General features: G+C 59.8%; 4 protein-coding genes across 7 annotated transcripts in view; 1 reads left to right on the plus strand and 3 right to left on the minus strand.

Annotated features, from left to right (window-relative positions):
* Positions 1-1,134: 1,134 nt before the first annotated feature.
* LOC128828379 (tetratricopeptide repeat protein 39A-like) lies at positions 1,135-22,660 on the minus strand. 3 transcript variants are annotated; one of them, XM_054013023.1, is made up of 18 exons: positions 22,573-22,660; positions 18,658-18,759; positions 18,241-18,372; positions 17,585-17,655; positions 17,164-17,231; positions 16,769-16,833; positions 13,528-13,627; positions 12,683-12,748; positions 12,058-12,166; positions 11,797-11,864; positions 11,368-11,427; positions 10,195-10,356; positions 9,747-9,838; positions 6,724-6,844; positions 6,141-6,252; positions 4,649-4,763; positions 4,060-4,176; positions 1,135-3,290 (listed from the first exon to the last, which is right to left on the minus strand). In XM_054013023.1, the coding sequence occupies exons 1-18, from the start codon at positions 22,596-22,598 to the stop codon at positions 3,173-3,175; spliced, it is 1,704 nt and encodes a 567-aa protein (XP_053868998.1). In that variant the 5' UTR covers positions 22,599-22,660; the 3' UTR covers positions 1,135-3,172. The 3 variants fall into 3 exon arrangements, with proteins under 3 accessions (XP_053868998.1, XP_053868999.1, XP_053869001.1); XM_054013024.1 differs by lacking the exon at positions 22,573-22,660 and adding an exon at positions 18,995-20,003; XM_054013026.1 differs by lacking the exon at positions 22,573-22,660 and adding an exon at positions 18,849-18,988.
* Positions 22,661-24,628: 1,968 nt separating this feature from the next.
* RAD23A (RAD23 homolog A, nucleotide excision repair protein) lies at positions 24,629-41,790 on the minus strand. Of its 2 annotated transcripts, none has more exons than XM_054012456.1 (9): positions 41,625-41,790; positions 36,781-36,942; positions 36,229-36,431; positions 34,610-34,665; positions 33,470-33,597; positions 32,986-33,061; positions 32,587-32,642; positions 31,890-32,054; positions 24,629-27,696 (listed from the first exon to the last, which is right to left on the minus strand). In XM_054012456.1, exons 1-9 carry the CDS (start codon positions 41,754-41,756, stop codon positions 27,583-27,585), a joined length of 1,092 nt encoding a protein of 363 aa, XP_053868431.1. In that variant the 5' UTR covers positions 41,757-41,790; the 3' UTR covers positions 24,629-27,582. The 2 variants fall into 2 exon arrangements, with proteins under 2 accessions (XP_053868431.1, XP_053868430.1); XM_054012455.1 differs by having other exon boundaries at positions 32,512-32,642; positions 41,625-41,789.
* Positions 41,791-42,705: 915 nt separating this feature from the next.
* Positions 42,706-51,138, minus strand: CALR (calreticulin). The gene is made up of 9 exons (XM_054012524.1): positions 50,973-51,138; positions 48,017-48,118; positions 47,251-47,454; positions 46,827-46,921; positions 46,517-46,726; positions 46,174-46,287; positions 45,391-45,534; positions 44,856-44,948; positions 42,706-44,037 (listed from the first exon to the last, which is right to left on the minus strand). The coding sequence occupies exons 1-9, from the start codon at positions 51,058-51,060 to the stop codon at positions 43,837-43,839; spliced, it is 1,251 nt and encodes a 416-aa protein (XP_053868499.1). The 5' UTR covers positions 51,061-51,138; the 3' UTR covers positions 42,706-43,836.
* An 11,207-nt stretch (positions 51,139-62,345) lies between these two features.
* Positions 62,346-67,294, plus strand: part of FARSA (phenylalanyl-tRNA synthetase subunit alpha) — a 9,043-nt gene continuing 4,094 nt past the window's right edge. The window contains exons 1-7 of the mRNA XM_054012442.1: positions 62,346-62,553; positions 63,482-63,619; positions 63,982-64,080; positions 64,403-64,521; positions 65,183-65,275; positions 66,558-66,686; positions 67,247-67,294. The exon at positions 67,247-67,294 is cut by the window's right edge and continues 68 nt beyond it. Coding sequence (XP_053868417.1) covers positions 62,386-62,553; positions 63,482-63,619; positions 63,982-64,080; positions 64,403-64,521; positions 65,183-65,275; positions 66,558-66,686; positions 67,247-67,294 — 794 coding nt within the window. The 5' untranslated portion in view covers positions 62,346-62,385. The remainder of the gene's footprint in view (positions 62,554-63,481; positions 63,620-63,981; positions 64,081-64,402; positions 64,522-65,182; positions 65,276-66,557; positions 66,687-67,246) is intronic.

The following is a 67,294-nucleotide window of genomic DNA, read 5'->3' on the forward strand; positions in this document are numbered from 1 at the left end:
CCCTCGGAATTGCTAGTGAGAAGGACTTACGAGGGATGGAAACTGAATGCGCTAGAAAGTTGTGCCACTTTAAATACCACACCAGAGTTTAAGTGGTACAACCCTCCGTAGTCCAGCTGCCGTTCTGTAAAGGTGTTTCTAGCAGCATCGCTATTCCCACATGGGAAGCGGAGGAAGCCTGTCATCGCAGTTCTGCTAGAGGTTGGACAGGAGTAGCAATACCTGTTTAAATAAAAGGTGATACCAGTACCCAGTCTGTGTATAAAGCAGGTCTGCGGTCGGAGCACAGTCCCACTGAAAAACCTCTATGACATTTGCCAAGTAAAAGTGCTTTCGAAAGCCCGAGCCTAAGGGGGCACCGTAGATGGATACAAAATAATGAACGGAATAAAGGTATCATACCCTATCATGGTATGATAATCCCTAGCGCTTCATCAGTAGGTCTCAAAGCACTTTCCAAAGGAGGTCAGTAGCACTAGCCCTATTTTACACAGTGGGGAAACTGAGGCACAGACCAGTGACTGTGACTTGCCTAAAGTCACCCAGGAGGCCAGTGGCAGAGCTGGGGAATAGAAGCCAGTTCTCTCAGGACACAGCAGTGCTCTTCCCACTAGGCCACACTGCCTCCCGGCTCAGCACATCTAAATCCCCCCGCCCCCCCAAGCAATACTTATTTGTACATAAGGTGCCTTTGGCCTGCGGAACCCACCGCCACATGATATTGGGCCCAAGATTTTATCAGTATACAAAAAAGGTGATCATTATGCAGAGGATAAGAACAGTTGCAGTTACATTAGACAAGATACAAAAACATTAGGGTTATAGATTCAAGGCATAAGTTGACCCTCTTATTGGCTGGGTTAGGGAGAAATTGCCCCACGGGCTGGATAGCCCATCATTACCTACTGGGAGGTGTCCTGCACCCGCCTCCACAGCAGGTGGTGCTGACCTGGCATTTCCTATGGGCCTGAATTCAGCTGAATCAGTGGAGATCAACACACACAGCACCCTAATATCAGGCCCCTGGGCAAAGCTGCGTGCTAAATAAAACCAACAGGGGGCAGAGTTCCATATATTGAAGGGTGCCCCCAAACATTTTTGCAGCAGGATTAAAAAATATCCAACACCCTGGAATACAAATTAAACATCTTTATTTTTTTTTTTAACATCGCCTCCAGAATTAAAATGTATTCAAATTCTTGCCGGAGCCCAATTCGATTTTAAAAGAAGATTCCTCCGCACAGATCCCAAACATCCATCACTTAACCAATTGTTCATGTAAAGGAAGTCCCATCACCCCTTCACTACAGCCACCTCGTGATGGGTGTTTCTTCTCCCGCTAGCTCTGTTCTGGGATTAGACATTCACACGTGGAGTGGGGGTAAAACCAGCTGTCTCCTTGTCACGGGGAAATCGTGCACTCCTTGCTCTGGCCCCAGTAGCAGCTCTGTCCCTACCAGGGCCTGTCTATTCGAACGTGCACCCTTGTAGCTGTGACTGGGTTTAAAAACAACTGATTCAATTCAACCAATGCAAGCCCCTGTGGACGCTTATTTTGGTTTAGCTTAAATCTGTCCCTAATGAGCTCAAGCCCGATTACATGGATAGTTGCATCTGTTTCACTGAGGCTCTGTCTGCGCTGAAAACTGCACCGGGATAACGACGTACATTTCAGATCTGTCATGAAACCAGCACAAGCTCCTGGACGGGCACCTCCCCACTCGAGTGCATTCAACCTCACACCTTTGTGCCAGCGCCTTGCCCGCCCAGTGAGCTCTCTTGGCAAACAGCCCAGTGCATCATGGGTACGCATCCCAGCATCCTCCCACGGCCACATGGCTTGTGGGGCAGCTGCTGTGCATTGTGGGGATCCCCCTTTATTCCATCCCAGAGCATCTACACACAAAGATGCACTGGTTGTACTAAACCAATGTCGGTTAAAGTTGCCCAACTTCTGTGTTTAGACAAGCCGCTCAACGAAACCCAGCTTAAACCGGAGTCTCTCGCACTGATTTCGCTAGCTCAGATCAAAGTGTAACCGGTGGGACTTTAATCTAGACAAGGCCAGAGTGGACTGAGCGAAATGGTGACAGAGGATTTTCTACCTAAAAGCACCCGGCCGCAAGAGATCTGCGTTGGAGTCCCAGGTTCCCCATTTGGCGTCCTTGGTTCAAAGTTGCAGGCCATGTTGCCTCAGTTTCCCCATTTGTCAAAGGGGGACGTGGATCAGAGGCTGCCCACCTTATTAAAAACACACTAAGAACCGGCCGTAGGATTCGGCCCTTTTAACTACAAGACTCCTGGGCCCACGGCCTTCGCGGGAGACCTGAATTTCCGGACCAAAAGAGAAGAGGTGGAAATATAAAAACAAGGCCACCGCTGCATTTAAAAAAATGGCCTGCCAGTGCTGGAGGCAGCGACAGCTCCCGGGTCCCCAGGATCGTCCCCAAACAGGATCTCAGCGATGACGGCAAGAGACCCCCCCGTCCAGCTCTTGGCAAGGCACTGGGTCAGGGCGGAGCTGGAGGGATCTTTCCCCCGTGTCTCCAATTCCTACACGGGGGGATGGAGCCAGCTGGTCCCGGGGGACCAGAACCGGGTGTGGGGGGGGGGACCATGGAGGGCCGAGGGACCTGTGGCTACGGAGGTTGCAGCTGGACCAGGGAAACCAGCAAGGAAACAAACAGCACAGCACTTACCGTGCTCCGTACAGCGATCGGCACCTCCCCAAGCGACTAGTCGCAACTTAGTTTAATGAAAGTGTTGGGGGGGCAGAGGGGGGCGTGGTTAGCCCTTATCCTAGGAAACTAGGAATTGGGTGGGCATCGCAGGGTGAGCTGGCCCTTTAAGGGTATTTGGGTTCAGCTTTAAAGGGCCGGCTCACCCTGTGGCACCCTCCCTCAGGGTCCAGCTCTGCCTCCCCGCCCCTTATTTATCACAGTGGTACCCCCTGGTGCTGTGGGCACACGCCCAGAGACGCCCCCCCCCCTCCAGACTCCGCCTTTGCTGACAAAGACGTCGCTCTGGGGAGCAGAGCGGCGCAGGAAGGGTTAAGTCAATTTGGCTTCATTGAAAGTGCAGGTTCCCTTCGGTGGGGGCTGGGGGGTGGACAGGTGATGCCACCCCCCAGAGTCCCGCGGCCCCCCCCTTCTTGCCTGGGGGGGGCAGTTCTTTAGGAGGAGCTGGGTCCTTCCATGCCGTTCTCCTCCTGGTCAGCCCTGAGCCGGGACAGAACCGCGTGGATCCGGAAGAGCGTCCGGGACTCCATGGAATAGTTCTTGTAGTTGTTCCTAAATTGGGGGGGGGGGGGAAGGGGTTAATCACTGGGTGGAAACAGCCACAAATACACCCTGCCCGCCCCCCACCCTGCCAGGGCCAGAGTCTCTTCATCATACGCATCATACGCATTCCCCCCCCGCAGCGCCCCCTCCAGTGAGCTTCCCGGTGTGCTGGCCAGTCCTGGGACAAGGTGAACCAGAACCATCCGAGTGGGGGGTGTCCCGAGCCCTGTCCCCCAACTCAGCCGTACATCCCGCCATCCAACCGTTCATAGACGCAGCCCCTCCCCCAGTGCCCTGGAGTGGGGAGCGACCCCCCGGAGACCCAGGACCCTAGAGGAGGAGCGACCCCCATAGACACAGAACCCCCCCACCTTGCCATGGAGGGGGGAGAGACCCCCACAGGCCAGGGTCGGGTGCAGAGATCCATCGAGGCCCCAGAGAACCACCCAGCCGGGGTCAGAGCGGAGCTGGACAGTCCCCCACCCATCTCCTCTTCCTGCGGGATTATGGGAAATTCGGACCCCAGAAGGGAGAAGCCAGGTGGGGGACGGGGGCAGAGGAGCCCAAAGCGTTGCCTGGTCCCACCGCCATGCCCCTCCCCCCCCGGCACAGGCAGGGCAGGGCACTGCCTGAGGGGCAAAGGGGCAGACGGCTCCAGCCCCTCTGGCCCCCCAGGGCACCTCAGCACCACAGTGCATTCTGGGATACACCTGCTGGGGCTTCTGGGAACGTTCCCACCGCTTTGCAGCACCCTCCCGCCTCGTGTAGCCGGCCCCACCTGGCTCGGCGCAGCAGCGGGACGGCCGCCTCGCTCCGGCCCTGCGCCAGGTGCAGCAGGCCGAGCTCCAGCAGCGCGTTGGGCACCAGGTAGTGATCGTAGCGGAGCCGCTTCTCACTGCCAGCGGGTGGGACAGACAGACAGAGACAGACAGACGGTCATTCACAGGGGAGGGGCTTCCCTGGGGGCACCCCAGACAGACCTGCGAGAGCACGGCACCCTCCAGACACCCCCGGGCCCCTAGCAGGGGAACGACCCCCCCACAGACCCAGGATCCCCCTGATCCCTAGAGGGGGGAACCCCCCCATGGAGCATGGCACCCCTTGTGACCCCCAGAATGCAGTTCCATGCCCAGGCAGTGCCCATGTGCTGGTGGGGGCGTTATCCCATTGTGAAAGCCCATCGGAGGGGCAACCCCGAGGACAGCAAACTGGGGGGGGGGGCCAAGAGCCAGCAGGACCCTCCCTCCACCACGTCCGCAGGGGTCAGGAGCCAGAGTCCCTCCCGCCCCTCCCCGCAGGATGGGGACTCCCCCGTTCTGAGCTCGGGGGTGGGCGCCAGGCTGAGTCTCCCAGCAGGGGGCGCTCACCTGCCCTGCACGGCGCTGAAGCAGGCCTCCGCCTCGGCCGGGCTCTGCAGGTGCTTCATGCAAAGCCCCTTGAGCAGCAGCAGGAGGCACCGGTCGTCCGTCTGGTACTCGCTGGCTGCGGGCGGAGTCGGGGCGTCAGGGGGGCCCGGGGCCCAGCGCCTCCGGGCGTCGCCGCAGGGGGGCCCGGGGCAGGGAGAGGCCCCCCCCGGGTGTGTCACCCCCCCACAGCCCTCCAGCCCCTCCACAGCCACCCCACCCCAGTGTGTCACCCCCCCACAGCCCTCCAACCCCCACACAGCCATCCCACCCCAGTGTGTCACCCCCCACAGCCCTCCAACCTCCACACAGCCATCCCACCCCGGTGTGTCACCCCCCCCACAGCCCTCCAACCTCCACACAGCCCACCCCACCACACAGCCCCCCCACCCCAGTGTGTCACCCCCCCCACAGCCCTCCAACCACCACACAGCCCCCCCCCACCCCGGTGTGTCACCCCCCCACAGCCCTCCAACCACCACACAGCCCCCCCCACCCCGGTGTGTCACCCCCCCACAGCCCTCCAACCACCACACAGCCCCCCCCCACCCCGGTGTGTCACCCCCCCACAGCCCTCCAACCACCACACAGCCATCCCACCCCAGTGTGTCACCCCCCACAGCCCTCCAACCCCCACACAGCCATCCCACCCCGGTGTGTCACCCCCCCACAGCCCTCCAACCTCCACACAGCCCACCCCACCACACAGCCCCCTCACCCCAGTGTGTCACCCCCCCCACAGCCCTCCAACCACCTCACAGCCACCCCACCCCGGTGTGTCACCCCCCCCACAGCCCTCCAACCCCCACACAGCCCCCCCCCACCCCGGTGTGTCACCCCCCCCACAGCCCTCCAACCCCCACACAGCCATCCCACCCCGGTGTGTCACCCCCCCACAGCCCTCCAACCTCCACACAGCCCACCCCACCACACAGCCCCCCCACCCCAGTGTGTCACCCCCCCCACAGCCCTCCAACCACCTCACAGCCACCCCACCCCGGTGTGTCACCCCCCCACAGCCCTCCAACCACCACACAGCCCCCCCCACCCCGGTGTGTCACCCCCCCCACAGCCCTCCAACCACCTCACAGCCATCCCACCCCGGTGTGTCACCCCCCCACAGCCCTCCAACCACCACACAGCCCCCCCCACCCCGGTGTGTCACCCCCCCACAGCCCTACAACCCCCCCACAGCCCCCCAGCTGTGCCTTCTACCTCCCACTGGCTCTGGGCAGAGATGGGGGGCCCAGTCTCTCCACTGGGGCTGAGACCCAGCAAACACGATGCAGCCACATGCGTGTTCTTCGTTCCCACCCTGGGGCCGGATGGGAGCTGGCGCCCCCTAGAGGGGACAGGGCCCATGCCCCATTCCCGCCCCCCGGGCCAGCCAGTCCCCATCCTTCTGCCAGATGGGAGCTGGCGCCCCCTAGAGGGGACAGGCCTCACATCCTGTTACCTGGCGACTCCTGCAGCTTCTTCTCGGCCTGCGTCAGTGTCTCCAGCGTCCCCTCCAGCAGCTCCCGCTGCTTGCCCAGCACGGTGAAGCCGTTCCACATGTACATCATCTCCTGGGGAGGGACGGGGGGGGGGGTCAGGCTGCTCACCCTGCAGAGGAGGATCTGGACCCCCAGGACAGGCCCCACATCCCCCGCTGGACAGTAACTAACCTGTCCTCGATTCCCTCACAGTGCCCCCAGCCCCCCTCGCCCTGAGCAGGTTCTAGCCGCTTGCACTCAGAGCCAATGGGAAGTGGGGAAAACTGAGGCACAGAGAGGGGCACGACCCATCCAAGGTCATGTGGCAAAGACAGGAAATGAGACCCAGCATTCCTGACTCCCAGCCCCCTGGTTCTAACCACTAGACCCCACTCCCCTCTCCGAGCCAGGGAGAGAACCCAGGAGTCCCGACTCCCAGCCCCTCCCATTCCCCAGCACGGCAGATCCCGGGTGATGGCACCAGTTGAGACACGGCTTTTCCAAGCAGCATCCAGCACAACGTCCCCCCTCGAACCCTCTCCCCCACACTCCCTTCCCCCTCACCAGGGCTGGCACCGGCAAAGGGACCGGGCGGCTGCCCTTATAACGCCGGGCTTTCCGGATGGCAAACTTCTCCGTGGGGGGAGACTTGCCCGCGATCTTCTGCTTAAAAGATGACACCTGCCTGAGGGGAAGAGAGACAGCTGGGCTGCAATCTGCGGGGGGGGGGGGCGCACTGGGGGTCCCCTGGACCCAGGATTGGGTTCCAGAATCTCCACAGGCATCGAAAGCGAAGATCCCAGTTCTAGCCGACCCATTTGCCAAAAAACATCCCAGCAACACGTGCCTGAGTCTGCAGGCAGCCTGAAACGATGGCTCGGAGAGTGCCTGGTTCAGCTCCCAGCCTGTTAACTCTGGAACCTAATGCCTGCACATAGGTATTGGCAATACAAATGTGCGGCAGCTCAAACTATGACGAGAGCAAAAACCAGGTCCAGCTGGTATTGACACAGATGACCCGGGCAGATCCAGCTCTCACGCTGTGAATGATCTAATTTAATTTAACACGACCCCAGTGTTTAGATCTGCCTGAAGCCAGCACCACGTTTCCAGCTGAGACTGCAAAATTTACCTCCACAGAACATGAACCCTCCCAGAGTGGGCAGAGAACCCAGGAGTCCTGGCTCCTAGCCCCCCCTCCCCTCCCAGAGCTGGGGAGAGAACCCAGGAGTCCTGGCTGCCAGCCCTCCACTCTAACCACTAGACCCCACTCCCCTCCCAGAGCTGGGGAGAGAACCCAGGAGTCCTGGCTCCCAGCCCCCCTGCTCCAACCACTAGACCCCACTCCCCTCCCAGAGCGGGCAGAGAACCCAGGAGTCCTGGCTGCCAGCCCCCCCTGCTCTAACCACTAGACCCCACTCCCCTCCCAGAGCTGGGGAGAGAACCCAGGAGTCCTGGCTCCCAGCCCCTCCCAGCTCTAACCACTAGGCCCCACTCCCCTCCCAGAGCTGGGGAGAGAACCCAGGAGTCCTGGCTCCCAGCCCCTCCCAGCTCTAACCACTAGGCCCCACTCCCCTCCCAGAGCTGGGGAGAGAACCCAGGAGTCCTGGCTCCCAGCCCCCCTGCTCTAACCACTAGACCCCACTCCCCTCCCAGAGCTGGGGAGAGAACCCAGGAGTCCTGTCCTACGCCCACGTCCGTCTTGTCTCTGTAGGTAACCCCTGCCACTCCCCTACACACTTTGCAGCTGGGACAGGAGGGGAGAGGAAGTGGTAAGATTTGGGGGGCCCTGAGCCAGCCGATCGCCGGGGCTGGATGTGGGAGAGAGCCGAGCAGGCAGGTAGAAAGGGAATTACTGGTGCACTACGTTAGGTTGAGGAGCAGAAAGGGGGACATGCAGCTCCCCATTTGGGGTCAGTGTTATTGGGCAAGTGACTGGGGGTTGGGACACACACAGCCCTGCCAATGCCCCTCACTCCCGACCCGCAGCCCCCTGCTCTCCCCCCACCCCTGCCGGTTCCCCTCACTCCCGACCCGCAGCCCCCTGCTCTCCCCCCACCCCTGCCAATGCCCCTCACTCCCGACCCGCAGCCCCCTGCTCTCCCCCCACCCCTGCCAATGCCCCTCACTCCCGACCCGCAGCCCCCTGCTCTCCCCCCACCCCTGCCGGTGCCCCTCACTCCCGACCCGCAGCCCCCTGCTCTCCCCCCACCCCTGCCAATGCCCCTCACTCCCGACCCGCAGCCCCCTGCTCTCCCCCCACCCCTGCCAATGCCCCTCACTCCCGACCCGCAGCCCCCTGCTCTCCCCCCACCCCTGCCGGTTCCCCTCACTCCCGACCCGCAGCCCCCTGCTCTCCCCCCACCCCTGCCGGTTCCCCTCACTCCCGACCCGCAGCCCCCTGCTCTCCCCCCACCCCTGCCAATGCCCCTCACTCCCGACCCGCAGCCCCCTGCTCTCCCCCCACCCCTGCCGGTGCCCCTCACTCCCGACCCGCAGCCCCCTGCTCTCCCCCCACCCCTGCCAATGCCCCTCACTCCCGACCCGCAGCCCCCTGCTCTCCCCCCACCCCTGCCAATGCCCCTCACTCCCGACCCGCAGCCCACTGCTCTCCCCCCACCCCTGCCGGTGCCCCTCACTCCCGACCCGCAGTCCCCTGCTCTCCCCCCACCCCTGCCGGTGCCCCTCACTCCCGACCCGCAGCCCCCTGCTCTCCCCCCACCCCTGCCGGTGCCCCTCACTCCCGACCCGCAGCCCCCTGCTCTCCCCCCACCCCTGCCAATGCCCCTCACTCCCGACCCGCAGCCCACTGCTCTCCCCCCACCCCTGCCGGTGCCCCTCACTCCCGACCCGCAGCCCCCTGCTCTCCCCCCACCCCTGCCAATGCCCCTCACTCCCGACCCGCAGCCCCCTGCTCTCCCCCCACCCCTGCCGGTGCCCCTCACTCCCGACCCGCAGCCCCCTGCCCTCCCCCCACCCCTGCCAATGCCCCTCACTCCCGACCCGCAGCCCCCTGCTCTCCCCCCACCCCTGCCAATGCCCCTCACTCCCGACCCGCAGCCCCCTGCTCTCCCCCCACCCCTGCCAATGCCCCTCACTCCCGACCCGCAGCCCCCTGCTCTCCCCCCACCCCTGCCAATGCCCCTCACTCCCGACCCGCAGCCCCCTGCTCTCCCCCCACCCCTGCCGGTGCCCCTCACTCCCGACCCGCAGCCCCCTGCTCTCCCCCCACCCCTGCCAATGCCCCTCACTCCCGACCCGCAGCCCCCTGCTCTCCCCCCACCCCTGCCAATGCCCCTCACTCCCGACCCGCAGCCCCCTGCTCTCCCCCCACCCCTGCCAATGCCCCTCACTCCCGACCCGCAGCCCCCTGCTCTCCCCCCACCCCTGCCAATGCCCCTCACTCCCGACCCGCAGCCCCCTGCTCTCCCCCCACCCCTGCCGGTGCCCCTCACTCCCGACCCGCAGCCCACCCACCCCCAGAAAGAAACTCATGTTCCTTGTGCTGCAAGGCCTCAACCCAGATCTCCAGGTGTCCCTCCTGCCCCACCCCCTCCCCCGGTACCAGCACCGCCCACGGCCCCTACCTGAACAGCTCCACCTCGCTCTCCCCGAAGGGCCGGGGCTCCTCGGGGGGCAGCATGCTGAGAAAGGCGGCTTTCATATACACGTACATGGCCTGCAGAGAGACACCGGCCTGACCCATTAGCCCCACCCGCACGCCGGGGTGCAGGGGACTCAGCCCCCCAACGGGACGGGGACGGGCCCAGAACTAGCAGCCACAGAGCAGACAGCCAGGCCATCCGGCCTTGTTAGATGTCCAGCTCTGGACACGTATGGGAGACCCTATAGAAAACCTCCCACTGCTGCCGCGAGCGGGAGAGGGGTGGGGACTCAGCAGGGGGCGCTCTCCCCCGCAGTCAGTGCTGGCCCCTATGCCCCAGGGCGGCACTAGGGGGCGCTGTGTGGAGCACTGACAGACCCTCCCCACTAAGCCCTGTAGTCCCTGGAGAGGGCACGGCCCCACCCCCTCACCTTGGACCAGCGGTTCTCCTTGCTCAGCAGGTCGGCGTAGAAATAGGCCATCTTCCACATGCCCTTGTAGGCATAGCACCACATCAGCTCCCAGTAGCACATGTGGTGGAACTGCTTCCAGGCCTGCTGGGCCGAGCAGCCCGCCTCGAACCTGCAGATAGCCTGTGCCGAGGCCGAGCGCGTCATGAATGGGACATGGGGCCTGTCCCCTCTAGGGGGCGCCGGCTCCCATCCGGCCCCAGGGCAGGGGACTGGCTGGCTTGGGTGGGGAATGGGACATGGGGCCTGTCCCCTCTAGGGGGCGCTGGCTCCCATCCGGCCCCGGGGCAGGGGATTGGCTGGCTCAGGGGGTGGGGAATGGGACATGGGGCCTGTCCCCTCTAGGGGGCGCCGGCTCCCATCCGGCCCCGGGGCAGGGGACTGGCTGGCTTGGATGGGGAATGGGACATGGGGCCTGTCCCCTCTAGGGGGCGCTGGCTCCCATCTGGCCCCGGGGCAGGGGATTGGCTGGCTCAGAGGGTGGGGAATGGGACATGGAGCCTTTCTCCTCTAGGGGGCGCTGGCTCCCATCCGGCCCCGGGGGCAGGGGATTGGCTGGCTTGGGTGAGGAATGGGACATGGGGCCTGTCCCCTCTAGGGGGCGCTGGCTCCCATCTGGCCCCGGGGCAGGGGACTGGCTGGCTCAGGGGGTGGGGAATGGGACATGGGGCCTTTCCCCTCTAGGGGGCGCTGGCTCCCATCCGGCCCCGGGGCAGGGGACTGGCTGGCTCAGGGGGTGGGGAATGGGACATGGGGCCTTTCCCCCTTAGGGGGCGCTGGAGCCTATCCGGCCCCAGGGCCTGGCTGGCTCAGGGTGTGGGAAATGGGACATGGGGCCTTTCCCTTCTAGGGGGGGCTGGCTCTGATCCAGTCCCACGGTGGGGCACCGGCTGGCTCCAGGGAATGTGGAATGTGTCATGGGGCCTTTCCCTACTAGGGGGCGCCGGCTCTGATCCAGTCCCACGGTGGGGCACTGGCTGGCTGGAGGGTGTAGGGAATGGGACATGGGGCCTTTCCCCTCTAGGGGGCTCCGGCTCCCATCCGGCCCCGGGGCAGGGGACTGGCTGGCTCAAGACACCTCCTGTCCCATAGCCTGGCTCTGTGAGGGGGTCCCCCAGGCGAGGGGTCTCTTACCTCACTGATGTTCCCTTTGATCTCCTCTATCCTGCCGGCGAAGAAGAGGAAGATGGCGCTCTGCAGAAGGGAGAGAAGGGAGCCGATGGGTGGGGGGCAGGGTCCCTGAAGAGGGGCAAAGCGTGGGGGATGCCGGGATCACTCAGGAAGCGAGTTGGGGGGGTCTCAGCCCAGTGATCGGGGGGGGGTCCCACATGCCTCCATACAGCAATCACGATACGGGGGGCTGCGAGTCGGGAGTGAGGGGCACCGGTTGGGGTGAGGGGACCCCAGTTCTTTCCACTCCCTAGTTTTAGCCGGGGCAGCAAAACGCATCAGGAGGCCAGAGCGTGGGCACCTGGGGCAGCCCCAATTCTCCCCAGTGAGGACAGACCTCCCCCCAGCCCTCCCACCCCGCAGGGGGAAGGGCCCCGCCGCCCGGCCCCATACCTTGGGGTAGCGAAGGAGGTAGGGTCTCAGCAGGCTCTCGGCTTCTGTGAAATCGTCCTCCCCGATCCCTGCGAGGGTGCAAGGAGGGGTGAGCCTGGGGCGAAGCCCCCGCTCCCGGGTCTGAGAGAGATCGGGGACCCCCTGAATGGGAACGGGGGGCCGGATCAGAGCTGGCGCCCCCTGGGGGGGAAAGGCCCCGTCCCCTGCCCCCCCAAGCCAGCCAGTCCCGCCCCCGCCCGCCCCGGCGAGCCGCAGGCCTACCCAGGATGAAGGTGAGGAAGGTGTAGTAACAGAGGAGCAGCATGGTGCAGAGCAGGGCCCGCAGGTTCAACGTGGTCGCTCCCTCGTGCAGCTGCTGCAGCCCGTACTCCTGGGCAGAGAGACACAGCAGGGGGGGGGGGCATTGGGGGCCCTTGCCCTTACAGAGTCCCAACGCGCCGCCTGATGCGGCCACCTCTGGGGCGGCGCAGCCTGCCACTGCCACCCACAACGGCAGGGCGAGGCGCCCTCTGGGGGCAGCTGCAGTCCACCAGGCCATCAAGAGCTGGGGGGAGCGGCAGATGCTCACTGCCCGCCCCCCCAAACACAGCCCCGAGAGCGGGGGGCGTGGGGGTCAGCGTCTCCCTCTGGCTGAGGGGCACTGCACAGCCTCAGTCTGTGGGGCTCTGGCTGCAATGGGGGTGGGGACGGAGGGAAGGCCCATACCCCAATTCCTGCCCCCCAGACACACTGCAGCTAGCCCCCCAGACCCTCTCCCCTGGCAGGAACCCCCACAGAGCCCCCCTTCTCAGCAGTGACCAGGGAAACCCCCATCGTGGGGACCTGCAGACTGAGCGGGGCAGCCCCTCCTTGCAAGGGATGACGGGAGACCCAGGCAGGGGGTTACCTTGTCCCCCGAAAACCCAGCGAATTCCAGCAGCTTCAGGATCCGCGGAGGGAAGAGAGAGAGCGTCTGGGGAGTGAAGAGAGGAATGAAAAGCCCCGTGTCCCGTTCCCGTCAGCCAATCCCCCACCCTTGGGGCAGATCGGAGCCGGCGCCCCCTAGAGGGGAAAGGCCCCGTGCCCCGTTCCCCACCCCGGGGCCAGGGAGGAGCCAGCGCCCCCTAGAGGGGAAAGGCCCCGTGCCCCGTTCCCCACCCCGGGGCCAGGGAGGAGCCGGCGCCCCCTAGAGGGGAAAGGCCCCGTGCCCCGTTCCCCACCCCGGGGCCAGGGAGGAGCCGGCGCCCCCTAGAGGGGAAAGGCCCCGTGTCCCGTTCCCCACCCCGGGGCCAGGGAGGAGCCAGCGCCCCCTAGAGGGGAAAGGCCCCGTGCCCCGTTCCCCACCCCGGGGCCAGGGAGGAGCCAGCGCCCCCTAGAGGGGAAAGGCCCCGTGCCCCGTTCCCGTCAGCCAGTCCCCCACCCTCGGGGCAGATCGGAGCCGGCGCCCCCTAGAGGGGAAAGGCCCCGTGCCCCGTCCCCCACCCCGGGGCCAGGGAGGAGCCGGCGCCCCCTAGAGGGGAAAGGCCCCGTGCCCCGTTCCCCACCCCGGGGCCAGGGAGGAGCCGGCGCCCCCTAGAGGGGAAAGGCCCCGTGCCCCGTTCCCCACCCCGGGGCCAGGGAGGAGCCGGCGCCCCCTAGAGGGGGAAAGGCCCCGTGCCCCGTTCCCCACCCCGGGGCCAGGGAGGAGCCAGCGTCCCCTAGAGGGGGAAAGGCCCCGTGCCCCGTTCCCCACGCCCTTCAGTAGTAACTCACCAGATTAAAGGCGCCGATGCCCAGCGCCACCCCTCCCTCTAAGTGCACGTGGGCAGCACCTGCTGTGCAGTGACTGGACTGGATGAAACTGCTCAGTTCCCTGGAAAAGAAACAGGAGAGTCAGAGAGCGCTAACCACTAGCCCCCACTCCCCTCCCCGAGCCGGGATAGAACCCAGGAGTCCTGGCTCCCAGCCCCCCTGCGCTAACCACTAGCCCCCACTCCCCTCCCCGAGCTGGGATAGAACCCAGGAGTCCTGGCTCCCAACCCCCCTGCGCTGACCACTACCCCCACTCCCCTCCCCGAGCCGGGATAGAACCCAGGAGTCCTGGCTCCCAGCCCCCCTGCTCTCACCACTAGCCCCCACTCCCCTCCTCAAGCCGGGATAGAACCCAGGAGTCCTGGCTCCCAGCCCCCCTGCGCTGACCACTAGCCCCCACTCCCCTCCCCGAGCCGGGATAGAACCCAGGAGTCCTGGCTCCCAGCCCCCCTGCTCTCACCACTAGCCCCCACTCCCCTCCCCGAGCTGGGGCTAGAACCCAGGAGTCCTGGCTCCCAACCCCCCTGCTCTAACCACTAGCCCCCACTCCCCTCCCCGAGCTGGGATAGAACCCAGGAGTCCTGGCTCCCAACCCCCCTGCTCTCACCACTAGCCCCCACTCCCCTCCCCGAGCTGGGATAGAACCCAGGAGTCCTGGCTCCCAGCCCCCCTGCGCTGACCACTAGCCCCCACTCCCCTCCCCGAGCTGGGATAGAACCCAGGAGTCCTGGCTCCCAACCCCCCTGCTCTCACCACTAGCCCCCACTCCCCTCCCCGAGCTGGGATAGAACCCAGGAGTCCTGGCTCCCAACCCCCCTGCTCTCACCACTAGCCCCCACTCCCCTCCCCGAGCTGGGGCTAGAACCCAGGAGTCCTGGCTCCCAGCCCCCCTGCTCTCACCACTAGCCCCCATTCCTCTCCCCGAGCTGGGGATAGAACCCAGGAGTCCTGGTTCCCAGCCCCCCTGCTCTAACCACTAGCCCCCACTCCTCTCCCTGAGTTGGGGATAGAACCCAGGAGTCCTGGCGCCCAGCCCCCTGCTCTAACCACTAGCCCCCATTCCTCTCCCTGAGCCGGGATAGAACCCAGGAGTCCTGGCTCCCAGCCCCCCTGCTCTGACCACTAGCCCCCACTCCCCTCCTCAAGCTGGGATAGAACCCAGGAGTCCTGGCTCCCAGCCCCCCTGCTCTGACCACTAGCCCCCACTCCCCTCCTCAAGCCGGGATAGAACCCAGGAGTCCTGGCTCCCAGCCCCCCTGCGCTGACCACTAGCCCCCACTCCCCTCCCCGAGCTGGGATAGAACCCAGGAGTCCTGGCTCCCAACCCCCCTGCTCTCACCACTAGCCCCCACTCCCCTCCCCGAGCTGGGATAGAACCCAGGAGTCCTGGCTCCCAACCCCCCTGCTCTCACCACTAGCCCCCACTCCCCTCCCCGAGCCGGGATAGAACCCAGGAGTCCTGGCTCCCAACCCCCCTGCTCTCACCACTAGCCCCCACTCCCCTCCCCGAGCTGGGATAGAACCCAGGAGTCCGGGCTCCCAGCCCCCCTGCTCTAACCACTAGCCCCCACTCCCCTCCCCGAGCTGGGGCTAGAACCCAGGAGTCCTGGCTCCCAACCCCCCTGCTCTAACCACTAGCCCCCATTCCTCTCCCCGAGCTGGGGATAGAACCCAGGAGTCCTGGTTCCCAGCCCCCCTGCTCTAACCACTAGCCCCCACTCCCCTCCCCGAGCTGGGATAGAACCCAGGAGTCCTGGCTCCCAGCCCCCCTGCTCTGACCACTAGCCCCCACTCCCCTCCCCGAGCCGGGATAGAACCCAGGAGTCCTGGTTCCCAGCCCCCCTGCGCTGACCACTAGCCCCCACTCCCCTCCCCGAGCTGGGATAGAACCCAGGAGTCCTGGCTCCCAACCCCCCTGCTCTCACCACTAGCCCCCACTCCCCTCCCCGAGCTGGGATAGAACCCAGGAGTCCTGGCTCCCAACCCCCCTGCTCTCACCACTAGCCCCCACTCCCCTCCCCGAGCTGGGATAGAACCCAGGAGTCCTGGCTCCCAACCCCCCTGCTCTCACCACTAGCCCCCACTCCCCTCCCCGAGCTGGGATAGAACCCAGGAGTCCTGGCTCCCAGCCCCCCTGCGCTGACCACTAGCCCCCACTCCCCTCCCCGAGCTGGGATAGAACCCAGGAGTCCTGGCTCCCAGCCCCCCTGCTCTCACCACTAGCCCCCACTCCCCTCCCCGAGCTGGGGCTAGAACCCAGGAGTCCTGGCTCCCAACCCCCCTGCTCTAACCACTAGCCCCCATTCCTCTCCCTGAGCTGGGGATAGAACCCAGGAGTCCTGGTTCCCAGCCCCCCTGCTCTAACCACTAGCCCCCACTCCTCTCCCTGAGCTGGGGATAGAACCCAGGAGTCCTGGCGCCCAGCCCCCTGCTCTAACCACTAGCCCCCACTCCTCTCCCTGAGCTGGGGATAGAACCCAGGAGTCCTGGCGCCCAGCCCCCTGCTCTAACCACTAGCCCCCATTCCTCTCCCTGAGCTGGGGATAGAACCCAGGAGTCCTGGCGCCCAGCCCCCCTGCTCTGACCACTAGCCCCCACTCCTCTCCCTGAGCTGGGGATAGAACCCAGGAGTCCTGGCTCCCAGCCCCCCTGCTCTCACCACTAGCCCCCACTCCCCTCCCCGAGCTGGGATAGAACCCAGGAGTCCTGGCTCCCAACCCCCCTGCTCTAACCACTAGCCCCCATTCCTCTCCCCGAGCTGGGGATAGAACCCAGGAGTCCTGGTTCCCAGCCCCCCTGCTCTAACCACTAGCCCCCACTCCCCTCCCCGAGCTGGGATAGAACCCAGGAGTCCTGGCTCCCAACCCCCCTGCTCTCACCACTAGCCCCCACTCCCCTCCCCGAGCTGGGATAGAACCCAGGAGTCCTGGCTCCCAGCCCCCCTGCTCTAACCACTAGCCCCCACTCCCCTCCCCGAGCTGGGGATAGAACCCAGGAGTCCTGGCGCCCAGCCCCCCTGCTCTCACCAGTACACCACATTGAGTGCCCCAGGAAAACCATCACATTTCCCACCTTCACAATACAAAAGCCCTTCTGGGGCTGAGGGCCCCATCTGGGACCCCCCCCTCTCCCCAGATGGCCCCGAGGCAGCAGCCTGAACAGGGGTCCCCTCCCCCGGCACCACCACGGTGACATCACTCACCTGTAGATCAGGTAGCTGCTCCGCACCTTGATCCCCCCCTTGATGAAATTCACCATGTTCTCGTCCTGCAGGGAGAAGGGGGGAAATGAACAAACCCCCCGGGAAGGGCCCCTCACCCAGCGCTGAGATGCAGCCACCTCTGGGGTGGGCGCAGGGAGCCACATAGCAACTTTGTCTAACACGGAGACAGGAAACGAAGGCGAATCCTTGGAAGTGCCCTGGGGAGTGACCTGCAGCGCCCCCGAGTGGCACACTGGGGCCAGCACTGACTGCGAGGGGAGAGCGCCCCCTGCTGAGCCCCCACCCCGCTCCCCGCAGCACCTGGGATTTAGCTCGGAACCCAGGAGTCCTGGCCCCCTGGCCCCGTGCCAGCCACATGGAGGGGGATCCGGTACCTGCAGGAAGGTCAGGGCCGCCCGCTGCAGTAGACACTCCGCGTAGCAGACCTCGGCGTGCAGCTCCACTGTGAGGGAGAGCGACAGGGATTGGGGGCGGGACCTGCTCATCCCCAAGCCCCGCCCCCTTCCAGCAACACCGCAGCCCCCTCCCCGGAGTTGAACCACCTCTCCCCCCACCAACTGGGGATAGAACCCAGGAGTCCTGGCTCCCAGCCCCCTGCTCTGACCACTAGACCCCACTCCCCTCCCCAGAATCAGGGGTAGAACCCAGGCGTCCTGGCTCCCAGCCCCCTGCTCTGACCACTAGACCCCACTCCCCTCCCCAGAGCCAGGGGTAGAACCCAGGAGTCCTGGCTCCCAGCCCGCTGCTCTCACCCCCCACCCCCGACGCCCTGTGGTCATGCCCTGCGTCTCTTACCCTCGGTGAACGAATCTGCCTTGCTGACCAGGCCGGAGAGGGAGCCAGTCACACTGGATTTCCTCCGAAACCTGGGGGTGGGAGGAAGGTGGCTGGGGTGGGGCAGCTACACCCCCCCCACCTCGCCCTACAGGCCTCCCCAGCCCCGCCCAACCCACAAGGTCAGTAACTGCCAAGGGGGGGGGGGGGGGGATTTTCCGCAGCAAGGAGGCTGTAACTGGAGGGGCTCCCCCATCTTCGCCCATGGCCTCCCAGGCCCCAGCTCCCCTGCGGGGTTCAGCTCTGGCTCCCCTGAGCCCTGGGAATCTCCCCCTGTGCTGGGCAGCGGGGCTATGACACATGACGGGTGGGTCCGTTCCACCCAGCAGTGGGACTGATGCAGAGTGGTGCCCCCTCCCCTCCCACTCCCAGCCCAGAGACCTCCATGGGGCCCGGCCTGGGGGTCCCATTGCCAGGCCAGACTCCCGCCCACGCCCTGTCACTCCCCATCCGACCGCCAGCCCCTGTGCGGCTCACCAGCTCCTGGGCCCCAGATCCCCCTCCTCCCCGGGCCTTCCCCAGTCCCTGTGACCCCCACCCTGATGCCAGAGTCCCATCCCCCATCTCCCCTTCCCTGGCTGCCCCACCCCCACCTCCTGCACGCCCCCCGCACCCACCTCTGGCAAATCTCCTGCGCCTCCTTCATGGTCTGCCCGGCCTGCACAATGTCCTCGTGCTCGAAGGTCATCATGGCCTGCATCTCCAGGATGGTGGCATAGACCAGGGCGTGGTACATGCTCTCCTTGGTCCTGCGGGGAGCAGGGGGCAGGTGACAGGAGAGAGACCCTCCCTGCCCCCCAGCCAAGCCCGTCCCAAGGAGCCCCACCATGCCCAGGGTTGGGGGGGGGGGGCGTGGCCCCTGATGCCCATTGGGATGCAGCATTGGGGGTGGGGAGGATCGAAGGACCCCCTCGCTCCCCCAGGCCAGGGCGAGCTCCCCTGACATGCACCCTGCAGATACCGGGAGCCCGCGGCCCACCGAGGATCGGGGCCAGGGATCGGGGCCAGGGACCATGGGCAGCTCCTCCACCCACCTGGGCTGCAGCTTCTCCAGGCTCTCACTGAACTGGTTGCAGAGGAAGGCGTTCATGGCCTCCATGCACTCGTCTAGGGCGGCTGCCAGGCCAGGCGGGGGGCTGTGAGCGGGGAGCAAAGAGGGGCTGGTTAGAGAGTCAGATTCCAACCGAAGGGACCAGGGGGACCCCCTAGTCTGACCCCCAGAGACCTGCCCTGAGTTACGGCCGGCTGGAAGTCGCACCGATCTCGGAAAACCTCCCATCCCGGGGTGAAAATCCCCTGCGGTGGCGAATCCACCACAGCCCTGGGGCGATGGGTCCAGGGGTTAATCGCCCTCCCGGTTAAACTCTGGACCTTCGCAACTTCAGCTTCCATCTCCTGCGCCCCAGAGCCTGCTGTTACATGCTGGTTCCCTTCACCTTCCCTTTGGCTCTAAGTCAGGTTTTCCGACCCTTTAATCCTCTGCGTGGCTCCTTTCTGACCCCGCCCCGATTTACCAACGTCCTTCCTGAACTGTGGACACGAGTCCAGCAGCGGTCATAAGAGCAGCCAGACCGGGTCAGATCAAGGGTCCATCCGGCCCAGCGTCCTGTCTTCTGACAGTGGCCGTGCCAGGTGAACAGAGCAGGGAATCATTCAGTGATCCATCCCCTGTCGCCCATTCCAGCTTCTGGCAAACAGAGGTTAGGGACACCATCCCTGCCCAGCCTGGCTAATAGCCACTGATGGACCTATCCTCCATGAATTTATCTAGTTCTTTTTTACACACTGTTATGGTCTTGGCCTTCACAACATCCTCTGGCAAGGAGTTCCACAGGTTGACTGTGCGTTGTGAGAAGAAAAACTTCTTTATATTTGTTTTAAACCTGCTGCCTGTTCATTTCATTGGGTGACCCCTAGTTCCTGTGTTAGGAGAAGGAGTAAATAACACATCTTTATTCACTTTCTTCACACCAGTAAAGATTTTATAGACCTCGATCATATCCCCCCTTAGTCGTTTCTTTTCCAAGCTGACCAGTCCCAGCCTTATTAATCTCGCCTCGTTCGGAAGCTGTTCCACACCCCGAATCATTTTTGTTGCCCTTTTCTGAACCTTTTCCAATTCTAATACACCCCTTTTGGGCTGGGGCGACCAGAACTGCAGGCAGCATTCGGGGTGTGGCCGTACCGTGGCTTTATAGAGTGACATTGTGACTCCAGGGCCAGACACAGAAGGTAACAGCACCTCTCTGCTCCTACTCCAGATTCCCCTGTTTAAGTCCCCTGGTTCGCACCGGCCCTTTTGGCCCCAGCATTGCACTGGGAGCTCCGCCACGCCCCCCAAATCTTTGTCAGAGTCACAGCCCCCCAGGACGAGCCCCCCCAGCCGCTAAGTACGACCTAGTCCTCATTCCTAGCTGTTTACAATGGCCGAATTAACATGCAGATTGTTTGCGTGTGCCCGGTTTGCTGAGCGATCCAGGTCGCTCCGTATCAGTGACCTGCCCTCTTCATGATCTAACACTCTCCCATTCTTTGGGCCGTCCGCACGCTCTGTCCGTGGGTGATTTGATGTTTTCTCCCAGGCTGTTGATAAAAATGTCAGAAATCGTACGGCCAAGACCCAGTCCCTGCGGGACCCCACTAGAAACACACCTGCCCAACGCTGATTCTCCACTTGCAGTTACATGTCGATCCCTCTCAGGACCCGGTTTATAATCCGCTTCACCTGGACTACACTGAATTGGGACCGTTCTAGTTTTTGCAATTGGAACGTCAAGTCACGGAAACCTACGTAGATGATCTCACCCTGTCGCCTCTATCAACCAAATTTGTAATCTCATTCAAAACTATCCCATTACTTTGACAGGATCTATTTTCCATAAACCCCTATCGATCATTACATTACCCGCCTTTAATCCTTTATTAACAGCGTCCCTCTCGCCAGTATCTTGCCTGGGGCTGTCAGAGGCTGACAGGACTCTAATAACCCAGGTCATCGTGTTTAAAGGCTGGCACAACATTAGCTTTCTTCCAGTCCTTGGGAATGTCCCCTTGTTACAAGGCTTAACTCCTCGGCCAACTCTTTTCAAACTCTAGGATGCAAGTGACCTGCCCCGGTGATTTGAAACGGTCTGACTTTCGCAGCTATTCTTTAACATCCAGCTGAGTTATCGTTGGACTAGATAATATTTCATCATCATCAAGGACGTGTTCTGGCTTTTTTCCCAAACACAGAACAGACATTTATTTATTAGCAAGGGCCGCAGGGTCTGTTGCAGGAAGAAATTGTACGTAGCATCGAAGCAGTTAAGGGGCCGGTGAGTTGCAAAGATGGGAGAGTCCAGGGCTGGGCCCGTGGGGGACTGTGGGTCGGGAGTGAGGGGCACCAGCAGAGCTGCGGGGGGGGGGGGGAGGGCGGGGAGACCAGGGCTGGGCCAGCAGAGGCTGTGGGTCGGGAGTGAGGGGCACCGGCAGGGCTCGGGGGGGGCAGGGCTGAGCTGTCAGGGGGCAGCGGGTCGGGAGTGAGGGGCACCGGCAGGGCTCAGTGGGGCAGGACTGGGCTAGCAGGGGCTGCGGGTCGGAAGTGAGGGGCACCGGCAGGGCTCGGGGGGGGCAGGGCTGAGCTGTCAGGGGGCAGCGGGTCGGGAGTGAGGGGCACCGGCAGGGCTCGGGGGGCCAGGGCTGGGCTGGCAGGGGGCTGCGGGTCGGGAGTGAGGGGCACCGGCAGGGCTCGGGGGGCCAGGGCTGGGCTGGGCTGGCAGGGGGCTGCGGGTCGGGAGTGAGGGGCACCGGCAGGGCTGTGGGTTGGCTCAACACTTTTCTCTCCCTTAGGGCCAGCACCAACCAACCCCCCCACACACACACTATGAACATGGACTGACTTCCCCCTCCCCCAGCTGCCAGCCCCCAGTGGCCCCCGGGCCGAGGCCAAGGCCCCCTCTCCCCGTGGCCAGCCTCGCGCTGTGTTTGCCGAAGGCTGCAGCCAGCGGCGCTCAACTGAACCGGTGCCCGGGAGTGCTGAGCAAACACAGGCTTGGCAAGGCCCTGCCAGCGCATCCACCCCACCTTCACCAAACAGGGCCGGGCCCGGAGGCTGGGCCGGGCCCCCTCCCCCACCACGGCTCCACCAGGGCAGGGAAGGCTGTGGCCAGCAGGTGCCAGGCTGGGCTGGGCGCTGGGCTCAGCTGGCAAACGGCCTCGCGGGCAGGGACCTTCCGCCCCCTCCCACCTCCCCAGCCCCCCGCGCCATGGGATCCGGCATCCTCCCCCCCAGCTGGAGACAGCCCTGGTCACCAGCCTGGCGCCACGCTCAGCTCCTGGCAAACACGGGGCTCCCGGGCTTTGCCCCCCGGGGTCCCCCAGAACGCACGGCTGCACCCCAGGAAACCTGCATATTCCCGCAGGGCCCTGGGGGAGGTGGGGCCGAGGCACCTGCGTCCGGGGGCCCGATTGGGCTCGTCCTGAGCGAGGAACAACGGTCTGGGGGGAGGGGCCCAGCCCCCCTGTAAACCTTCCCCCCAATGCCCCCCACAGCAGCCTGTTCCCCTCCCCCAACACTCCTCATCTTCTGTGCTCCCCCCAAACCCAACCTCCCCTCCCGTAGCTCTGACCCAGCCCCCTCTGCTCTCCGGGACCCCCCCCCCCACTCGGCCCAGCACCTGTCACCCAGCAGGGACCCCCCAGATCCTGGCTGGCCGTGGGGGGAGGACCCCCCCGGACTGACCCAGTGAGGGAAGGAGGCTGGGTGCACCTACGTGCCCTGGACCCCCCCGGGGAGCAGGCACCGGGGGGGGGGGGGCGCATTGCAGATGCGTTTCTCCGGGGGGGGGCCGCAGCGGAAAGACCCAGCGGGGGTCTTTGGGGGGGGGGGCGCCCTGCAGCGAGGGAGGGGAGCGGGGGAGGGCCCCAGCCCCGGACAGAGGGACCCGCCACCCCCCGGGGTCTCTCACCTGCCCGCAGCGGCCGCCAGGGCCATGACGGTCCGGTCCGGCCGGGAGCAGGAAGCGGCTCTGGAGGAATGTGCGGCCGGGGCCCGGCGGGGGCGGGGAAGGAGGCGGCTCCGCCCTGCAGGTGCCAGGACTCACCTGGCCGGGCCCCCCCCAGGCAGGGATCCGGCCTCGGGACTCACCTGGCCGGGCCCCCCCAGGCAGGGATCCAGCCCCGGGACTCACCTGGCCGGGCCCCCCCAGGCAGGGATCCGGCCTCGGGACTCACCTGGCCGGGCCCCCCAGGCAGGGATCCGGCCTCGGGTACCAGGACTCACCTGGCCGGGCCCCCCCAGCAGGGATCCGGCCTCGGTACCGGGACTCACCTGGCCGGGCCCCACCGAGCAGGGATCTGGCCCCCGGGACCAGGTCTCACCTGGCCAGGCCCCCCCAAGCAGGGATCTGGCCTCGGGTACCAGGACTCACCTGGCTGGGCCCCCGAGCAGGGATCCGGCCTCGGGTACCGGGACTCACCTTGCCGGCCCCGCACCCCCCCGAGCAGGGATCCAGCCTTGGGTACAGGGACTCACCTGGCCGGCCCCCCCCCCCCGAGCAGGGATCCAGCCTCAGGTACCAGGTCTCACCTGGCCGGGCCCCACCGAGCAGGGATCTGGCCCCGGGGACCAGGTCTCACCTGGCCGGGCCCCCGAGCAGGGATCCGGCCTCGGGTACCGGGACTCACCTTGCCGGCCCCGCACCCCCCCGAGCAGGGATCCGGCCTCAGGTACCAGGTCTCACCTGGCCGGGCCCCCCCAAGCAGGGATCTGGCCCCGGGTGCCGGGACTCACCTGTCATCCCCCAGCCTGAGCTCTGGGGGGGGGGGGGGGGCAGAGCCCATCCACCTTTACACCAATCTGCCCCTTGCTGGGGTGACAGACGCTTCCAGCCTAGCGCTTTGGCAGCACGTTGTGTGAGTGGGGCCGGGGGCCTTGCTGCTGGGGCCTGGGCAGGGACTCTGGAGATCTCACTTTGAGTCCCAGCTCCTCCACAGACTCCCTGCATGACCCTGGGCCAGTCCCACCCCAGCTCTGTGCCTCAGTTTCCCCCGCCCCCCTTTGTCTATTGAGACTGAGAGGTTTATGGGGCAGGGACAGTTCTCACGGGGTGTCAGTGCAGCGCCCGGCCCATGGGGGCCCCAATCCTGGTCGGGGTCTGTGCATATGGCACAATGGGGGAGCCCCCTATTTTTGTGGGGCTCCTTAGTGCTAGGGGGGTGTAACTAATACATTGCAGTTCTGCCCAGGAACGGGAACTGCTGGAAAGGGTGCCAGCGCCCCGGTCCTGGAGCCGACAGCAGCTCCTGCCGGCCGCAGAGGGACACGGCTGCCCTCATGTGGCCTTGCACCGACCCCAGCTGCTTTGCACAAATGTGGCCAAACCTGCTTTCTGGGCCCGCCCGGCCCCTGCTGAGCGGGCCCCACTGGTGGGGCCTAGCGGGCGCGGAACCAGCTGGGCTTGGGCTAGGCCCTCGTAGGTTAGCCAAGGCCCTCGGCTCACGTCAGCTGCCTCCAGGGTGCATGAAATGACTCAGCCCCCAGGCCCAACCCAGAGGTAGCTGCATTTCAGCCCTGGGCGAGGGCTCCCTGCACCCCAGCCCGAGGCAGCTGCGTTCCAGCAGCCAGCGAAGCCATCCAGCCAGGCTGCTGTAAGATGCGTTGAGGGGTGAACAATCCTAGAGAAAACCCTATTACCCTGTCCCACGGCTCCAGCCCCAGGAGCCAGGCCTCGTTCCCGCGGTAACGGTCTCCAAGCTCCTCCCGCGCCTGGCAACCACAAACACAACCCAGGGCCACACACACACAGGGTGAAGCGAGGCACACGGGCACTACCGGACTAGCTCGCTGGCCCTGGGGAAGAGATCCATGCTCCTGGGGCCACCCCATCCCCTCCCAGCACAGGCATGTTTAATCATCCACACTCAATTATTCCGCGCATTAAACGAGCTCTCCCCTCCCCCGGCCGCTCGCAGCTTCCCCCAGGCGCGGGTTAGAAAGAACAGGCCAGAGACGGTAGCTTTCGGGAGGTTCCGACCCGTCCTCGTCAGCGAGTGGCGGGGGCAGCTCGTTTATTTCACATTCCATTCATAGCACCCCAAAAACAGTGGGTGTGAAACAGCGGTTTCAGCCTCGACAGGGAGAGGGAGGCCGGCCGCCTGGGGGGACTGAAAGCTAGGGGGGAAATCTACACCCAGGGGCCAGGCCTGCTTCATTCCCCAGCCCCTGCCTGGTTACCCATCACCCCGCTCAGTTCAGGCTACAGCTGACCAGCTCAAGATTGAAACAAATGAGGCCAGACCCCCGAGCTTGACCAGCCAGCTGAAGCACCTTCCCCTAAGGCTGCTGGGAAATTTAGGGATCTCCCCCCCCGCCATTCTGTTAAACCAGCAGCATGGGGGCCTTGAGGGCTGGTCTATGCTGACAATTTACATGGCCACACCTACATCTCGCAGGGGACTGAAAAACCCACGTCCCCGGGAGCCAGAGTGGAGCCGGGGTCTCGACCTGTGGACAAATCCTGCCCCGGCCTGAGCTGCCGCCTCTCCGGGAAGTGGATTAACTCCCGGCGCTGGAGCGAGAGTCTATTCTGAAGAGCTCGAGCAGCGTTTTCAGCATAGACGGAGCCTGAGACTCCAGCCCCGCCCCAGCGTTCGAGGCCAGCCTCCCGCGGCTCCCCTGGGGCCTCAAAACCTGCTGCTAAATTAACAGGCGCAACAAAGCTGCCGCAGGAGCGGTACCAGGCAAGGGGGGAGCGGTGCCACCCGAAACGGCAGGTCTGACTGACGAGGCTGGGGTGTGGTGGGGAGGCCAAATTCCAGAACCCACCCCAGCCCCGCTTTCCCCACCCCACGCAGTGGGTGGGTAAGAACCACCCTCTTTTGGTTTTAAATTTGCATGTAATCCTTCCATCCCAACCCCCACTCCTCCCCTTTTTACCTACTGCCCCATCAAATCTATCCCCTCTGCCATCTCCACCCCCAGAGTTTGATCGGGCCCCTGGTTAGCAGGCACAGACCCCGCGGCTGCTTAGGAACATTTATAAGTACAACCAAGAAAACAAACCAACCTCAAAATAAACTGCAAATGCTAGGACACTGCTCCTTTAAGATGGAATTGTGGCCACAAGGCAAGGCCTGGATCTAACCAATGGACGCTATTCACTTGAGGCGTAGCTAAGAATGTGGGCCTATCAAACGCTTGTCCCCACCCACTTTGGAACCCATGTTCCCACCCCCTTAAAGTCACAGCTACTCTGCAATATCATGGAACTTAGAAGTTATTTATGGCTTCAGGATTTACTTTAGAGGCAAATACTCTGTTCTCTTTGCAACTGCACGCTGGGGAAAGCAAGCCCAAGCCAAGATTCGTATGCAACAGAATGGCTCAGAAAAATCAGGAGTTACTTCAAAGGGGCGTTAAGGTTTTTGGGGTATGAGACAGAAAAGGAAATAGGGACGGAGAAACGGGTATGATGATCTAGAAAAATCAGATAAGCCAGAATACACTAGAGCTGCAGGGATGTTTAGATCCAAGAGTAAATTGGGCATTTCAGGCGTTTAATTAAACACCATCTCGTTGGCATTAAAATAGCAGGGAAGAGGTAGGATGATGGTGGATTTTAATCTGATCTTTTGGGAGGTGGGTCAGAGCACATCTGCATTTCAAGGGGAGTGAAATCGGATTTTTAAATTACCAGGGTGAAGGGGGTAAAAGTTGCCCTGTTTCAAATAAATAGATTTTGATCTAATAAATCTGTATTTTTTAAATCCCACAAGGAGGAGAAAATCAAGGTTAAAGACACCCTATTGTTTGGTTCCCTTAAAACTACAATCGAATTGGAAACAGGGCTTAAAACAAGCGGAGGAAGGGGTTGATCTGCAGCACTTTTCAAAGGGGTAATTTAAAAAAGATTCTTTAAGGGCAGGCAGGGGTTTAATGGCTTTCCATCTCCCTCGGCACAGCCCAGGCGCCGACGTCTGAGGGCGAAACACCGCAACCCTGCTCTCGCTAGCAGCATTGCTTCAGCGCTGTCTTTTCACGGCAGCCCTGGCCCGGCTCAGCACGGACTGTTCGAAGGCAGCACCCACCCCTCGCCTTCCGCTGTGCGGCTGAGAGCTAGCGCAGAGTTTCGATGCACGCCTCGCAGGGAGGGCGGGACGATGCCAGAGCAGCTGGGTTCTTAAAAATAGGTTGGGCTCCCAGGAAGCCAGTTCTCAAACCTCCCTGATCGTCAAGCCGTACCCAAGAGATTAAAAGGGAGCTGGAGGGAACTGCTAGCGGAGGGCAGTTGGTTTAAACATGGCCTAGGCTAGGAGCAGGGGTCCGTGCTCTGCTCAGCACGGATCCAGACTAGCGACATGGTTTAGCCTCGTCTATGCAGGCAAAACCAACCCCAACACAACAGGCTGGGGAGTGGGGTGGGCGTGCTGTGATCTGTGAGGTCTGAAGGGGGATAGACAGGGTCTAACACTGGCTGTTGGCTGGATAGTGGCAGAAAGCGGGGCTGGGGAAGGGACATTAAAGGAGACTGGGTGATGGATGGAAGCGGAGTACCTCAGCCTGTCCACAGGGGCTGGTCATCTCCACAACAAAGCAATCTGTCTGCACACAAGTTTTGGGCTGGGCTGGGCGAGGAGCCCACAGCCCCCCTCTACCAGCCCCAAATCCCTTCTCCCCGCCCCAGAGCGAGCACCGTGCAGGAGAGGGGCGTAGCTGAACTCACCCACGGCACGGGCGCTGGGGGGAGGAGGGCTGAGACGAGGGGCTGGTTCTGCTGCTCAATCCCCAGCTGTCCAGTTCCATGGGGAGGAGGGAAAAGAGCATTTCCTCGAGCCAGAAGGCCGGGCTGGTTCAATCTGGATGGGGGGCGGGTTGGGGGGGATTTGGGGTCTCTCCCACATACCCCTTAAATAGACAGGAATAGATATAGAGAGAATTTTTTTTATATATAAAATTTTTTTCTTCCTTTTTCCTTGCATCACTCGTCATCGAAGTTCTGACTCAGCAGGAAATTGGCAGCCAGGTTTTCGTTCTTCTCACAAGCAAAGTAAGCCTGGATGACCAGGCTTTCCGGGAATCCTAAAGCCTTTAACTGAGGGGACACAAAGGGAGACGCGTCAAAGGACCCTGCCTCTCTGCCGCTCTGTATGTCCCAGCCGCCCTCAGGAACCGAGTCCCTCCGGAGCAGAGTGCCTGAGCCCACTTGGGACGCTTGAATGCAGGGGTGAAAGAGGGGCTGTAAACCCCTCAGGTTTGGGGGGCTGGAGGAGAATTCCCCCCAGTACAGGCACTGTGGAGGACGGCCATGCTGGCTTTGAGGACCCCCACGTGCAGGAGCAGAGGCACTGCACTGCACCGCACCCCAGCAGGCCTGTGACTTCGACAGGGCTGTTATCTTAAAACCAGCTCTCCCCCCGGCCCCCAGCCCACCAGGTCCGTGCTAGCTCCTGGAGGCCTGACCACCTCACCCGCAGTCCCCGCGCCGGGAGCTGTAACCCGCCGCAGGGCAGGGGTGAAGTGCTGCCTGGCAGAGCAGAGTCGGAGCGGAGTTGTTCTGGAGCACGGAAGAGTGTGCTGGCTGCCAGGAGCTAAGACACAGGATGTGGACCTGAGCCTGAACCTACAGGAGGAGGAAAGAATCCACGGGAACAAATGGCACTGCTAGATTCTCGCGGGGACGCAGCCAGGGAGACTACGCCAGGCTGGGGAAGGCACTTAAAGAACGGGAGGCTCAGGTGATCTTCAGTGGGATTCTACCCGGCCCTAGAAGAGGAGACTGAAGGCAATATAAGACGATGATCAACATGTGGCTCAGGCAGTGGTGCTACCACTGGGAGGCAGTCACGGGCAGAGGACTGTTCTCTGGGGACAGATGCCACCTGAGCAGGGAGGGCGATTGACGTCTGGGATGGAGGTTGGCACAATTGATTAGAACAGCTTTAAACTAGGGACTCAGGGCAGGCGTAATCTCCACCCCTGACTAACAGTGAGCAGGAGGAAAGTCAAGTACAAGAGGATATGGCAAGGGAGAAAGGACGACAAGGTCCCAACGCCACTGACAGCAACAGTCGGGAAGGGGACACTGCAGTAGAATGACTGTCCCTGATCGGGTGAGGAACGCGGCCGAAGCTGAGCAGACAACGAAGACGTCTCTCCAGCGCTGCAAGGCGGCTGGGGAACAACATGGAGGGACAGGAGCGAAAGCAGAGACGGGGAGGGACTGAAGGGAACGTGCCGCGCAGGGAAGAGGTGCAGCACTGGATGTTAATGACGAGGGAGAGCGGAGAGAAATGAGAAGTGACGGAATGGACAAAACGGAACCTATCTGGGTCACAACCACTTTGGGGAAGAACGCTCAGAAAGGCTCTGCTGGGATGGTGCTTGGGGTCTGCTATGGTCCCTCAGGATCTGGAGAGACCTCTAATGAACTCAACACGCCTGGGAATTGTGATTACGGGAGCCTTTAATCTCCCAGACTGATTGGAGGACAAACGGTATCTCATAAATGGTAGGGCCCAGGTGTTCCTTGATGGGACAGCCGACAGATTTCCTCACCAGTCACCGAACCATCAAGAGCCGATGGTGTTTTAGATTTCGTGTTGGTAAGCAGCGAAGGCCTCACAGAAGAGCAGGTTGGGTCGAGTGCTCGTGAGCTAATTCACCGAAAATGGAAGGATAACTAAAGTAGGTCAGGTCTGAATCGAGAGTCCTGGCTTTCAAAAGGGCAATTTTAAAAAAGTGAAGGGAAGCAGTTTGGGAAGCGGTCTGGCCTGGAGAACTCAAGGATCTGAATGCGGAGGAGGCTTGGAATTATTTTAAGCCAAAGGTGCAGAAATGGCTTGAAGCCAGCGGGGGAATCACAGGGAAGGGCTGCACCTCAAGCATCTCAACCAGGGGACTGAGAGCAGAAAACCTACAAGGAACGGAAGGTGGGATGGATCAGTGAAGAACACGACCTCTTGGAGGTCAGGAAGTGTAGGGGAGAACTGCCAAAAGCTAGGCAGAGCTGGAACTTGCCAAGGAAATTAAACCCACCAGGAAACGGTTCTTTAGCCGTAGGAAAAAAAAAAAAGAAAACAAGGAAAAGTGGAACGCTCCGCACTGCGGATGGGCAGGAGATTAAAGATAATCTAGGCCTGGCCCAACACCTAAGCGAAGGCTGTCTCTCAGTTTTTCATAACGGTGATGAGTTTTTAACTGGGGACAGTGGCAGGGTGGCTGATGGGAACGAGGATACAGAGGTTGAAATGACCACATCCAAGGTGGACACCAAACTCAGTTGAATAGGAGCACGTCGGGGGGCCCGGATAATCTCCATCCACGAATATTCAAGGAACTGGCACGTGAAATTGCAAGGCCATCGGGGGTCGTACCCTGCGACTGGGGAATTGCCAACACAATACTTGTATTTAAGGGGGTGGGGGGTGACAAAGTGATCCAGGAAACTAAAGGCCCTTCAGTGTGACCTCAATTGCATGCGAAGTCTTAGAACAAATTTTGAGAGTTATTAAGGACAGGGGTAAATGGTAATTGGGAATAAAGACAACATGGATTTACAAAAGGTAGATCTTGACAGACCAACCTGATCTCTGTTTCTGAGAAGATCTCTGATTTGCTAGACAAAGGAAGTGCAGCAGGTCTAGCCAACCCGGATTTCAGTAAAGCATTTGATACAGTTCCCACGTGGGAAATTAGTTCTACAGGATCAATAGGAGAATCAAAAGGCGGGTAAAGGAACTGGTTAAAGGGAAGACTACATCAGGTCATGCTGAAAGGTGAATGCAGGCTGGAGGGAGGTTACTAGAGGAGTCTGTCAGGGACCAATGTTATCGAACATTTTAACATGATGCAGCTGCGAAAAAGGCGAATGCAGTCCTAGGATGCATCAGGCGAGGTATTCCCAGTAGAGATAGGGAAGCGTTAGTGCCACTATACAAGGCACTGGTGAGACCTCACCTGGAACACTGGGTGCATTTCTGGGCTCCCATGTGTAAGAAAGACCAATTCAGATTAGAAATGGTGACTAGGATGATCCGAGGACTGGAGAACCGACTCGTTCAGCCTAACCACACGAAGGCTGAGGGGAGATCTGATCGCTCTTGTACGTTGGCACAAGCCCAAATGGCTAGAAACTGGCCATCAGGAAGTTTAGGCTTGAAATTAGATGAAGGTTTCTAACCATCAGAGGAGGGAAGTTCTGAAACAATCTCCCAAGGGGAGGTGTCTGGCTGGTGGGTCTTACCCACGTGCTCAGGGTCTAACCCATCCCCAGGTTTGAGGTTGGGAAGGATTTTCCCCCAGGTCAGACCGGGCAGAGACCCTGGGGGGTTTTCCCTCTGCAGTGCGGCGCCTGGGTCACTTGCAGGTTTGAACTAGAGCAAATGGTGGATTCTCTGTAAATTGAAGTCTTTACAGCAAGATTTGAGGCCTTCAGTAACTCAGCCAGCTGCTATGGGCATGTTCCTGGAGGGGGTGGGTGAGGTTCTGTGGCCTGAGATGTGCAGGTCAGACTAGGTGATCAGGACAGACCCTTCTGGCCTTAAGGTCCATGAGTCTCTGGAGGTCGCCATGAACCCAGCAATGGCCCTTTCTGGATCTGACCAGGTGGGAAAGACTTGGAAGACTCCCCTGTTCACTCTGAAGACTAATGATGCCACTTTGGCGCACATTTCAGCAGAGGTATCCAGCTCCGCTGGGATATTGTGGGTGGAGCTTGGCAGCGCTGCCCTTCCCCATCAGGGAGGACCACGCCCATTTGGGGGGAGGACCAAATTAGTTATGCTCCATTGCTTGCAAAGTCAGAGCTGTCTACTCCCCCCTCGGCGCCTCTGTCCCGTCTCCACCCTCCCCACCCCCCAGTGTGGTCAAGGCTACAACCCGGCCTTTATGTTAATAACCAAACTCAGATCTTGGTCAACTCCCAGCTCAAGGGGCTCAGCATCAGACCGGATCAGGCTTTTGGAGCAGTCAAGGACAGACAGAAACAGACTCCAGGAGTCCTGGCCTCCAGCTCGCCCCTTCCCGCTCCAACCACTAGACCCCAACTCCTGGCACAGAGCTGGGGATAGAACCCAGGAGTCCTGGCCTCCAGCTCGCCCCTTCCCGCTCCAACCACTAGACACCAACTCCTGGCACAGAGCTGGGGATAGAACCCAGGAGTCCTGGCTCCCAGCCTCTAGACCCCACTGCACCCTTGTTGGGGCTCTCCAGTGCAGGGATCCCGGGGCACCCCAGCAGGCAGGGTGGCTCCTGGCACAGCCAGCCCCCCCCCCCCCCCCCCCTTACCCTTTCTATGGCTTCTTTTTCCTGAGGCGTGACCTGGATGTAGTTCATCTGGGGAGCTTCCTCTCCAATGGCCCCGATCTCCCCCTCGATGTCAGAGATGTCGGCCATCTCGCCCAGTGGCTCGTTCAGCATCTGGATGAACTGCTCTTGGTGCTGGCTGATTTGCTGGGGAGGGCAGGGGGGAGGGGGTCAGGGTTAGGGAGAGACGCCCCTCCCCTCCAAGAGCAGGGCCTCCACTGCCCCTTTTCCCAGCGGGAAAGAGAGGCAGGGACTTGTTCAAGGTCACAAAGCAACCCACTGGTAGCGCCAGGGTTAGAACCCAGGAGTCCTGGCTCTCCCCCCTCCCCCCCCCCTGCTCTAACCCATCAGACCTCACTCCCCTCCCAGAGCCAGGCACAGAACCCAGGAGTCCTGCCCCCCACAGTGCTACTTCCGGCTCCTCCTCCATGAGTCCATGAGTCTCTGGAGGTCGCCATGAACCCAGCAATGGCCCTTTCTGTATCTGACCAGGTGGGAAAGACTTGGAAGACTCCCCTGTTCACTCTGAAGACTAATGATGCCACTTTGATGCACATTTCATCAGAGGTATCCAGCTCCGCTTTCAGCCCCTGCCCCCCTTTACCTGCAGTAGCTGGGGGTTCTCCTGGCCCAGCTGCTGGAGCAGGGCCGGGAGCAGGGCTGGGTTCTGCTGGATCACCTGTCGCATGTTCTGGAACTGGGGCTGGTCTCTCAGGAACTCCAGCGGGTTCTCGCCTGCGGGGCAGGAGTGGGCGGGATGAAGCCAGGCCAGGCCTTGAAGGGGCAAGGCCCACCTGAGCCATGCCCCACACAGGTGGGGCACTGGTGATCACAGGATAAGGGGGGTATCTAGCCAGGGGGAGAGGGCCTGGAACCACCCCCTCCTCCCCGAGGGACCAGTTCGGGTCACCATCTGCCTCCCCCGGCTGCAGGCTCTCAGCGGCCTTCCATAGCCCCCGCTCCACAAGCGTGAGAGACTTCTCCCACGCAGCTCCAGCCCCCGGCCCGGCCGCCCCAGGTCTCCCCCTCCCACCACGGTCCCTACGTCTCGCATAGGAGCGGGAGGACCGTCACTAACCTTCTGGTGCTGGCTGCTCTGTGGGTTGGCTCTCCTGGATCGGGGCTCTCTCCGGCTCGGAGGTGCCCGGGATACCCTGTGAAGTCAAAGGGGCATCGTTAGTGCTGTCTAGCACCCCTCCCCCCACAGCAGCCCCTGCCCCACAGGGCTCACCCCACAAGGGGCCCGAAAGGAACCTGGGGTTTGTCCGGCTCCCCATGTCCTGCCAACGAGGGGGCGAGCTAGCCCCAGGCAATGCGGGCACCCCTGGGCTCGATCAGAACCGGTGTCCTTACGGGTCCCACTCCCGTAAGCCATCCAGATGTGGATGGAAAAAAAAATCATTTGCCCAAAGTCACAGAGCGAGTCAATGGTAATGAAACCCAGGAGTCCTGGCCCCCCCGGTTGAACCCCCTAGACCCCGCTCCCCTCCCCGCGCTGGGGATTGAATCCAGGAGTCCTGCCCCCCTCGCTCGACCTGTTCCAAGCCCTGGTGCTCCCTTACCGTCAGCAGGTACTCCACGGCTCGGTGGGGGTTGTTGTAGCTGGCCCGGAGCGCGGCCACTACCCGTTCCCGCTCGTATCCCATGGACATGATCTCGGTCAGCATCGTCTCGTACTCCGAGCCGGTCACTGCGGGCGGAAGGGGACAACAGCCCGGGCTGAGGGAGAGCCAGCAGTCTTGGGGTGCCCAGCACACACTCGCCAAGGGAAAGAGGGGCAAGAGCGGGTGCTAGCTATGAACACAGCCCTTCCCCCTCCGCCAACATCTCCCAGCACGGGATCAGCCCCCCCATCCCCGCAGGGGAAGTGACTCAAAGTCACTCTGAGTCAGGGGCAGAGCTGGGACTAGAACCCAGGAGTCCTGGCTCCCTGCTCCACACCCCACCCTGTCCATGACTAGTGCTCCTGGCCACTACCGTAATACAGCTAAACAACACCCACCCACCCCTCACGTCCACCTTAGCCTGAGATGGAATCCAGCCCACAAGTGCTGGGAAAAGGTGGCCCAGGAGTCCTAGCTCCCAGCCCGGTCCCCTCAGTTCTAACCACTAGACCCCACTCCTCTTGCAGAGCTGCAAAGGGAACCCAGAGTCCTAGCTCCCAGCGCTGTCCCCGCCCTGGGGCTCTAACCACTAGACCCCACTCTCCATGCAGAGCTGGAAAGAGAACCCAGGAGTACTGGCTACCAGCCCCCCTGGCTTTCTTTCCCTAACGCGGCCCCTCTGCTAATGAAGGACAAGACGGTCGCCTTTTATCCTTGGAACACACAGCCCAGGCTGCCCCAGAGCGGCCGGCAGTGGAGACCCAACCAACTCATCACACAGGGCACCGAACAACCCGGGGCTTGGAACCCACCCTGCACTGAAACCTGTGATCGCGATGAGGGAGGCAGCTCCCCCCTCCCCAGCCGAGCCATCACCGCAACGCTGCGAAGGGGGGTCCTGCCCCCGGCCCCCGTACACCCGCAACGGGAAGAGGGGGTTGTTTTATCCAGCGACGGCCACCAGAGGGCGCCCCCACCCCATGAGCTCATGCTGCAGGAGCCATGGAACAGCCGGCCCGGGGTGCTGGCAGGCGCTCTCTGCTGCCGCCCAGGGACCCCGGCCGCCTGCCCCAGCCCCAGCGAGGGGATTTCACCTACCCAGGGTGGAAGCTGCGTCGTCTGGGCGCCCCACGCTACCTGAAGAGGGAACAGAGCTGCAAATTTAAAAGAGAGGAATAGTAGCTGGCTCCTTCCAAACAGCTGGGCAACAAGCAAACCGCCAGGGGCCAACACTGCGCCGGGGGGGCCGGGCCGGGCTCCCTGCGCCGGGAGGAACCGCAGGTCCCGTCTCCCTGGGATCTGACCCCAGCCCTGCCTGCGCTAGGAAAGCAGCGTGGTTCTGAACGTCACCGCACGTGTTCCAAATCCCACGGCCCGTGCGTTTGGCATCTCTGGAGTTTGCGAGCGGGTCCCCGCTCTCCCTTTCTCTGTGTTCGTGCAGCGCCTGGCACAGCGGGGTCTTGGCGCTACCGTAATACCACTAATAGCCACTCTCAGGATTCGAGGGCTCAGATGGTGTCTACGGCAGAAAATCCCTCTGGTTTCAAGTTCAGCTGGATTTTTTGTTTTCAGCCGGTTCAGACCCCAGGGTGGAGGCCTTTATGCCCTGCTGGGTGACCACGGGCAAGTCACGCCTCGTGCCTCAGTTTCCCCATCTGTAAAATGGGGATAATGCTCCTGACCAAGTGCTTTAGATCTACTGAGGAATTATTGTTTCAGCTCGGGTGACGCTGTTCCCAACGGGCTGAAGCTAACCCACCAGGCCCAGCCCTGACAGCGGAATCAGGGTCCACCCTGGGGTAACAATGTCTGAACATTGGTGACCTCACAGCCGAGTTTGTGGAAGCCTGCCTGGTCCTGCCACAGGCCGGCTCTCCCTCGCCTCGCTGCCGTCCCCATTGGAAGGACCCACCACCCCACTGCCATGTTAACTTTCTTGGGGCTATGCCTGGCGTGACCCAAGCCCACAAGTTTGCACCTGCCGATCTCTGAGAGCAGGGGTGTCTTCTCACCAACGGTATTTCTAACACATGCTCGTCTTTTCTGCCCAGGAGACATGCGGGGTCTTCGCCACATCTCAAGGGGCACCAGGTCACTAGCTGAAACTAAACGGCTTTTCGATCTGCCCTGAAATCAAACCAGCCCTGCTGCTCGTGGGGACGAGCTCTTGGCCAGCAGCCTGGCTCATTCTGTGCTTCACAGGCAAGCTCGGTGCCCCCCCCAGCCCCTTTCTGTCCCCACACCCCAGGGGATGCAGCGTGTGTACCGAGCTGGCCATTCACCCGCTGCAGTCTGTGTATATGGGATCACTGCAGTGTAACCACCTCTGGGGTTAGAGGTGGCAGTTGCTTAACAGCCACATGGCAACGTTACCCTTAAAAAAAATACCACAGGGAAGAAGGCAGGACTGCACTGATGGGGAAACTGAGGCACAGAGCTGCAAGGCGACTGAGCCAGTCAAAGTGAATCTGCGGAAGGGCTGGGACTAGGACCCAGGAGTCCTGACTCCCAGCCCCCTTGCTCTAACCACTATACCCCACTCCTCCAAGTTAAAGATGTTCCAAGTTCCCACAAAGGAAGATTATGCCCACACCCTGAAGTGGAAGGCACCCCCCTCCCCCCATTCTCTGGGGCATGACATCGGGGTACCTGGAGTGACTGAGCTATGAACATAGACAGGCAGGCGCGGGGAGGGGGCACACGCTCTCTGTGCTTACCCGGCAGTGGATTCGGGCAGCGTGATGGCTGCCGGCTCCACCGGAGGCTTCTCCTCGCTTGGCGCCGCGGGGGCTGGGGGCAGGACAGCATCAGCACTGGCTGCAGGCGCCGGCGTCTGCCCCACCGATGGGGTTGGCTCCGGGGCACTGGCCGGCCCAGCATCACCAGATGAGGGGGCCGGGACGCCCGAGTTGGATTTGGTCTGAGGAAACAAGGAACACTGAAGGGTGCAGCTGGGGTCTCTGCCCCCCCACTCCCCAACCACACGCGAGATCAGCTCCCAACCCCTGGGGAAGCAGCTGCGGTGAAGGGGGGCGGGAAGGAACTGCCCTTCGGCCCTGGCTGACTGCATGTGTTATACAATCAGCACTAACTGTGAGAGGGGAGCGCCCCCTAGTGCCACTCTGGGGTCAGCACCAACAGCGAGGGGAGAGCGCCTCCTACTGAATGGGTGTGAAAAGCTGCCTTCTTTCCATAGCATCCCAGCCAGGAGCAGCTCCTACCCCTGACCCGGCAGACTAGCCGGGAGCGGGAGCAGGGCCCGGCCGTACCTTGGTCACCATGACCACCACAAAGTTCTTCTCGTCGATCTTGTACTCCTTGATGGCGACGTCATCGCTCAGGATCTTGCCGGCGTAGATCAGCTTCTGGCCCGACACGGGGAAGGCCTCCTTGCCTTTCTCGGCCTCAATCTTCTCCTTGAGGACCCGCACCTGCCGGGCGGGACGAGACGGCCCCATCAGCTGGGTATGCAGATCCCTGCATGGCTGGGAGGGGGACCCCTCTCCTTCCCCACCCCGCTCCCGCCCCCAGCCAGGCTCCAGGGCCGATATTAGGCGGGAGGATTAAGGAGGTGTCGGGTCAGGTTGGTTTGTTCCCACCCTGGTTCTCTACACCCTAGTCTGGTCTTGCGGGAAAGGCCCTGACCTGGGACTCGGGAAATCTGGATCTGCTGCCAACTCCCTGGGTGTCTGAGCTGCCAACCTGCTGCCCAGATGCTGCCCCTGAGTCCCACCCTGCATCTGGGCTTGCTGTGATGGGGACAGCCTCTCACTGCGTGTGGGCAGCGCCCGGCCTGAAGGGGCTTGATCTTGGCTGAAGCCTCTATAACCACTGGGTAACCTCACAGCTGCGTAGACTGGAAGCTGTTTGGGGCTGGGACCATCTCTGTTGGGCGTTTGTACAGCGCCTAGCACAGTGCGGTCCTGGGCTACGACCAGGGCTCCTGGCCACCACTGTAATCCAACTAAGTAATATACACAAAAGACACCGGATGCGCTCCCTGGGGCAGGTCATGGGATGTCTTGGGCTCACGTCTGCCCGTTCCCCCCGGCCAAGCTGCAGCTGCGACTCTCCCCCGGCTGCCAGGATCGCCCAGAGCGCCAGTTACAGCTGAATGGTGCCAACCGAGACCAGGAAGGGGCACATGCAGACGCGGGCCCCCCCGGCACCCCTCTACCCAGCGCGGGGCGTTTCTGGGACACATGCTGTGCTCGTGATGGAGGCAGCTTCCCCACAGGGCAGGACCAGGCCGGATTACACAGGCCAGCAGCAGCTCTCAGAAGGGGAGGCTGAGGCTGAGGCCCTGGGTTAAAGGAGGGGCTGGGGAACCCGGACAGCTGCCATTGCAGTTAACACAAGCCGGAGGCTCCTGGGGGCAGCTGGGGCTCAGGGGGATCCCCGTGGGACACTTGGGGACTGAGGACGTCTCGTCACTAGGATCCGAGCTGTATTTCTACACGCTGGAACTAGCCAGCCAACACCACACTGTGGCCAGCACTCACCGGGAGGGCCCTACGGCACCCCCAGAGCTACTCCCTGCAGCACAGCGCCCCCTACTGCTGCACCGGGGCAGCACTGCCCGCAAAGTGCCCCCTGCTGAGCCCCTCCCCCCTTGCTCCCTGCAGCACAGCGCCCCCTAGTGCCACAACACGGGCAGCACAGACACCTCATCTACACCAAGATTTTCACACATGTTGAACACACCCATTTCCCCCAGCGGAAACAGGGCCTGGCTGTCCCCTGGGAATCAGTCAGCCACTGGGAAAGTCCCACTGGTCCTGGATGCGTCTGCATTGGTCTCTGGGTGACTAAACCACTCATGCCTTCTCTGCCTCGGTTTCCCCATTGGTAAGACAGGGAACTATTCCCTGGTCCTTGCAGGCAGGGGGCAGAGTCATGAGGCTCAACCCATTCCGGTTTGCAAGGCCCTCTGGGAGAATTACTGAGCAACTGCTTCTGCAAGCATGTACCCCATCCCCCCACCCCTCCGGGACACCCCACACGGCCAAGCCGTGGAGCCTTCGCACCAGACGCTCTCCTGCGCCCCGGAGGACAATGGTGTCCCAGCGGGGACCCGTCGGAACAGCTGCAGAGCCCTGTGAAACAAGGGAGTAGGAGCCAAGAGATATTTTCGACTGCTGGGTTGAGCCAAAACGAAGCCTGACGCCCTGTGAAAAGCATGTGGGACTCCAGCTATTTAAAAAAGGAACCATTGCCTCACCCGTCTCCTCCCATGGGCACGACCGTCTGGATCAGCGAGGTGACAAAACCGTATCACCCACTACCCAAGTGCGGCTGCCTCTGCGGTGGAGCACGGCAGCTGTTTATACCGAGGTCCCTCGCTCTGTGCGGAGATGCAGCCACCTCCCGGGTGGGCTGTTTATACAGACACGGAAGTGAATCCAGTGTCCCAGGACTGAGGGAGAGGAGAGCGCGCAGAGCAGGAGTTCCCACTTACAAAGCCAGCAAGGGAATTGTAGCAGCCAAGCCCAGAGCTGGGAAATTCGAGGGTGCAGCTGCCAGAGCCGTGCCGGCACGAGGCCCAGCGCAGCTGCAGCTATTGGTAGAGCTAACTCGCCGGGGAGGCAGCAGATAAGGTCTGCGCTGCATCTACAAGGGGCTCAGACACAGCCCTAGCTGGGAAGTTACAATCAGACAGGGAGCCTTCAAGTCAGTTAAAAACCCAGCCTCTGACCTTTGCCTCCTGAGAGCATTAAGGCCGGCCTAGTGCAGGTCACCCAATCCTCTTGCCTTTCAGCTTGCCCCGTGAGGACAGGCGCAGAACTTTCACCTTGGTGTTTAATCAGTTTCACTCAGCTTCATGGGCCCGGCTCCTCAGCGGTGCTTTCCTTTGCGGCGGCTCGGGCCTACTTATTGCCAGGGGCTAGTTTGCATTAAAGACACCAACAATCCTAACCATGTGATTCATAATCTCGGGAAGGCCCAACAGAGACTGGGGCCGCCCAGTGCCAGGCGCTGCACAGACACGGAGTGAGAGCTCACAGGCTGAGCAGACAAGACATGGGAAGCCCCTCCCATTACACAGGAGGGGAAACCGAGGCACGGAACAATGAAGGGACGTGCTCAAGATCAGCCAGGCAGTCTGTGGCAGAGTTGGGAACTAACCCCAGATCTTCAGTCCCACCACAGGGACTTTACTGGCTAGAAACGAGAGGGGAGCTGTCCAGCAAACAGTTTCTGTCTTAAAACATGATCCATGCTGTGAAAAACATTTGAAATCTCTTTGCCCTCCTGGGAAGTTTCTCAGCTGCAAAAGTGACAGGGGATATTTCAAATGGTACTAAAAAAAAAATGATAGTAAGATTTGGATTGCTAGGGTTTATTTTTATATGCATCATACCCGCACCCTAAATTCTGGACCCCCCCCCTCCCCCACTAAAGGGCCCCTTAAAATCAGTGACGCCTAAAGCACAAAGAAAACAGGTCTGAGTACAGGACTCCACTCCCCGCTAAAGCCTCAGTCTGAACTCAGCGTTATGTTTGGAGGGAGAGGATCCGATTGACAGCACACTCTACGCACTAACCGCTTGGAATGGGACCCAGGAGTCCTGTCTCCCAGCCACCAGCTCTCATAATAATCCCTAGCTCTCATAAGGCGCTTTTCATCTATTGGTCGCCAAGGGCTTTACAAAGGAGGTCAGTATGATTCTCCCCATGTTACAGACGGGAAAATTGAGGCTCGGAAGGAGAAATTACTTGTACCAAGTCACCCTCCAAACCAGTGGCAGAGCTGGGAACTGAACCCAGGTGTCCCGAGTCCCAGTCCAATGCTCTAACCACTAGGTTGTATTAGCCCCACAAAATAGTGGGTTCGGTTCCTCCAGGGGACTCCAGTCAGCTTTGACATGAGTCACATGAACATGGATCCTGAAGGCGTTAAGGTCTCACCTCTAACATCTCAAGGGTGTCTGATTCAGGAGGGTCAGGGACAGAGACGCAGGGGGGTTGCACCCCAGTGGGGAAAGCAGGCAGAAAGGCCGATGGGAACAGGAGCAGCACAGACTCCACTGTGAAATCTCCTCCCCCCGCCCCTCCACTCCATCGGAACCGGGAAGTTGGGGGGAGACACACCAGCTGGGATCAGCTCGTCTTCCTGTTCCCCCCCCCTCCCCCAGTTGCTCTGGGCCAGGCAGGCGATGCCCAGCAGTGACCGCCCAGGCCCCAGGGACACACGCCAGGCCCAGCTTTGCCTGTCCTGGAACATTTCTCAACGGGAGCCAATAGGGACTTGCTGAAAGAGTCCCAGATGTACCACCTGCTACTACCCCAGGATGGGGGCACACAGGCACCTTGGCTCCTCCACCGCTCTCCTTTCTGAGGCTCCCACCCCCACCCACATGGAGCCATCCACCCCTCCTCCCATGCCCCATCCCCTGCCCTTCTGGCACTCTCCCCCCATATCTCATCCCCTCCCCCCACACCCCTGCCCATACCCCTCAAAGCTGATACTCTTACTGTGTGCGTCTCATTCCCGGGAAGGGAAGAGTGCCCCACGCAGACTAGGCCCCATCCCATGAGTGGGCTGGGGGGGGGGAGGGGGTTTACACTTTTGGGGGAATGATAGGGAGGCTGCCCCACATGGCAGAGAGGAATTGGGACCGTCCCACGTGGAGCTGCCAGGGTGGTGGGGCAATTGGTTCAGGACCATGTGGAGTGGGGTGGGGTCTGACCCCACATGGGGAGGGGGGGGGGGGAAGAGAATTGGGCCAGGACCATGTGGAGGGGACGGCTGCCCCACAAGGGAAGAAGGCGCTGGGATCATACGGGGGGGGGGGGGGGCTGCCCCACATGGGGAGAGGGGATGGAATTGGTGCAGGACCATGTGGAGAGGGGGGGGGGAGGCTGGCCCCACATGGGGGGGGGGAGGAGGGAGATTTGGGCCAGGACCATGTGTGTGGGGGGGTCTGGCCCCACACGGGAAGAGGGAGCCGGGATTGTGCGGCGGGGGGGGCGCTACCTGCGGGGGGAGGGGGCGGGGCGGGTCCGGGGGGGGCGCTACCTGCGGGGGGAGGGGCGGGGCGGAGCGGGGCCGGGGGGGGCTGCCCCCCACGTGGGGCTGGGCGGGGCTGGGCTGGGGCCGCGCCCCCCTCACCGTCTCCTCGGGCTCCATGCGGATCTTGAAGGTTTGCTGCTGCAGCGTCTTGAGGGTGACGGTCACCGCCATGGCGGGCGGGGCGGGGCGGGCGGACGCTTCTTCCCCACGGACTCGGCAGCCCCACAACATGCAACTCACGCCGCCGCCATCTTAGCGCCCCGCCGCTTCCGGCCCCGGCCAGGGAGCGGGCCCGGCACGTGACGGGGGCAAGCGCGGGCCTGCATCACGTGACGGGGGGGACGGGGGCGATCACGTGACGGGGGGGGACACAAAATGGCCGCCCCGCCGGGCTAACATGGCTGAGCGCTTGGCCCGGGAGTCTCGCCCGTGACTCCCCCGCCCGCCCCGCCCCATGCAGCGCCGGGGCTAGGCCAGCGGGGGACGAGGGGGGACCGGCTGCCCTAGGGCCAGGCCCCAGGGTGGGGGCTTTTTCTTATCTAGGCTCCTATCCCCCCCCCCCCCACACCCACCCCCCCACACACACCCGCTGGCTGGTCACCCTGCCTGGGCCCTACCTGTCAACTCTTGAAGTTTCTCAGCAGCAGTGGCCCCCCCAGCCACCCCTGCGACTCCGCGGGCTAAGCCGCACTGATCCTCCACGTATACAGCAGGACTGGGGGGGGGGGGGGGGGGGGGGGGGGGAGGGGCTGGCTCCTTCCTTAGGCAGCACTTGGCTCCGGGGCATCCTAGTGCCCGTCTCCCACCCGACTGGGCCCCTTGGGCCCCCAAAAGCCATCAAGCTCCTGCCCGCAAAGCAGTTTTGTGAGCTGGTGCACACGGCACGGTCACACCGCCACTGACTTTAGTCCTTCCAGCCCTAGAGGGCAGATGGGCCAACCCAGAGTGCGGCTGTGTCTTCCCCCTTGAAATGTGGATGGTGTATCTCTGGGGGGGCCTGCACCCAAGACCATTGCTCTCTTTTTACAATTGCTAGACCGCTGCTAGATAGCTAAAAAGCCTTGCTGGAGTATATTACGTGATTGGTTTAGCTCCTACTCTGGTTCCCCCCAGCAGAAGTGACTGCACACCACTCAGATCCCACACAGAGAAGAGACCCTATGGAAACCAGGCCAGAGGCTAGACATGAAATTTAATTTAATAGAAATTTTCTTCAATCATTCATACATTCAAGTGTGAACATGAGAAGTCTCTGAACCCCTACCACTGCCCTTCACTCCCACCCACAATACAGTTCAGAGCAGTTAGAAGCTTGGACTCCATATCCTGCTCCCTTACCCTCTACCAACCCCCATTCCATCCACCAGGCTCCCCCCACCCCCGCATTCTGTGACCTCCCTCACCAGGACAACATTCTTGTCATTCTAGCCCGTGCCCCATTTCCCCTCCACAGTAGCTCTAAGCAGTTTCCAAGGGGATTCCTGAGGTGTCAGGCATGTTACAGAAGATCAAGGAACTATAGATGTTTGCTTTAGAGTCCAAAGAAAGGGGAGGAAATTGCTTAGTTACACATCCCACTTAGTCTGAGCTGTTAAAAGCACTTGCTGTTCAACTGGGGATCTAGTTTGGACAGCCGCTTCAGTTGTCAAACAACGCAGCAGCAACATAGTGGGACATGGATCCATCCACTCATTTTAAGCAGGAGCTCCCCCCACAGCTGGACAGTTCCCTGGGAGAACAGACTGCTGAAAATGAGGCATAATACTGCAGTCTAGTAGATTCCAACCCCTTGGTTCACCAAAGCTGTGCTAGGATGGAGGAAAAGCCAACCCTACCATCCCACCCACTCAGGTCACTGACATGGGAGCAGGGGTTGGAATCTGCTTTGTGTGAGAAGGGATGGGGCAGGGCAGGCGACTGGGGAAGGAGGGCAAGTGGTTTGCTGCTTCCTACATATCCCTTTGCAGAGCATCTGGAGGACAGGAGCCAGGAGAAGCCAGCCACCATTAAGAGTAGTTGCTGCCGCTGTTCCTGTCTGAGCCAAGGGTTACGTTTCTACAGTTAACCTTAGCATACATTCATACACTGCAGGGCCCAGACCTGGACTCACATGACTGGATCCTTGATGATATTGGGGGCATGTGAAATAAAAAACAAACCACAAACAAAACACCAATAAAAAAAGTTCAAGTCTCATAGAGACATTACTGTATCCCCTCCCCCTCTCCTTATTTGGGTTTAACCAAGCGAGCCCCATGGTGTGGGCCAAAGGTGAGGCTCAGTGGAGGAGCGGTGCTGTGGGAACAGCCTTTTACAGCTCGTCCTTCAGCGGTCCCTCCGTTTCCTCCTCTTCCTCCTTCTCCGGCTCATCATCGTCATCGTCCTCCTCTTCCTCATTATCGTCCCCTTCGGGCTCCTCATCCCCTTCCTCCTCTTTCCGCTTCTTGTCCTCCTCCTCCTGTTTCTTCCTCTGCTCCTCGTCCTGCTGCTCCTTCATTTTCTTCTCAGCATCCTGGAGATTGACGATGACATGAGTTAGCCGAAAGGGAGTGGGAAGATGGCACAAGCGGTTTGGGCGCTAGCCTGGGCCCCAGGTTCTAATTCCCTGCCCTACCAGACTCCCTGGGTAACCTTTGGCAAGCCCGTGCCTCAGTTTCCCCATCAGCACGAGGGGGGAGGATACTGCCATTGGGCTAGGTTGGGCCAGGAGCTCAGATAAGTACCTGGAGGAAGGAGAGAGGCTGCAAGGAATGGATTAGGCCAGGAGGCTGGACTCTACTCAATGCTCTGAACAGCTTCAGAGCACCTTAAACCTTCATGCCTTGGCAAGATGATTTGCCTCACTCAGATAGGGAAACTCAGGCCAGGAGCGGTTGGGATGTGCCCAGCACTTCAGTGGAAGAGGCCAGGAGTCCTGCTTCAGCCATAGACCCATCCTGACAGCCCCTTTCCACTCAGAGGGGATGGGCGGCCATTAGATTAGAGGGTTTAGGTTTCAGAACATTTGTTGGACTGTCCGGCCTCTCCCCCTCCACAGCAGATTGTTTGAGGTGTTTCTCTGCCCCATTAGAAGGGAACAGCCCCATCACCCTCCCAGCCCAAGAGATGCAGCAAAGCCCCTGGCCTCAGCTTGCCTTTCCCTGCACTAGGATTCCCAGTGGAGCCCCTTGAACAGCTGCGGGTCCTTCCTCCGGCTCAGGGGGGGACTCAGGCATGGGCTCTGGCTCAGAGCGGTGGTGCCCCCCATGCTGACCCAAGGGGAGGAGGACTTGTCCTGGCAGGGGAAATCTCTTCTGGAGGCGCAGGAGCGCTCCCCGGGGCAGTCATTACCTTGGTGGCTCCCCAGGTCTCATTGCCAAACTCCTCTGCGAACTTCTCGTCGTCCGTGATCAGGAAGTTGTCGAAGATGGTGCCAGATTTCACCTGGAAGGACAGCGAGCCAGTGAGTGCGCAGCAGGGAGCAGCCGGTCGCCCTTCGCCCATGTCCCCCCAAGCGAAAGGGAGGGGGCTGTCGGCCAGCAAGACAAGGGTTAAGAGAACTTAATGCTGCTCAGCCGATTGGGCAAGAGATAAGCATCTGTTTTGGCTTGGGAAGCCCATTCAGACATACAGGAGCCAGGAGTCCCTGAGGGAGAGTTACGGTATCTGCCAACAGGGGGCAGCACTGCCAGCAGCACAGCCAGGCACAAGCCCCCCTGTCTCAGACTGGATACCCCAGCACTTTAATGCAGCTGGGGCTCCGGGGGCTCGGTCTGAAGCAGACCCCAGTTAAAGGCGAGTTCCCACCCCAGCGCAAGGTGGCATGGTCTATGTAATAGAGAGCTTGGTGAGTCCTGCTCCCAGCCAGCCCTCAGGAGGAGCGCACCTGCCACAGATCCAAGCCGATGACGCCGAAGCTGTCATAGGAGTACAGGCTGGAGTCGGGGGTGTAGTCCGGGTTGTCGATCTCAGGGTGCACCCACTTCCCTTTGTAGTCAGGGTTGTCGATCTGGCGGGGTTTCCACTCCCCCTGGGGAGCAGGAGAACAGCAGGTGAGAAACCAGCGAGTGGGGAGAGGGATTGCAGCTGGTCTTACAGGGAGAGAAAGATCAGGGAATGGGCCTGGCCTGGGGACACCAGCTCTGCCAGAAGCTATTGCAGCTGTAGGAGTGGGACAGGCTGCCTCTCTCGGTGCACATGGCACCCTGAGGATCACAGGCCCAGACTTTATTAAGGGGAGTTGGAACACAAGGTCCCAGAGTCCCTCCTTACCCAGGACTAGCTCAGCGTGAAGAGGATTAGACTGGTGCAGTGTTGCCACAATAGTTTGGAGTTACCAGAGTCTTGATCTCCCCCCTCCAGGGCATAAGCCCATCCCCTTGCAGAGGGCTGGAGGTGGCACCAAGAAGGGAATGCTCCTTGGCACTGCACAGAGGTGTTATGGGGGTTCATGCCTTTCTCTAGGGCAGGAAACCTTAACGGGTGCATTTGTCACTCCAAGGCAGTAACTGGTGAGTGTCAGGCCTCATCCCCTGGGTACACAGATACTCAGCACTGACTGCAGCAGGGCTGCAGCTCCTCAACCAACAGAAGGCCACGACGTTCATGCAAGTTTACAATCAGGCACTCTAGACCCCCGCTGCAGACCCAGCCCATGGGCCAGCCTTACCTTGTACTCTGGGTTCTGGATCACCGGAGGCTCCCACTCCCCATCCATCTCCTCATCCCAGTCTTCTGGCTTCTTGGCATCAGGGTCGGGAATGTGCTCCGGCTTATCCCAATCCTGAGGGGCAGAGGAAGAGAACCAGGCAGATGTCAGGAATTGATTCTCCACCAACTCCTCGCTCTGATGGATATCCTGCCCTCCATTACCCCGTCCACACCAGCCAGCCACACATACAGCGAGAGCTGCAGCTGCTATCCCCCACCACCTGGCCACAGGGGCGGGGGGAAATGATTAGCATTATGGTGCCAGTCTCTGCCCATCCTGAATTCTGCAGCCCCCAACTCACCTCTGGCTTAGTGTCCTCGGGGTCGTCTATCTTGGCCCTATCGTCCCAGTCCTCTGGTTTCTTGGCCTCAGGGTCCTTGATCTTCTTGGGAGGCAGGAAGTCCCAGTCTTCCTCCAGGCTGCCCGACTCCACCTTGTTGTTGTCGATCTTCACCTCGTAGGTGTTGTCAGGCCGCACAATGAGGGTGTAAAGGTGGGTGAACTCGTCGTCCTGGACAAGGGAAGGAGCCGGGGATTAGATGAAGGCTCTGATCTCAGGGCCAAAGAGATCTCACTCCAGGCCCATGTCACGGGGCAGCCAGGAGACTCACCTTGCAGCGGATGTCTTTGTTGATCAGGACGTTCTTCCCTTTGTAGTTGAAGATCACGTGCACTTTTTTGGTCCCTGGGCCACAGATGTCAGGGCCTGGATTGGAAACAAGCTACAGTTCAGAGGAGCAAACCCAGCCTGCATCAGGAGGGGCTGAAAGTCACCTTGTTCCAGCGTGGAGAGCTGGCAAATTCAGCCCCCAGGAGGACCAGCAACTAGCTCACCACAAGCACATCCCCACACTGGGGCGTACACTGGCCTTGTTGACAGGCTCAGCTGAGAGAACATGGGCTGAATGGGGCTTAGACTGGACTCTTCCCCCTGCTGCTTCCCTCCAGACACTGTGCAAGCCCCACCCTGCTGCACATGAGACCCTACCACAGTCTGGGCCCATGGCTAGCAGAGCCCACCCCGCAGGCACTCACCAAACATGATGTTGTACTCCGAGTCCCCGTGCATGTCCTCCTGGCTCAGGCCCGAGGGGAAGAGCTTGATGTAACCACCACCGCAGTCGATGTTCTGCTCGTGTTTCACCGTGAACTGCACCACCAAGGTCTTGTCCTTGTTGCTGAAGGAGTCAAAGCGGGCAGACAGGGCGTAGAAACGGGCGTCCTGGCTCGTCTGGAGGCCTGGCAAGGGGAGGGGAAAAAAAAACACACAGTCAAGAGCCAGCAGGAAGGGGGAGCGTGATCCCTCAGTAGCTAGCCTCACAGCTCAGCACATCCGGGCAACAGGCCTGTTTGCTCTCAGCTCCCCAGCAGGGGAGATTGTAGGCAGGCACCATGCTGGTCATCTTACAGCTAATGCTTCAGGGCACGAGGTGGCAACCAGCAAGGGATTATCCCCCCAGCCATGTACACAGGTGCATTATGGGGGTTTTGCCAGCTTCACCAGCCGTGCGCTGTAATCTGGACCCTGGTAGTGTCATGGACCTGTCAGACAGTTAAGAGGCAGCCCTGTCCCAAAGCGCACACAATCCAGGCGACTAACCCATTACAGCCAGAATGGGATGGGAAGGAATTACTGGGCTGAGCTGACACTAGGGTATTTATAGAAGTGCTGGGTGATTTATAGGCAAGTAGTAATTCAACCATCTTGCCCACTGGCTCCTCTGGCAAAGAGCAAAGGCCCCGATCTCCCTAGTGCATCCTGGGGGACACAACACAATGCAGCAGGAACACGATTTCCCACCTTTATCCTTCTCCGCATCCCCGTAGAACTTGCCCGCCGTCAGTTTGAACTTCCCATAGTCCGACTTGTGCTTCGACTCCACCCAGCGGCTTGTCCAGGCATCTGTGGGGAAAAGACACAGGCATGAAGTTTTAACAGCCGCTCCGCTATCACCACACACTCAGGAGAGGGCACGTGGGCTACAGACCCAGCCCACCCTTGGTCACTGAGTGAGGAAGGCCCCACCTCGCTAGGACATCACAGGCCAGAGAAGAGCTCTCGAAGCCCATCACTGGCTAGTGTTCCAGTCACCTGTGGAGCCAGGGGCAAGGGCCTCATTTTCAGCAGGTGGAAAGGAAGCGGCTTGCCCCCCCCCCCCCCCCCCAAGAGTTCTGACTCCCAGTGCCTCTGTTCCAGCCAGCCACTAGACCACACTCCCCCACCCCATATGCAATGATGGGCCTGCTTCATCCAGCAGGCAGAGTGAAAGTTGACCATGTAAGTGTGTGGCAGAGGATTAAGTGTGGAACAGGATCTTGCATTTCTCTTCCCCCATGAGCCCCAGCGCTTCATGAAGAGGACAGGCAACACACAAGGACTGTCACCTGCTGCTGAAATGCAGCCTCCTCTGGGGTGGAATATGGCAGCTGTTTAACAGTTAATCCTACATTGGCAGCTTATAATGCTTGTTAGTGCTTTGATCAGCATGCCCCGACATCCATCTAGAGTGGCTGGCCAGCCACTTCTCATCCCTTAGCTGCATCATGGACCAGAAGCAGAGGCCTTGTCTCAAGGGGCCAATCACAGCCTTTAGAGCCGTAGGTTCACCTAAGCTCTTCAGGCAGGAGTCACCAGCTTCCCAGACAAGTTACAACACCTGCTTCCGAACTCATTGGCTCGGTCACAGCTGCACGCCCCGGATGCACACTGTATCTATACCGTTTCTCACCCGGGCACAGCGGGACGGAGCTGAGGCCAGGAAGCGCTCTGCTCGGAGATCTACCCAGCCATCCGCTAGGGCAGATTTTTGCTTTCAGACCTGCACATGGTGCCCAACCCCTGTAGGGCTGTACAGTCGGCATGTGCTTAGATACGCCCCAAAATGTTTGACCCCTAGTCCTTATAGAACAGACACTCATCCCACAGGGCCCAATAATTAATTATCGATTCCCCACTGCCCGTTCAGTCTAGACTACACAGGGAGGCAATTATGAAACTAAAAAGGCCTCCAGCCACACACACACACACACACACCCCAAGGCCCTGCCTCCTTTCTAGAGAAGGAAACTCCCCTCTATAAGCCCTTAAATTCAGAAGACCAGCTGCTGCCTATAGGAGGCAAATATGCCCTCTCCAGGTTGAGTTTATTCAAGCAGCATGGTAAGATACCAGGCCTCTGGTTTCAGGCTGTGTTGTAACAGGCTGTATATTCAGAGGCTCTTACAGTTTCAGCTACTAAACTGCTACCAGGTGAGTTTTTAAATCTGAACTGCTATGTACTGATTTGGGGAGGGGGAGGCAGATTTCCCTCACCCCCCCCCAAATATTTTCAAAGCCTCTTTTGAAAAGGCTTTAAACTGACATCCTAATGCTTTCTTGAGCCCATGGCAAATGAAACTCTCTGTAATGAGACAGATGAAGGTTAGCTCAGTACTCGCAACCCACAATCCCAAATCCTGCAGAGCCCTGACCAGCCAAAGCAGGATTTTAGGGTGTAAGATTTAAATGTTTTGTGGGTGAAATAGAATTCCTGCCTCCCAACAGGATTCTCTGCCCCACTGTGAGTGTGGCCTGCCTCCTCACAGAGAGAGGTGGGCTCATTCCATATGGGGGGTGGGAATGAGCCCACCTCTATATGGCCTCAATTGATGCTATTATGATTACCACTGCACCATTAATCTTCCCTAGATACCACCCCCTATGTTCACACCCCAACTCTGTAACCCCTGAGATCTGAACCCTATTTAATCCTCCCTGCCAACCCCCAGCCCCACCCATGAGCCTGACAGCACAGTGAGCACTACAGAAAAGCCTTATGTCCTTCACTCCAATGCCCCCCCACCCCCCAAGCAGATCTACACTGACCCCTCCCCTCTCAGAGCCACACTCACTCTGGGGAACCCCCCATCACAGCTGTTCTTCAGAGCCTGCCCTTCACTGTACCCACCCCCCCAGCCCAGAGACTAGTCAACCCTGACTAACCCTTCCACCTGCAGGGCTAGCCTGACCCCATGGAGACCCCCCCCATTACCTCCCCTTCATTCCCACCCCCCCATCTCCTGCAGGGCTAGCCTGACCCCATGGAGACCCCCCCCATCACCTGCCCTTCATTCCCACCCCCCATCTCCTGCAGGGCTAGCCTGACCCCATGGGACCCCATCACCTCCCCCCCATCTCCTGCAGGGGGAGCCTGACCCCATGGGAACCCCATCACCTCCCCTTCATTCCCACCCCCCATCTCCTGCAGGGCTAGCCTGACCCCATGGGACCCCATCACCTCCCCTTCATTCCCACCCCCCATCTCCTGCAGGGGGAGCCTGACCCCATGGGAACCCCATCACCTCCCCTTCATTCCCACCCCCCCATCTCCTGCAGGGCTAGCCTGACCCCATGGGACCCCATCACCTCCCCTTCATTCCCACCCCCCCATCTCCTGCAGGGGGAGCCTGACCCCATGGGACCCCCCCCCCATCTCCTGCAGGGGGAGCCTGACCCCATGGGACCCCCAGCACCTGCCCTTCATTCCCACCCCCCATCTCCTGCAGGGGGAGCCTGACCCCATGGGACCCCCATCACCTCCCCTTCATTCCCACCCCCCATCTCCTGCAGGGGGAGCCTGACCCCATGGGACCCCCCCCCATCTCCTGCAGGGGGAGCCTGACCCCATGGGACCCCCCCCCCCATCTCCTGCAGGGGGAGCCTGACCCCATGGAGACCTGCCCCCAGGGGACCCCCAGCACCGCCCCGCCCCCCTCACCTCCGTCCCCGAACTCCTCCCTGAAGTACTGGGCGGGCCCCGCCGCCACCAGGCCCAGCAGGCCGCACAGCGCCAGGATCGGGCTCATGGCGGTTGGTCTCGCGCTAGTCCCCGGGAGGTGCCGGCCTGACCTGACCCAGCGGCGCCCCAGACACTGACTGCGGGCGCGGAGCCGACGGCGGCCGCACTTATACCCGGCCCGGCCCGGCGCCCGCCCCCGCCGCCGCCCCATTGGCCCGAGCCCTAGCGACGCGCGGCCCCATTGGCCGGCAGCTTGCCCGACGAGTGAGGCTGCGCCCCCGAACGTTGGCGTCCCAGATGGCCGCTTCCGATTGGTTGCAGAGCTCGGCCAATCAGGAGCGACCACGCGTTCGGGGGGAGACGCCCCCCTCCCCTCGCTGGCTGTGTCACCGCCGCCTGGCAGGTCACGTGAGCTTTCGGCCTCTCTTAAAGGGCCAGCTCATAGTTATTGTGCTGAGGCTCGTTTCCCCTCCTCTCCACCCCCCTGGCTCAGGGCGGGGGGCAATCCCACCCCATAACCACCACCAGGGGGGGGGAGGTGATAAAATAACCCAAGTGGGGGAAGGAGGGGACCTGGTGACATCGCCACGGCGATGCCACGCGTTGTGACACAATAGGGCGCCGTGACATAATGTTACGCGATGATGCAAGCAGATGCTGACTGTAGCAGGATGGGGCCCCAGGCTGGGATCCTGGCTCTGTGCCTCGCTTTGGGCACGGCCCGGGGTCCAGTGGGCAGCACAGGGGGGCTGGGAGCCAGGACTCCTGGGTTCTTTACTCAGCTCTGCTACTGACTTTTCCTGAGGCTTTGGTCACCTCCCTTAGGCCCCACTTCCCTCTCTGTGAAGATACCAGCCTACCATTATGGAACGCTCTGAGTCCTCGGCTGAAAGGCAGGGGTTTGTGAGGATTAGTCTTTATCCTCTGCAAATTGGAACCCGCTGCTGTTCCTTTGGTGTTGTGCCGCTGCCTCCCAGCGCTAACAATAAACCAATTGTTAAAGCATAATGTGCTCACACAGGGACTAGGCAGGGAGCCATGGAAACACCAGGCATTGCGATTGCTACTCTGGTACCAACTCAGAAATCAGGGTTCTTGCTGTCCTGCGCAAACTGCATCTCTGATCTTTTAATTCCGACTCCCTAAACGCCTCCAGCAGTTTCATCTAGTGTTAATTTTTTTCTTCACCTCCAAGTGCTGTGCGCTCTTAGCTGTCATGCTCTCCTCCAGCAGTGGCTGCATTGCAGTGGAGGGTGGCTCACGGGATAGCTGTACCTCTCACTGAATTTGCTAATGTTTGTAAAGTGCTTATAGATTCTCAGAAGGGGCAACGGTCTTATAGTGGAGATCTCACACTGCCAGTGCAAAAACACCCTTGGACTTTCTAAATATTACAGGTGACAATTTCCCAACTTCGAAAGTGTTCCAACCAACCCAGGGGAATTCTATATTAGACCTAATCCTGACAAAGAGAAACTGATCACAGAACTAAAAATTAATAGCAGCTTAGGCATAAGTCATCAGGGCTTGATCACATTTATAATGTGCAAGCAGAATAAAATCCAAACCAGTTGACACACACACACACACACACACACACACACACACACACACACACACACACGTCAGTTTCACAAAGCTGAAAAATCATGAGCGAAATCAGTTGAGAAAAAGAATTTAATCAGAAAATTTCGAGTGATACTTGGAAATTGTTTAACATCATTTAACAAGATGCCCCAAAATTGAGGAAAAAGGCCGTATCGGTTAAAAAAAAATGAACTAGGTTAGAGGGGAAATTAAGGCAGCTAAAACACTTATATAACAAATAGAAGAAAGGGGAAATCGATAGTAATGTAAATCAGAAGCTAGGGATTGTCAAGAACTGATAAGGAAAGCCAAGGGGCACAAGGAGAAATCTATGGCCAGCAGAATTAAGGACAATAAGAAGGAGTTTTATTAAGTATGTTAGGAACAAAAAGAATCCCATCAATGGTAATGGTCGACTACTAGATGGAAATGGTAGACCTGTCAATAATAATTAAGAAAAGGCAGAAGTGTTCAATAAATATTTCTGTTCTGTAATAGGGGAAAAAACAGATGATGTAGTCAATATATGATGATGATGATAACACTCTTTCCAGTCCACTAGTATCTCTTGAGGATGTTAAACAGCAGCTACTAACATCAGACATTTTTAAATCAGCAGGTCCAGATAACTTGCATCAAAGAGTTTTAAAAGAGCTGGCTGAAGAGCTCATGGACCATTGATATTGATTTTCATTACATCTTGGAACACCGGGGAAGTTCCAGAAGACTGGGAAAAAAGCTAATGTTGTGCCCACATTTTAAAAGGGTCAACGGGATGGCCTGGGTAATTATATTCTTGTCAGTCTGACATCAATCCCAGGCAAGATAATGGAGCGGCTGATATGGGACTTGCTTAGTAAAGAATTAAAGGAGGGTAATATACTTAATGCCAATCAACATGAGTTAATGGAAAATAGACCCTGTCAAACTAAATGATTCTTTTTTTATTACAAGTTTGGTTGATAAAGGTAATAATGTTGATACAATATATTAGACTTCTGAAAGGCCCTGGACTTGGTACTGCACAACGTTGTGATTAAAAACCAAGAATGATACAAAATTAACAGGACATATTAAATAGATAAAAAGCTGGCTCAAAACTTAACTGTAAATGGAGAATCATCAACAAGTAAGTATGTTTATAGTGGAGTCCCACACAGATCTGTTCTTGGTCCTATGCCATTAAACATTTTTATCAATGACCTTGAAGAAAACATAAAATCACCACTGATAAAGTTTACAGATGACACAAAAAGTGTGAGTGGTAAATAATGAAGAGGACAGGTCGGTAATACAGAGTGATCTCAGTCAGTTGGTAAATTGGGCGCATCTCTAGAGCAGGAATAGAGAGATTAGTTTCTGTATTTGTCACTAGTGAAACCGCTGCTGGAAGCCTATGTCCAGTTCTGGTGTCCCCTATTCAAGAAGGATGTTGATAAATTGGAGAGGGATCAGAAAAGAGCCACAAGAATGATTAAAGGATTAAAAAACCTGCCTTATAGTGAGAGACTCAAGGAGCTGAATCTATTTAGCCTAACACAGAGGTTAAGAGGTGACTTGATCACAGTCTATAAGTACCTACATGGGAAACAAATATTTAATAATGGGCTCTTTAGTCTAGCAGAGAAAGATCTAACACAATCCAATGGCTGGGAGCTGAAGCTAGACAAATTCAGATTAGACATGAGGCATATATTTTTACCATTGAGGGTAATTAACCATTGGAAGGACTGACCAAGGGTTGCGGTGGATTTTCCATCACTGGCCATTTTTAAATCAAGATTGGATCTTTTTTCTAAAAGCTTTGCCCTAGGAACTATTTAGGGGAAGATCCCTGGCCTGTCTCTGTCTAGGTGATCACAGTGATCCTGTCTGGCCTTGGAAGCACTGCGCACTGGTCATTGAGCTAAAAATACTAACGTTGGAGCTCGTAGTTCTAATAACAATGCCTCCCCATTTCTACAGTCTCTTTCATCCTACAGAATCGCAAAGGCTTTGCAAGCTGTGTGGACAGAGATCACTGAAATGCAGCCACCCTAGTAGTGGGTAACTCTTTATTCCAGGCTCCCTCATCCACCACTAATATGCAGCATCTTCTGGGGTGGGGCACAGCAGCTGTTTATACAGGGATCCCTCACCCAATGCTGAAATGCAGCTGTCTCTGGACGGAGGCGGGAGGGGGGACGGGACGCGCAGGGGCTGTTTATACAGGGATCCCTCAGCCAGCACAAAGATGCAGCCACCTCGTGGGTGGGGCTGTCTATCTGTTTAACAGCTCAGAACAACACTGTTCAAAATGTCTGAGAAAAAAAACACAACCCAAACAGAAAGTGTTCTGGGATGTTATCCATACCCAGCAAATACCGAGGCACCTAGCTGGCCAACCTGTGCCCAGACTGCCAGTGAGGAGGGGCCTGTGCCCCAGGCCAGTTCATCACTCCACAATTAGGTAATTCTGAGGTAGTTACTCTATTAAAACCCTCTCTATCCCCACATACATGCTCTATCCATCCATCCTTTCAAACACCCATTACCCATCCATCCCCATATACACCCTTCCATCCTCACACCCCCTTCTATCCCCCTACACGCCCCATTATCCATCCATCCACAAACCCACCCTCCATCCATCCCTTCACACACCCCAGTACCCATCCATCCCCATATTCATCCTCCCAACCTCACACACCCCTCTATCCCCCTACACGCCCCATTATCCATCCATCCATCCACACCCTCCCCCCATCCTATACATATGCATCCCTCCATCCATCCCCATATGTACCCCCTCCATGCACCCCCATGCACACTCATCTATCTGTGGATTTTCTCTGGTGCCCAATCACCCTGGCCACCTATGAACACAGATGTCCTTGCCCTCTTACCATCCTCTGGCTGGCATCATTTACATAACAGACAGGCTGTCCAATCTCACCCACCCTTGGGGTCTGTTGTGCCATAAGATGTCAGTTACACAAGCTCCTGGGCCCGTGAGTTGGGGCTGCCACACAAACGGATATTGTTTTGCAATCCAAACGGCTTAGCTGGCACCGAGGCCAAAGAAAGATGGCAGAGGGAAGAGTCAGGGTGTGCCAGAGAGATAAGAAAGAGGGAAGTAGTTGGAGCACCTGGAAGGCTGGGCCAGCCAGGTGGTTGAACTCATTGAGTTTCTCATTATTACAAATCCCCGTGCCTGGTCTCTCCCCGTACCCACAGCGCCTCGCAGGAGAGAATCCGAGATAAGCAGCAGTTGTCGTGTTCTGAGCTGGTGGGACCGTAACTTCCCCACGGGACTGCCCCTGCAGACGCAGCGCCGCTGATCTCACTTCAGAGGCCGGGAGCGCGGCTGGGTGGGCAATCGCCGGGCCAAATCTCAGGTCTTGCCAGTTTGTGGCTGTTAAAGACCCCCAACCCTTTTCACAGGAGTGGAGGTGGCAATGCCAGCGTCCTGCCCGGGGCAGAGCCAGGCTTTGCACTAGGTCATTGGCGATGGTAAAGCAGGTCCCCAGGCAGGAGGGAACAGACACGTCTCCCTTTCTGTCTGGGTACGTGTATATTGCATGTCCCAGGGCTAACTCAGTCAGCATATAAAGCAATGGACACCCGAGACACAAGCTATCTTTGCTGTCTGGGCCAGGGGCGGGCTGGAGGATTTGCAAAGACAGAAGAAGCCCAAGATGAGTCTCTGAAGGGCAGGGGAGGGGGGGCTCTTGGGGGAAGGGATCTTATTCCATAGCCGCATAACAGAAGAGGAGAGGGGATGAGGTTTAATCTTTCACCTAGGAGCTAGGCTGCGGGCTCAGGGCTGGCACGTGCCTTTCGCTCACCTGCGGCGGGGCAGCGATCAAGAGGGGCTCTCAGACCCACCTATAGCTGGTGGAGTCGGAGGGCTGAGCCCTGACAGGCCCAGACCCGGCTTCCTCATGTTAATGGCAAGTGGTAGCGAGGGGCCTTGCAACCCTCGGCACCCCCAGGAGGTGTCACCCCACCACAGGGAGTTCGCCCCCCACGCTTCCCTACCAGCTCTCCCAGTGGCGGTGATCTCCTTTTCACCCACTCGCTGTTTACACCGTTCCCATCACTCTGGTTCTGGAGTGCTTGGGGGATTCTTCGGAGGAGGACCGTTGCAGGACGCTGACCAGCGGAGGTGTTCCACCCCAGAGGGGGCTCTGGCATGTGACATGGTCCCTACACACATGTACCAAGGCAAAGAAACCTACATTAAGTATGGGATTAAGATTGAGAGTCCAGATCAGTAACCGAAGGGTAAAAACAGGACAAGGATATTGTACACCAGGACTTTCACAGTGACATCCAAGCGTGTTAAGGCTGGAAACCCACAGTTAAGGCACCCAAACAACCTTAACTCTGCCCATGCACCGACCATAACTTTATCCATAGAGATTAAGGGCAGACGGGACCACTTGGAGTCTGACCCAACAGCGCAGGCCATTACGCTTCACCCAGTTATCCTGCGCTGAGCCCAGGGACTCGTGTTTGCCTAAAGCCGCTTCCAGAACAGGCCGCCTGTGTGGCCGGAGAGCCATCGAGTTCTGCTGATTCCGTCCCTACCCCTGGCCATTTGTCCCATGGGCAAGCAGCTGGATTTAAACATCGGTGCCTCATGGTTCAGCTTCCAGTCATTGTTGTTTGCTCTGCCTGTCTCTGCGGGAATAAAGAGCCAGGATTTTCTCCCCGTGATGGCGCTGAAACAGCCACCTCATCACCTCGCTAGCGTTTTGCTTAGTTCAACAGCTCCAGCTCTTTCAGCCTCACAGTCAGGGGTTTCCTCCAGCCGGGGGGGGTGTGTGTGTGTGTGTCCTGTTTGTGACTCTCTGATTTTTCAACATCCTTTTTAAAAGGTGAGCTCTGGTCCTGGCCCCAGACTTCCAGCCACGGTCTCCCCAATTGTGACTTAACAAGTCTGACCAAGGCACCTCGGGCTGTGCTCTGCGCAGCGGTTTTGTGCAGTATAATTATTGCTAGAACTGTGACTTTGTACAGAGACAGTTCTACCTGTGCAACCCCTGGTGTGAATGCACTTATATCAGCAAACAGGTGCCTTATGGGACCCCTCCCCCCTCCCCGAGCTGAGACTAGAACCCAGGAATCCTGCTTCCCAATCCCCCCCAACCCTGCTCTAACTACTGGACCCCGCTACCAGTAGCCAGACGGGCCAGTTTTACGTCCTGGGACAGCAGATGCGGAGGCTGGATTTTAAAGAGGGTGTGCCTTTTGTTTATCGCTCTTACTGTGCAAGAGTTACAACCCGTGAAAAGCTGCTCCTCAAACCTTCCTCTTCTTCCTCCTCCTCCGAGCCGCCAGGAATGTGGCACATGTGAGCGTCAGACTGTGCAAGCCAATATCCTGGTGAAGGCGGAAAGAGAGAAGGGGACAGGATCACATGCCCTGAACAGCCTGTTCTACAGGCAGAGTAAGGTGTTCCCATTGAGACGCCAACTCAGCCTATACTTGGTTTAAACTCAGGACAGGAATGATAGGGGAGGGGGACAGTATCCAGGGAGCGGGGTGGCTAGTGGTCTGAGCAGACGCTCACCTGATGAACTCCGGGTCTCTAGTCCTTGGGAAGGAGTGGGGGCTAGCAGGGGAAGGGAAATGGGAGTCGGGACACGGTTTTATTCCCAGCTGTGGGGGTGAGGGGAGAAGCTAGGAATCAGGACTCCTGGGTTCAATTCCCAGCTCTAGGAGGGGACTAGGAGTCAGGTTCTACTCCCAGCTCTGAAAGGAGCCATGGGGATAAGAGGAGTCTGGAACGGAGGACTCCTGGCTCTAGTCCCAGCCCTGGGAGAGGACTACGTTCACCCACTGACCTGTCCATTGTCTGTAGCTCCAGGAGAACAGAACACCCACTAGTAGCTGGTCCTGCTTTGCCACCTAAGGCTCAAAGCCTCTGTCCCGGTGTTACTGTCCAGCCCTCTCACTAGGGCTGCACCAAGGAAGTTACCGTGAATCCAGACCACCTGCCCCAGCGCCACGCCCTGATGGCAACCCAAACAAAAGCACCTCCCAGGCTGTAATTAGCCCATTATCCCCCATTAATCCTAAGGCATTTAGACTCCTAACTTCCACCAAACTCAATGGAATGAGTGGAGGGGAAGGGCAGTGGATCATGAGACGGATTTCAGTGGACGTTAAGAGCCTAGCCACCTTTGGGGATGTGAGCCAGAGAGACGTGCCCACCCAAGCCTGGGAGAGAGCAGAGATTTGAACCCAGGCCTCCCAAATCCCACACTAGCACCTAACCATTGCACCACCCTTCCTCTCACAGAGTTTGGAACAGAACCCAGGAGTCCTGACTCCCTGTTCCAATCACTCCTGGTGCCCAGCACCCCTGCTCTAACCACTAGACCCTACTCCCCTCCCACAGCCAGGGTAGAACCCAGGAGTCCTGACTCCCTGTTCCTATCACTAGACCCCACTCCCCTCCCAAACCTGTCAATAGAATCCAGGAGTCCTAGGTCCCAGTACCCCTGCTCTAACCCTCTATACACCGTTCCCTTCCCAGAGCCATGGACTGAACCCAGGAGTCCTGGCTCCCTGCTCCACCCTTCTCTAATACATTAGGCCCCAGTGCCAGGGATAGAACCCAGGAACCCTGCTCTAATCTGTAGCCTCTCTCCCAGAAGAGAGCTCGCACTCCCCTGTTTTAAATTTAGTTACCAGAGAATCTGGAAATACCAGAGGGAAACTCCTGGAGCCAAATGAAACTGCAAGTGTGTGGGATGGGGACTCCTTGGCAGGTGGGACCTAATTACCAGGGTGCCAATTAACGCCCTGACCCTTGGGACAACACCGCAGCACCAGTGCTGACCACCAGGGGGCAGGGCCTCATTTCTCAAATATGCCCAGGGGCCCTTTACAGTCTCTTCCATTCATTCAGAGCTTCCGGGGTGGGGGGAGAGGCTGCTCCTGAAATTGTCCTTGAAACCTTTTATCAGCTGGAAGGGGCAGAACTGAGCCATGGGAACTGCCCACTCGCTCCTCCACAGCGACCCCCCTCCTGCCCCCAGGACCCTGGAGAACAAAACATCCCAGACCAACTGTCAAGTGCAGTTGACTTCCCAGGCCCACCTGGGGGGGTGTCTCCGCTGAGTGATTAGGGATCAGGCAAGGGGAGCCCTGAGCATCTCACACCCAACTCACAAACCCAGGGGGGCACGTTTAGGGAGGAGGCAGAATAAGCAGCCGGCATCTCAAATGAGTTTGGAGCCCGTGCGATGAGCTCTTGAGATCCAGAGTCCTCTGCTGGGGTCAGCTGCTCCACTCACGAGGGATGGAAAGGGTCATTAGATCCTGCACCCAGATTCCTGTCCCCTTGCCGTCTGTTCTTGCCTGTTCCTCGCTTTAAGTGTCCTCTGAGTGATGGGGTTCCCACCTTTCCTTTGGGGAGACTTCCCCCACACGCATCACTGCAGGGTTTAGGGGCAGTCTCCGTTGTCAGCCCCCACGGGGTCCCGTAGAGGACCCACTGTTTGGGTTCATCTCTGGCAGCGCTGAAGATATGTCTCCGTTGAGATATCAAGAGCTCTGACATGACTGGAGGGTTTTTTAGGGGTCTGCATTGTTTAGGGCAGGTATTCCCAACCGTTCCCATATTGGGACCATTCCCACACACCCCTCCTGCTCACTATGGGAAGGGCAAGGTGGTTGCAGCATCACCACAGCACCTGTTATGACCCCCGCTGGAGAACCCCAGACTTAGGGGGGAGGGATTCAGAACCTTTCACGGCTACGCTGCCACTTCAGATCCGGCCCAGGAGCGATCAGAGCCCGTTCCCATCTGGTGCCCCCACCACGTGATATGAGTTTGCTGGGGCTTAGCCAAATTGGTCGTGGGACAGGTGCCTGCAACACCCAAAAAGGCAGTTTATTTAGCACAAATCAGCTCCCGGTTTAGCAGTGTTGGCAGAGGGCGTGGCGAGCGAGTGAGCCAGGAGTGAGCTCTCTTCCCTCTAGGATAGGGAAGCGGCACCTTGGTAGGGGGCAGTGAATCTTGCCCTTCCAATGGCTGGGCTGCACCTGAATTCACTTTCTATTGCTAGAACTCATTAGCTAGCTTCGCCCATAAGCAAACAAGCTGTGTTTAGCCAGCAGGAAGTTGTAATTACACCTACCAGGAGGCCCCAGGTGGATTAAACTTCCATGGAGCCTACATTGAATTGCTGCCCGCTGCCCAGCTGTGGTTTCCATCTGCCACGGTGCGGGGAGGGTGTCTGGCACACCCCCTGCCTGGTATTTAACAAACAGATTTTGTTTCCATCATGATTCAACACCCATCATTATCTTGACAATTTCTAAGGCTGCCCATAGAGAGGAACTGCTGTTCATCTTCGTGTCTGGGTTGCCGCTTTAGGTGATTTTATCACAAGTCTCATGATCTTTGGGGTTTGTCTTAAAGCGCCAGCTCCCAGAGTCATGGGATTACAGGAGAACTGCAGCTTTCGTTGAAAGAGAGTTTCTTGACCTTGTAGTTGTGGAGAAAAGATTGAAAATGTAACCTGAATGCGGCCGAAAGGCTCAGACATGAGAAGGCAAAGGAAAAGAACCCAAAATGTACTTTTTAAAAAAAAGATGATTTTTAAGCCAATCTCATGATTTTCGAGGCCTGACTCGTGATTTTTGGATGCTTGGAGTTGACAGCACTGCGCTCCCCCTGTTGGCACGCGTGAATAAGCAGCCCTCTGGTTTCAGTAGCACCGGATGTTTCGCACGCTTGGTGCACACACAGTGCTGCTGGAATGCAGCCACCTCTGGGCTGGAGAGCACCAGGCCGCGCTGCACAGCAGAAAGGGGAGGAGTCTCAGCCCAGATACATGGTAACATCCACCCGTGGCAGCTGTGCTGTAATATCCTCAGGCAACAACCAAGGTGACTAGCCTGTGCCCATCGCCATGGTAACCAGGTGCCTTGGCGTATAACTTGGGCCCATCGCCATGGCAATGGAGTGCGTCCTCACCGCATGGCCTCCTGGCGCCTCAGTAAGGGTGAGACACATGTTGTCATGGTAACCAAGTGCCTCATGCCAACCTCACGCCATGTCACAGCTGCCCAGGTGGGTGGGATGGGCCCATCACCATGGTAACCAAATGCCTCACCTGATGTCACAGACACTCGGGTGGGAGGGATGGGCCTGTTGCTGTGGTAACCAAGCCCCTCATGACATCATCCTCAGGCCATGCCATTGTGTCATGTCTCTGGAGGCCCCAGTGACCCCCTGAATCTACCCACCTGCGCAAGCCTGCCCTGTCTCCCCCCTCCAGGCCCCACACCCACCCCACAGCTGGGGATGAGGCCTCATGGGAAGGGCGCTGCCACACCCAAGATGGCGGCTCAGCTGCAACACTCAAGATGGCGGCCATTGAGACCCTTGTCTGCCTGCCGCTCGCAAGGTGGCGACTGGGATTTGCCGCCGTCCCAATTTGCCACACTCAAGATGGCACCTGACACGAGCTACTCCCGCCTTCCACGTTCAGGGATGGTGGCCGCGAGGCCTTAGCAGGCGCCCTTTTATGCCACACTCAAGATGGCAGCCACCAAGCGGCCCTCACGAGGTTGCCCTTATTGCCACACTCAACATGGCGTCCGTCCGCTCGTCGATCGATTCGTGCCGCGCCCAAGATGGCGTCCGAGTTGGGCCGCCCCTTTTGTGCCACACTGAAAATGGCGGCCACCGCGTGGTAATGAGAGACTTGCCCTATCCCCCGGAAGTGGGTGTGTTTTGTCGCCAACACTTCCGGGGCGAGAGGTCAGCCGGTTTTTCCCCGCCCCGCCCCCTCCGGCAGGGATGTCCCCCGCCATGGCGACGGACGGGCCCGCGCTGGCGGAGCTGCTGCTGCAGCAGCTGGAGCGGGCGGGGGGCGGCGGCCTGGGCAGCCTGGAGGCGGCCGCGGCGCTGGGCCTGGAGCACCAGCAGCTGGTGGGGGCCGTGAAGAGCCTGCAGGCGCTGGGGGAGGTAGGGCCGGGGGGGGGCTGTGTGTGTGGGGGGGTGGAGCTGGGGTGGGAGGGGCTATAGGGGTGGGGTTCCCAGGGGGAGGGGCAGTGGAGGGAAGGGGGTACCCAGGGGGAGGGGCAGTGGAGGGGAGGGGGTCCCAGGGGGAGGAGGGGGTCCCCAGGGGGAGGGGCAGTGGAGGGGAGGGGAGGGAGTCCCAGGGGGAGGGGCAGTGGGGGGAGAAGGGGGTCCCAGGGGGCGGAGGGGTCCCCAGGGGGAGGGGCAGTGGGGGGAGAAGGGGGTCCCAGGGGGCGGAGGGGTTCCCAGGGGGAGGGGCAGTGGGGGGAGAAGGGGGTCCCAGGGGGCAGAGGGGTTCCCAGGGGGAGGGGCAGTGGGGGGAGAAGGGGGTCCCAGGGGGCGGAGGGGTTCCCAGGGGGCAGATATACCTATCTCCTAGAACTGGAAGGGACTCTGAAAGGTCATCGAGTCCAGCCCCCTTGCCTTCACTAGCAGGACCAAGTACTGATTTTTGCCCGAGGTCCCTAAGTGGCCCCCTCAAGGATTGAACTCACAACCCTGGGTTTAGCAGGCCACTGCTGAGCTTGGGCGGACAGGTGGGCAGCGGGAGGGGAGGGCCACGTCGAGGTGGCCTTCAGGACAGCAGATTCAAAGCGGAATAGCAGAAATATACTGAAGGGCGATTGCTGATGCTAAAATAAGAATCCCAGAAGGGATAAAAACACCTCATGCTGCCCAGTCTAGGAGGGAACAGGAGGAGACCTTCATGGGGGCAAATTACCCCTCCCTGCCTGCTGTGTGGCTCTCATGACTTCCTCTGAAGCCCTTGGTACTGAGCACTGTCAGAGACAGGATACTGGGCTTAAATGGGCCTTGGCTCTGATCCAGGGTGACAGACCCCGTACTTCACAGCTCCCCTGTGTGCTCCCCTCAGGTCATCGAGGCTGAGCAGCGATCCTCTAAACGCTGGGAGCTGACACCCGAGGGGAAGGAGATCGTCCAGGAGGGAAGCCACGAGGCGCGTGTCTTTGACAGCATCCCTGCCGAAGGGCTGCCCCAGAGCGAGCTGATGGTGAGGCTGACTTCCCATCCCCCATGCCTCACGTCTTCAGCGTCTCATCTTCTGCCAGAACTTCGCTGTTCTTCTATGTTCTGCAGCCTGGGAGTCAGGACTCCTGGGTTCTCTTCCTGGCTCTGGGAGGGGAGTGGGGCTAGTGAGTGGAGCGGGTGGGGGCTGGGAAGCCTGGGTCTCATTATAAAATTGGGATGACTCTGGCCTTCCCCATGAGGGTGGTTGTGATGTTTGACCAAGTGCCTGTAAGCAGCTCTGAGCTCTGGGATGGGGGGCAGAATTCCTGCTTGTCCCCCCTTTCCCTGGGGGTGTTTCTCTTCTGCTCCGCCTGGATCTGAAATCTCCCTTGTGTCTCGTTGCAGAAACTGCCGAGCGGGAAAGTGGGGTTCAGCAAGGCCATGTCCAACAAGTGGTTGCGGCTGGACAAGAACGCGGACGGTGGCCCACGCATCTTCCGGGCTGTGAGTGTTCCGTCAGAAGGGAGATTTCCAAGCCGGGCCCACCTGGGCCAAGCAGAGACTCTTTAGCTCTTGCAGGCCAGGCGGTTGGACCCCTGGGCTGAAAGGCACTACAGAAATGTACAAGGTTCTTCCACCCTCTGTCATTAGGAACGGCACGGTGCTGTCACAGCTCAAGCCGACTAAGTCCCTGGCTTCCGCTGGGCCAGGCTGCCTTGGGCACCTGTGAAGGCTGCTTCCCTTGCCCTGCTGGGGATGGGGGATTGCTCTCACACCCAGCTGCGCGCCTCTGGGGGGTGCTCACTGCTGCTCTCCTGTCCCCCAGGTGGAGAGCGTGCAGGACTCGGTGCGGGAGAAGCTGCAGCTGGTACAGCAGGGAGAGGCTGAGAGCCTGGAGGAGAAAGACAGGAACGAACTGAAGAAGCGGAAACTCCTGATGGAAGTGTGAGCTGAGCCCCCCCGTCCCCTCCCCTGGCTTGGATCCCTCTGCTGCTGCAGCACGGTCGGGAGTCGAGGATTCTCCCCAGCAGTAATGTGGGGTGCTGGGGCTCCCCTGTGCTCAGGGAGTAGGCATGGGTCTGATTGCCCCTGTGGGGTGCACATTCCCCTCTCCCCACTAGAGGGCAGCAGCTGGTGGGTCTGTTTCCCACTGCATCTGGGCAGTGTCCCTAATCCAGTCACTCTCCAGGCCCCTGCTTCTGGTCTCTCCTGCAGTGGTGGGGAAGTTTGCCGTGTCTGACAGCCCCCCACCCCCCCCAGGCGGTGCTGCTTAGCCAGCCCCTTGCCTTTGCCAGCCTGACTGCTGGGCCCACAGCCGGGACGTCCAGTCCTGCCGAGGCCCGGCTGTGGTCTGGCTCGTGGATTGTAGCAGCCGGCGTGGGTGCAGCCCGCTCGGACACTGCGTCCAGCGAAGACGGAATGGGTCACGCTGGGATTTGTCGTCTAGAGGAGCTGGGCAGCCAGTAGAAGTCCCAAGGGCCCAATGTGGTTCGTTAGGCAAATGGGCTGCCTGGCTCTGCTGGGCTCTTCTCCCAGTCCCAAGCGATGATCTTCGGCGCTAGGCTTCCCGCGGGGGTCACCTCTCCGCTTCCCTTCTTGGGTACAGGATCATCAAGACCTACTGGATCCGGAAAGGCAGCGCCTTCAGCACCACGGTCACCAAGCAGGAGACGGACCTCACTCCGGAGATGCTCGCCAGGTGAGGCGCACGCTGCCTCCGTCCGAGCCTGCGGCCTTGCTCTCCGCGCTGCGCTGGGCACGTGGGGGAGCTGACGCAGCGCACACGTAAACGTAGCTCTTTGGAATCTCTCTGCAAATGGCCAGGGCCGGCCCTGGCAGGGCTCTGTGGCTTCTGTGATGGCAGACGGGGGCGCCCCCAGTGGGCTCGCGCGCTGTTTAAAAGGCCATGAACGAGGCTGTAAGAACATGGGGAGCTGTGATACAGTTGCAGGAACTGTGGGGGGGGTTATGGCTGCCGCACATTTGAGTGGTGGCTGTGGCCCTGCGCGGCAGGTCACAAATCCACGTACCCAGGTTTGGCCCAGCCTCCCCTTCGGGCCAGATGTGAGTGGTGTTTTGTCTTGGCGTGTGGGGTCACAACACCACTCAATACCCCCCCACTTTTGTATGGTTTTGGATGGGGGGTGGAACATGGGGTTTGATGGCGTTGGAACCGACCTCACCAAGACTGCAACGTTAACAAGCCACGACCACAACTTCTGAACTAAAATCTCTCGACTTCCTGACAGCCTTCGCCCTTCCCCAGTGTCTAGACACTAGGGTCGCTCCTGGGCGGGCGGGGAGCGTGGAGGTGAGGGGATGCTGGTGTCACCTGAGCAGCTTGGAGTGCCAGTACCGCAGGGCCCATGGGGCAGGGGTCCCGATGGCTAGGCGGCCATGGGGTGTGGGGGGTACAGAATGTGTGAGCATCTTCCCAGTGTCTCAGGGAGAGCTCGTTTCCCCACTTGGCGAGGGGGGTGGAGGTGGGGGCTGTTGTCTCAGGAAGCAGGTGGAGTTATTCTGTACTTGCTGACTGGTCATGGCGGGGGTGGGAGTGTGAAACTGATGACAACCGATTCTCCCTCCTGCCCCGGCAGCTCCCACTGCTTCCTCTTTACCCGCTTCCAGCTATGGCTGAAATGGCGACTCTGCCCCATTCTCTGGGCTCCAAGCGCCAGGTTTTCCTCCACGTTCGCTGCGGGTTCAAATCCCCTGGCCCCCCCTCCCGTCACTGGTAGATGTACAAAGCCCATGTGGGCTTTCAGACAAGCCTTGCCCTGCATGGACGTTGGCTGTGGCCTGGGTCCTCTTGTCCCCACTGTTATGTGCTGGCTGGCTGCTGCCCTCCACCCCAGAGGTGACTGCATTTCAGTGGCACTGTGGACTATAGTTGGGTGGAAGGTGCTGTACAAGGCCTGTTACTCGCTCAGTCAGTTCCCCAGGGCTCGCCCCCGTGACCTTTCCCCACCCTTCGTCCACAGCGGCTCATGGCGTGACCTGAAGTTCAAGGCGTACAACTTCGAGGCGCTGGGGATCATGCCCGAGAGCGGGCACCTCCACCCGCTGCTCAAGGTCCGCACCCAGTTCAGACAGATCTTCCTCGAGATGGGGTGAGTAGCCGCGTGTGCCCCTTCAGTCCCTACCCTGGCGGTTGGCATGGGGCGTCTGCCTGGGGGGCAGTGGTGCAGAATGCAGAGCATGTCCTGCAGTGGTGGTACCGGCCAGGGTCTGCACAGCTGCTGCCAGCCCTCTTCTTTGGGAGGGGCAGGGAGACAGAGGTGCCAATCAGTCCGGCCCGGGACTGTTCCCTTCAGCATGATCGCCAGTGTTGCGAGCCAGGACTCCTGGGTTCTCTCCATGGCTCAGGGAGGGGAGGGGGTGTAGGGGTTAGAGCAGGGGGGGCAGGGAGTTAGGAGTCCTGGCTCAGCTGTTCCTTTCCTGGGTAGCTTTGGGCAAGTCACTCCCCTCTCTGTGCCCAGTGGGGCTGCCCGGTGCCGTCCCCCAGGGGGTGGGTGCGCGAGGAAGCTGCTCTGGGCTCCTCTTGTGACGTCTCCTCTCACCATCCAGAGGCCTTGTGCCCCTGCCCATGTGGGGGGCAGTGCCCACACAGTACCAGGACTGCCCTGCGTGCTCGAGCGGGGGGTGCTCACTGGTCCCGTGTCTCGCTCAGCTTCACAGAAATGCCCACCAATAACTTCATCGAGAGCTCCTTCTGGAA

Source organism: Malaclemys terrapin, chromosome 23, assembly GCF_027887155.1.
Source record: "Malaclemys terrapin pileata isolate rMalTer1 chromosome 23, rMalTer1.hap1, whole genome shotgun sequence".
NCBI classification, from domain to species: domain Eukaryota; kingdom Metazoa; phylum Chordata; order Testudines; family Emydidae; genus Malaclemys; species Malaclemys terrapin.

Coding starts and splice junctions, on each gene's coding strand:
- LOC128828379 (XM_054013023.1), bottom strand. CDS start 22,598: ATGGCCCTGGCGGCCGCTGCGGGCAG. Junction 17,656..18,240: donor GCGCAGGAGATTTGCCAGAG/GTGGGTGCGGGG, acceptor TCCCACCCCCAG/GTTTCGGAGGAAATCCAGTG. Junction 11,865..12,057: donor CTTCCTCACCTTCATCCTGG/GTAGGCCTGCGG, acceptor GCACCCTCGCAG/GGATCGGGGAGGACGATTTC.
- RAD23A (XM_054012455.1), bottom strand. CDS start 41,756: ATGTTGTGGGGCTGCCGAGTCCGTGGGGAAGAAGCGTCCGCCCGCCCC. Junction 33,062..33,469: donor CCGTGGAGTACCTGCTGACG/GTAAGGGAGCAC, acceptor TTGACTTCACAG/GGTATCCCGGGCACCTCCGA. Junction 32,643..32,985: donor AGAGCAGCCAGCACCAGAAG/GTTAGTGACGGT, acceptor CCTGCCCCGCAG/GCGAGAACCCGCTGGAGTTC.
- CALR (XM_054012524.1), bottom strand. CDS start 51,060: ATGAGCCCGATCCTGGCGCTGTGCGGCCTGCTGGGCCTGGTGGCGGCG. Junction 46,288..46,516: donor CCGAGGACACTAAGCCAGAG/GTGAGTTGGGGG, acceptor TCTGCCCCTCAG/GATTGGGATAAGCCGGAGCA. Junction 44,949..45,390: donor TCGGCTTGGATCTGTGGCAG/GTGCGCTCCTCC, acceptor CTGTCCTTCCAG/GTGAAATCTGGCACCATCTT.